Raw genomic sequence first — 72089 nt, 5'->3', positions numbered from 1 at the left:
TTTGTATTGATCTTTTCCACTGTGACTTTAAAGCTCCTCCCATTGAAAACTGAAGTATTTGCCCAACTCTGTTATCCAGCTGTCCTTGAGACTTGCTTTGGCCAATAGAATGTGGTGAAAGTGATAATTTTGCCACTTCTGAGTCTAGACTTCAAAAAGCTTTGCACATGTGTCTTGAAACCCTACTTAAACTAGGAAAAACCTCGTGCTAGCCTCCTCAAGGACGATCAATAACAAGGACCGAGTCTGGTTAGTGGTCCCAGCTGAGGTCCCAGAGATGTGAGTGCCTAAATAAGGTAAAAAGAGTTTCCTGCCTGATCCACAGCAGGAGGAAAACCAGCTGATATCGGAAGAACCACCCAGGTCTTCCCAGCCTGTAAATTCAGATATTGCATCATGAGACCAAGAACTGGTGGATTTTTTTCAGCCGCTAAATTTTGGAGTAGTTTGTTACACAAGAATAGCTAACATGCAGACTCAGACAGACACAGAGAATGGGGCACAGCACAGCCCGGCACTCTCATCTCTCGGGAATTACCATTGACTTTGGGTAAATCGTACAATAGCTCAAGGCAGCAGTAAGCAAGGTTATGATAAAAAAGAATATAACTTTGAAACTCCCAATAGATACTAATGGGCAGAGGCATGTTAATCTCTAGGCAGATTTTAGTAACTTTTAAAAGACTAGCCAAATCCTAATAAATATTTAGCTCACTTCCAATTTTGGCATAACTACAGGTTTTCTCTTTGAAAATTGAGCTATTCAGGCTAGAGTAGACACTTGTATTTTAAGTTATATAAGTTCAAGGTTAGTTCTCATTTTCTACCATCTATCAAATGATGAGTGGACAAAACTAATTTAGGCGATAAAAAGGAGAAAACAGAAAAGCAGAGCAAAGAAACTGTTCCTCTCCAAGGAATGGTCAAAAAGAGAAATACAACAGCTGATAACCCTCATTTTCCATCTGGCTTATTTTTAATTCTTGCTGCTGCTTTCTCTGAGATAAGATTCTAGCCTTGTACTAAATGAATTACTTTAAAAATAATGTATCTGTTTCTATGCATCCAAATATTATTTAACAAGCATTAGACATTACTTTCTGTAGAAGGGGCATGCACTAGCAGCTTCAAATACTATTTCAAATGATCTTTGGTTAGTTACTGTGGATCACTACCTGGTGATATCTACCTGTTGGAGCTGGCTCCTAAGAAGTTTGTCACTCATTTCAAACTAATCTAGTGGTATGCTGGAGCTGGCTCATTTCGGCTGACAAGAAGTAATTATTTTCAAGAATTTTGCCAGCTGGTCATTAAACATAGCCATTTAAAAAATTACATTATATAAAATTACAGTTAATGCTGAAACTCAAAGGAGTTTTCAGTTTAATGAATATAGTTCATATAATTGTACAGAATAGTTTAACAGCAGATCAAAATGCACTTACTGGAAGAGAGGAGATTGTGATGAAACTTGACTTGTCGAATCATGCTTGAATTTCAGATATACATTGGCTAGAGGTATACGCTCTTGTCAAAAATTAATGAAAGCATTCTGTGAGAATAAATTGTCTGTGATTTACAATAATGAATATTGTGTATTTTATTATAATACTCATAAGAAATTTATAGTAAATACATATCTGTATATATAGATACTTGTTTTAGAGATTCAATTACTAAACATTTTCAAGCAAAATGGTTTTTTTTCACCACATGTGCCTGACACCAGAACATGCACATTGTATAGGTAAATATATATTGGTTTCATTTTATCCTTGTTTTGTCTTTTTAAAATCTTCCCACTGATGAGCCTTCTAAAATAACATTTTAAATTACCTCTTTTATATATTTTTATAAGCAACCTTAAACTAGGCAGTAAGGGCAAAGATAAGTAATATATGGGGCTGGCCTGGGAGCGTATTGGTTGTTTGTGTGCTCTGCTTCTGCGGCCTGGGGTTCGTGGGTTTGGACTTGGGCGTGGACCTACTCACCACTCAACAAGCCATGCTGTGGCAGCATCCCACACACAAAATAGGGGAAGATTGGCACAGATGTTAGCTCAATGACAATCTTCCTCATCAAAAAAATAAATAAAAAGAAAAAAACTTTAGTATAAATATAATACAATGGTCTGTGATTATGATTTTGTTCTTATTTCCATTCCTCAAATAAGGCTCCAGACTGTTTCTTTATAGTTGCAACTTGTTCACCCCTTTCTGGTGCTGTTTTGTCAAGTGGCTCGCTTTAGGTCACAGATTTTGAATATTTCACTGCTGTCAAAATTGGCCCTCAGATATGAAAATAAAAATGTTTATGAAGTTTTTCTACATTCTCTAAAATGTTTCTGTGTTTAGTAATCCCTGATTTGGAATAATATTTTATTGTTTGTATGTACCAGTTTGATTCTCCGTTCACTTACTGAAGGACATCTTGGTTGTTTCCAGGTTTGGCAATTATGAATAAAGCTGCTGTAAACATTCATGTGCAGTTTTCTATGTGGACATTAGTTTCAACTCCTTTGGGTAAAAATCAAGGAGTGTGACTGCTGGATCATATGGTAAGAGGTAAGATCTCCAAACTGTCGTCCAAAGTGGCTCTACCATTTTGTATTCCCACCAACAATAAATGAGAGTTCCTGTTGCTCCACATTTTTGCCAGCATTTGGTGTTGTCAGTGTTCTGGATTTTTGGCCATTCTGTTAGGTGAATAGTAGAATCTAATCATTGCTTTAGTTGGCATTTTCTTAATGAGATATGATGTGGAGCATATTTTCAGATGCTTATTTGCTATCTGTGTATCTTCTTTGGTGAGGCGTTTAAGGTCTTTGGCCCATATTTTAATCAGATTGTTTTCTTGTTGAGGTCTAAGCATTCTTTGTATATTTTGGATAACAGTCCTTTATTAGATATGTCTTTTGTAAATATTTTGTCCAGTCTGTGGTTTGCTATGTAATTCTCTTGATAGTATATTTGCAAAGCAGAAGTTTTAAATTTTTATGCAGTCCAGCTTATCAATTATTTCTTTCATAGATCCTGTCTTTAGTGTTGTATCTAAAAAGGCATTACCACACCCAAAGTCATTGTGGTTTTCTCCTACGTTATCTTCTAGGAATTTTATGGTTTTGTGTTGTACATTTAGGTCTGTGATCCATTTTGAGTAAACTTTTGTGGAGGGTGTAAGGTCTGTGTCTAGGTTAACTTTTTGCTCATGGCTGTCCAGTTGTTCCAGCGCCATCTGTTAAAGAGACTGTCCCATTGTATTGCCTGTACCCCTTTGCCAGAGAGAAGTTGACTCTATTTGTGGTGGTTTATTACTGGACTCTCTCTTCAGTTCCGTTGATTTATTCGCCTACTCTTTCACCAATAGCACAGTATCTTGATTACTGTAGATTTATAGTAAGTATCAAAGTTGGGTTGCATAAGTCTTCCAACTTTGTTCTTCAATATTGTGTTGTCTATTCTGTGTCTGTTGCCTCTCCATGTAAACTTGAGTATCAATTTGTTAATCCATAAAACAGTTCTTTCAGCTGTTATTCGTAGTCATTATATAGCAACTTTGGTGTAGCAGTAAGGTGTGGGTGAGAGGGAGCTTTCTATAATCTTATGAAAAATCTCTTTTAGTGTGCCTTTGTCCTAGGGCTGTGTTCTTCACAAGTGTTTTCCCAGAAGTATAGCATTTTCCCCATTCTCCTAACTGCCTTCTTAGCTGCAGCATTCCCAATTTATTTACTTGAAGACCTAACACTTAATGACCATTTTTTTCTGCCCTCTTTGAGATGAAAGTCTAGAGGGGACTGGAGTGAGAAGAATGCATGCCCTCCACGGGATAAGACAATGTCAGTCTTTGTCTCTGTAGAGTTGGCCTTTGCTATGGAGAAAACTAAGGGCACATTTCACAAGGATAACTCTTCCACTCTATTTTCTAGCATCATGGAGGAATCTTTTCTGCTTCCTTAACATTTAAACCCATTGGGGATTCCGGTGCTAATGCCCGCAAATGTTGGGAGTCCTCATAAGACTATAGTCCCCAGGAGCTTCTCACTCTCATGCTGGTCCACACTCAGCCTCAGGAATTTGTTGAAATTACCATTAAAGTATTCATTCTTGTTTATGACTCTGGAGATTTCTGCTCTAGGTAAACAGATCTTGATTTGCGACCCTTTGGACATGCCTGACTCTCCTGATTTCAAGGTAGCAGTTGGCCCTGCAAACTCAGTTCTCACTGATAAGTCCACACAAAGTTATTGTTTTCCATTTATTTCTAGTTTTTCCTGTTGTAAAGATGAGGGTGAGGACTTCTAAGTACTTTGCGTGTTGAAGCTGAAACTGTAAGTCTTGTTCATACTGTTTATCTAACAATGATTAAAATATTCCTACTTTGGGGGCCGGCCCAGTGGCACAGTGGTTACGTTCGAATGTTCCACTTTGGTGGCCCAGGGATCTCCAGTTTGGATCATGGGTGTGGACATGGCTCTGCTTGGCAAGCCATGCTGTGGTGGGTGTTCCACAAATAAAGTAGAGGAAGGTGGGCATGGATGTTAGCTCAGAGCCAGTCTTCCTCAGCAAAAAGAGGAAGATTGGCGGCAGATGTTAGCTCAGGGCTAATCTTCCTCAAAAAAATAAAATAAAATAAAAATTAAAAATATCCCTACTTCATCCACAAGCTATAGCCTTTGTCTGCCTTTAAAAGAATATATTTGTATATGAATACATGTACATGTTTATGTATATATTTATGCTGTATACCTGTTAAGTCATGAGGATATTAAGAATATGACATTCTTATGAATTTAAATGTCTTTCTTATAGTGAGAAACAAACATCAAAGATTTTGCGTGTCACGGGGAAAGATGAGCTTTTGTTTCCTGGGCTTTCATTCTGAGTTTATCACTTACTAACTGGGTGAGCTTGTGAAAGTAATGCCTTCCAGGCAGGATTGCTGTGAAGATTAACTGATGCGATGTAAGAAAAGTGCTTTGAAGGACTCAACTAAATCTAGCTATTCTTATGAATTAAGATCACTATCAATTGATAATACAATTGCTTTAATAGCGGTATTGACAGAACAGCATGAGTACAGAAGAAATCATGCTTTGATCTGCGTGGTCATGTTAAGAAAGGTATCACATAGGATGTATGATGTTTAAACTCTTGATGTACGTGAAAGATGAGTACTAGTTTACAAAGTAGACACACTTGGCAAAGGTATTTCATGCAGAGGGAACCCCATATGCAAAAGTATGCTTTGAGATTTCAATAACATTTCAGCATCTCCCAAATGCAAAGTAAAAGTTGTAAAATGATAGGGCCGCCAGGTGGTGTAGTGTTTAAGTTCACAGCTTCAGAGGCCCAGGGTTTGCAAGTTCAGATCCTGGGTGCGGACTGACACACGGTTATCAAGCCATGCTGTGGCAGGCATCCCACATATAAAGTAGAGGATGATGGGCACGGATGTTAGTTCAGAGCCAGTCTTCCTCAGCAAAAAGAGGAGAATTGGTGGCAGATGTTAGCTCAGGGCTAATCTCCCTCAAAAAAAAAAAATTGTAAAATGATCAGAGATAAAGCTAAATAATAAGAAGACAGTAATCATGGCAAACTTTTTCTTAAATGTAAACGAGTTTAGATTTTTGTCTAAAGATAAGGAAAATTTTTATAATAGAAGAGTGACATGATCTGATTTAAATATTAATTCTTATTATATACCAGAATTGGATTTTCTTCATTGCTAACCAGGAACTTCTGAAGAGATTCAAAGGACAACAAAATAGGTAGAGACAAATAACTAATCAAGAGTGAGAATTAAGAATAATGTAGATGAGTTTTTACATTAATAATTCCTTGAACTTTGAGCTTTAGTTACATGACTTCCCTAAGGTTTAGTTTTTTGTTTATAAAAATGGAGAATGTAAAGCGTACCTCAAGGATGTGTCATGAGAAGTAAATGAACAATGTACACGCAAAGCTCCTGGCCAAGTGCCTAGCATATTACAGGTTCTTCCCTGTTGGTGTCACTCAAAAAACCTTAAAATTTATTAAAAGAAGAACATAAGCTGTTTGATCTTTCTAGCTGTATTTTCAAAATATAACTCCCAATTTTCCTGTTCAGCCATTCTTTTTAACTTCCTTTATTTTCATCCTCAAGTCATTGTGTTTTCTCTTCCATTGTGACAAAAGTTCTCCGTGACTCATTTTCCAGGTTTTACTTAGGATCACCTGGCCTTTCAATGTCCTAAAGCAAGGCTGATTTTGCAGCCACTTGGCAAACAAATGGAAGAAAAATAGGTAAAATCCGAGAGTAAAAGCACTTGCATGGCCTTTTAAATGGAAAAAGAAGGGAGCAAGAACAGAAATCTCATGATCTTAGCTGCAACCCTGGAAGAGCAAAATGGTGAAGCAGGTGCATGTTTGTTTCCACTTCCTCCTGTTTTGATGGCTGTATGTTTTGTTTATTGTTGTTTGCTCCAGTTTCTCCGGGAAACGCTTTATCTCACTGTAATATTTTCATCTGTCCTCTCCTACGGCCGTACTTCATATATCTCTCCTCCCTGACTGCCTTCCTTACTTTCTCTTTTCCTTCCTTACTCTTTCAGTCATAGATATTGAGTTAGGTTGTATGAGAAAAGGGAAAAGATATGAATAAATTAGTTTGTCTATATGAAAATCGTAATCTAGTAAGAAAACCAACCAAAATGAAAATAAACAAAAAATCTTTGGAAATACATCCACTACAATATAGGAAGGCTTCTGGTACATGGAATATAATTCTTCCAGAACGGAAGCAGAGAAACATTTGTTGAGGTCCTCCGATGGACTAAGCTAAGTGCTATTTATATTAATTTATCCAATCCTTACAGTAATTCCATGACATGATATTATTTTCCCCGTTTTACAATAGAAACAAATAATGTCCCAGGGCAAGAAAGTGGTTGAGGTAATACCACGAGCTTCGTGAGTACAAATATCTATGATTTTCTTAGCTTTGCATTCCTTCTGCATAACAAGGTACATAGGACATGGCGACCCTCACATAAAATGCATATTTTCTGAATGAATGCATTGCAAGTCATGTTTTCAATGCCAAAAGTATAGAAATCCTAGAGGGCAGTGCCTCACTCCACTTTAGGATGAGGAGGAATATAAGCAACTATGAATTGAGAGAAAAAGTTTCTTTGCATTAGTTTACCCTTGACCTGGGTCTTTAGTAAGTAAACACTTGTTTATAAATAGGCTCCTATTGCAAACAAATAAAAAAGGATACTCTACTTATTTTATCCTCCATTAAACAAAGGCAGATGGTTTTGTAATTCCTTCAGCTATTTCAGCAACTTTCTTGACACTCTAAATGATCTTGAAAAACAACAATGTTTTTGTTTCTAACTTTTTTAGTAACAAATTATAATTCTTACTATTTTCTTTTGAAAGTCGTGATTTCTTTGAGATTTTACAAATAATCATTTTCATATCATGTACTTTCCCCTTTTCTGATTAGAATTTGTAGTACAATTCTTTAAAATTTTTTTTTTTTGTAATACATGCTTACAAGCATAAGCAGAATAAAAGCCCAGGGAAAAAAACCCTCATTTTTTCTTATGCTACTCAAAATGTTTGATATTTGCTTCTCAATATAAGAAAGACATTTGAATGCATAAAAATGTCTTATTCTTAATATCCTCATGACTTAACAGGTATGTAGCATAAATATATATATATAGTAGTTTATAAATATATATACTTAACTTTCTTTGAAAAATATAGTCTATCTCTTATTTTATTGTCTCTTCATTTAAACATTCTCCTAAATAGCAAAGATTTGCCCCAAAGTCTTCTAAAACTCAACCATTAGGATCTCATGGACAGCTAAATTCTTGAGCTCTGATGTCTGTCAAAAAATTCCATTTATTTCTTCATCTTTAGATTGCAACACTATATTCACTGACTCATAACATAGTTCTGAAAAAATTTAAAAAAAAAAGACTTTACCATCTTTATCTTCTCAATCATAAAGTCATCATAGTCTGCCCATTTTGGTCTCTTTACTCTCACGCAAAGCAAGAAATCTGCTGCAAAGACCTTCAATCTTGTTTGACCTTCTCACATTTCTCATCATTTTGATAATACCACTTTTGACATCTCACTTTTACTCTTTGATTTTCAGTACTTTGGCTCAAATTTCATCACCTTCAACAAAATATCTATTAATCACTCTTAGAGAAACTGTTGCCTTTTTTCATTCTTTAAGTATATTACTTTATTATCCTTACCTGCAAGCCTCTCGAAAACAGTATTCTCATCCTTGATAATTCCTTTCATATCGGGAATGTCTTCCAGTTCCAGCGGGAATTATTTATGATCTATCAGTTTATGCAATTTCTCAAATATTGATAGTTGCTATTAGCATGTATAAACAAAAACAGAGATAATTTGCACATTATATTCCATTCTTTCTTGCATTTAATGCAATAAATCCTGTCTCCAAGCACTCATGTTTGACTGGTCCAGCTCTCCTATGAGAAATTTTCCTATTCACTCAACTTAAATCTTTGTTGCTTAACTGACTCTCATTTGCTCTTTATTTGAATCCTTGGAGACATTAGCAATAACCCACTAATAACTGACCTTATCATTCTTTAAACATGTTTCGTGAAATATTGCTTGCTCTTCTCTAGAACAGCACTTTTCAATGCATATTATTCCATGGGACAATGGTTTTGTAAATGCTGGGTAGGGAAAAAACAAAAAGGTTCTGTGGTCCAGTGAATTCAGTCACTGCCACAAAACATGCTCCTTTGTTGGGTACGTATTAACTGATCTATTAGCGTCTCCATGAGGATTTAGAGCAAGGAAGCGTGTTTAACTTTATTCCCCTCAGCACTTCTCAATGTTATTTCAACACGAGCTTCATTGTTCATGTAACATCTATGAACACTCCATGAAAAGTACTTTGGGAAATAGTAGATCAGTACTCCTTTTGTTTTCATCACTTAGCCTATCTTCCAAGATTTGTTCATCTTATTAGTTTTAATAAGTCAATATTCTCATATTTTTGAAGAATTATAAATTACACACTATATTCTAGGAAGGGTCAGATGAATATGAAATAGAATGGAAAAAATACTTTCAGACGATTACAGAGCATGGTAATTTTAATATATTTTGGAATGATCTTCACTTCTCTTTTTATACTGAAGAAAACTGCCACTACATGGATGCCAAAATCAAATAGTAATCCTCACTGCACCAAGTCTTTCATCCTTGTTCTTTAGCCAACTAGTTAAAGCACATCTTTCTTTCCTCAAAATTCTTATGGTTCCATAATGTAAAAATGGCATTAAATCCAATTATGTTGGACCATTCCTCTTTCTATCACTACACATTTGTCAGAGTGTCGTACATTCCCATAAGGTTACAAAGGTTAGTACTTCTGTTCTTATTTTTAAGATCAAGAGAACAAGATAAAGAATTAAATGAGTTGAGCCAAAGGAAATCTTTGAATCCCTGAGATGTCAGCTGGTGTTTAATCCGTGAATTGTGCCACCTCCCAGCAAGCAACTGGCAGTTATTCCAATGCAGGTCAAAAATGAGAAATGTAAATTAAAGGAAAGAATAAAGAGTCAGTGAAGTATTTGACAGTTTGATATGACCTATACCCTAATGAGTACAAAATGTCACTAAAGATCACGGCAAAACAGTTGTTGGTATCATTTTGATGATGTTCCCGTATGCAGCAAAGCAGAGAGCTGAAGCAAAATCGCACACAAAGCGGTGTTTTAAGAGATGAAAGCTGTCCCATTTATCACCTTAATGTTTCGCTTAACTAGGAATTGAAGAAGTGGTTTATACCCTCCAAGTAACTCAGCTCAAACAGCATGGTTTGGAGGCTTAAATTCTTGATGGTACTTCCATTGTGCCCCTTACAATTATTTATTTAGTTTGGTTTTGATGTGTATCTCATATAAAATTATAACTTGGCCCTTTACTCTTAGAATCTTCTAGTACATCTCTTTGTACTTCCATCTGTGTTTTCTAAATTTAGATCTGTTAATAACACCTCTTTACTAAAAATTCACTTGTAGGGCCTTACTGAGTATGGGATAGATTCCCATTATTTATAATGACATTCAGTGCCCTTCTCAGCCTGGAACAAACTTTTTTCATCAGCCTGTTTACCACAGCATCCTCAGTGCCCTACTACTGGGCCACAAACACCTTGTAGTCTCTGTAGTTTGTGCTGTGTACAGACATTCACATGGGCTACAGGTGAATGTGCCCCTGCAGTTGAGGAGTGTGATACTGAAATCATCTTCATTTCTCTTTCTATAGTGAAGAAAAGTACCACTACATGGGTGCCAAAATCAAATAGTAATCTATTTACTTGCCCTTCTCTCCCTTATCTTACGCTAAATTTTCTTTTGTCTTTTGAGGCTGTGGTATTCTCTTACTCTATTATCAACTTTCAGATGCTCTTCCTTTTGCCTGAGCTGACTTGCCTGTTGTTTTTAATCTGTAAACTCACAGGTATTCTTCAGGACCCGGTTAAAACATCATCTAGTCTCTGAAAACTACCAAGACTCAAAAATTTGTAACTGCTTATTATAAATTATTATTTAATTTATTGTACTATATAGAATTTTTATGTCTTTTTTCCTCATGTATTACTTGCCTGTAACCACTACTACTGTATTAATTTCCTTTATTGCAAATTATCACAAATCTGCTGGCTTAAGATCACACAAATTTACTATATTATGGCTTTAGAGGTTAGAATTCTGAAATGGGTGCTGCTGGGCTAAAATCAAGGTTCTGGCAGGGCTGTATTCCTTCTGGAGGCTTTAGGAGAGAATCTCTTTGTTTCTTCCACTCTTTGGAGGCTGCCACATTCCTTCACTCATGGGTTTTTCTTCTGTCTTCAAAGTCAGCAGCATAGCATCTTACTTTTAGAATTCTTACATGACTACATTCAGCCCACCTGGATAATCCAAGATCATCTCAGTTTAAACAGGTCAAAGTCCCTTTTGCCATGTAAAATGATATATTCATAGGTTTTGTGGATTACAATATAGATATCTTTGAAAGGGTATTGATCTGCTTGTCACGTGTACCCATCATTGCATCTAAAAGATGTTGCTTGCTTCCCAACATATATTTACTACCCAATATATTTAAAGAATTGAGTATTCTAGTTATTCGTTTTTAAGTCAGTCTTTTACTAGATTATGAAATTCCTGAGTCTAGGGAGCATATTTTAATTATTTCTCCATCCTCATGTTTTGCATAATGCATAGTGTACAGTAAATTCAAAATAAAACTCTTGAATTAATAAATTTCATAAGAGACACTGAACTCACTCTTTAATGAAAATATCTAATGAAATATATGTTAATGTATATAAAGGAAAACTCCACTTTCTAGAAGATATGATTTTTTGAGTCTATTAAATCCTATTCCAGATAAATTTTGTATTAGAAGGAAAGGTGAAAATCATTACAAAGTGCTGGTAGCCTCTTTCCTTTGGAATGGCCAAGTCCTCTTTGATCCCCTTTCTGTCTTTATTGTGTCATTTCTCATCTACTTTCTCATATCCATTATCAATACTGGTGATGCTGGTTCTGATTTTTTATTTGATGTAACTCAGACCTGCATGGACTTGTGAAGTAACACATAGAAAAATAATCATGTGAAACTGAACAATAAAATCAGATCTGAATAATAAGGGTATAATACATTCTCTGGAAATATCAATGACCTTATGAATTTTTGAGTGGTTGCTCTATTTTACACTTCAATTTCCTGTGCAGAAGCACTCGATGGGTTGAATTCTGATTCCAAAGATGCACCTGTGAGGGGTGCCAGAACAACATGAGTAAATTACAGGAAGCCTTTCCATTCCCACACTGACACACCAACGCCCAAATCATGGTAATTATCACCTAAAAACATTCATTATTTCACTTTCAAATTAAGAAGCACCCAAATGCTGAAATATAACAAAAACTTCTTCTTCTGACATACTGTGTAGGGCTGGGCCCAGAGTAGTTGCTCAATAAATAAATAAATAAGTATCTATTGAATTAAATTGAAGCCATTAATACTAGTCCCTTCTCTCTGTCTATTTCTAACCTCGTTCCTTATTTCTCATCTTATATAACCACCTAGGTAGACTTCTTCATTCCAGCTAAGCAAGCACTGTACATGGTTTCCTTTTTTTTTTAATTAATCAATTCATGGTTTCTTTAATGTACCAAGTCTTACAGTCACTTGAAATGATATGCCATTTGTTTTCAAAAATGTTAGTTTTCTCTTAAAACGATGTATCTGACTCCACGTTACTTGTGTTCCTACGTTATCAAGCTTGAGTCAATCTAGCACTCCAGCTTTTCTTCAGAAGGTATGGATAGTGTTCTATACAGATAGCATTTGCATTTTATTTTCCTTATGTTCATTAGTTGTGCTTACCTTTTAAAATTTCAACTTCTAGATGGAAGAAGATATTCTTGTTTTTCATCATCACACTTTAAATGTTTCAAAAAGGCAGTTCTGTCTCTTTTAGTGGTCCCTGAATGTTCCATGATCATTCCTGAGCTCAGAGCTCCTGAAAAGCATTTCCTCTTTTTTCCATCTCTTCAACCTTTGCTTATTTTTCCAAATGCAGTTGTAGGTCTTTCTACTACACAAAGCCCTTGCCAAATAGTGACGTGCCATTTGACAGAATAGTGCTTCATTGACAGAATTTGATACTTATCATTTTTATATCATTTACCTTGGTTTCCCAGTCTTCTTCTGAATATTAGAATAACTTGGACATGTATTAAATATGTGTATATTATTAGATATTTCTCCCAGAAATTCTAGTTCAATACACTTCAATTCTAGTTCAATACTGAGCTGGGGCTTAAGAGTACGTGTTGCAGTGTTCATGGATAATTCCTCTCTCCAGGGAGTTGAAGCAAACACTGCTGCCTTTCCCTGACAATTCATGACATTAACAACATTATTAGCAGGATGGGTCCATATAATCATATAAGCCAACCATTTATCTAGGGCTCAAATATCCTATAAGCATTCTACTTCATAGCCATCCATTTTATGCTCCTGAAGAAATGTCTTCTGCTTTCTATGATCTGAGAATAAATTGTTTCTAATCTGGACCTGTAATCCATTTTCGTATAGTTTCCACTTATTTCTTCACTCTCACCTTTGGGGAAACAGCTACCAAGTTAGATCTTCTTCTAAAGGACAGCCATTCAATTATGAGAAAGTAGCTGTTGCACCCACTTCTTTATTTTCTAAAATTCAAATATTCAAAAACCAAGATTTCACCTATCTTGGTTGAATCTAATAACCAACCCCCTAGTATTCCAATAACCAACCCCTTGACCTGCATGTTCAATATGGTAGCCGCTAGCCACATGCAACCATTGAAGAAATGAACTGTGACTAGCCTGACTAAGGAATTGAATTTATAGTTTTATTTAATTTAAATTTTACACTTATATACTTAAACATAAATTATACATTCAGAATATAGAGAGACCTCTCTGGGAAATTTTTGCCTAGAAGTGAGTAAAACTGAAGTTTCAAGAATGTATAAGACAATTACATGTGAAGAATAAAAAATTATGGTTGTAATGGGGAGAAAGGTAATTATATTGGCAAAATGTCAAAGGAGTGCTTTTACAGGATTTTTTTTTTTCTTAGATGATATGTATGATTCACTGAAAAGTAGTTTGGAGGAAACTCACATAGTTGTTGACAAGATTTGGTTGATTTTGGTTGGCTGCTGATGCCATTGAAAAGAAGTTCAACTTTACTTTAGAGGCAATAGAGGATTATTGAGAATTTTTAAGCAAGGGAGATAAATGTCCAGGGGATATATTGGTGAGGCATGGAGAATATCTTCTACTAAGAAGCACTATTAATAAATTTGTTTCTAAAGGGAATAATACTAAGGCACTAGAATTTTTGAAGAAAGAGTTAGTGAATACTTCTGCTACAGAAACATAAGTAGAAAAGACATAGGTTCTAAAATATGGAAACTATTTTGAGACAAAATGGAACGGATTCAAACAGTTCAGTAAGTTTTAAGACTGGATACAATAGGCTATACCATAAATGACATCTTTAGGAGAATCTTGGCTGGAAATTGGAAATGAAGTATAGTCTATGATAAGATGTTGACTGAATCGCCATACTGATATTTTATACATGGGATTTCATTCCATTCATTTATAGTCTTTCTCTTTAACTCATGCTTTTGATTTGCCTCTAGGACTAAAAGATCTGGAAGAAAAAGATGATTTTTTGGTTTGGACATCTTTTTTGGTTCTGATGCAGAACGCATAGATCTTGAATGACTGAATGCATAAGATGGAGAAATAACCATAAGAGAAAATGTTATGATTTAATATTGAAAATTTTTGATTACATTTGAATATTGAAACCATTTTTTGCGCTCATTATTTTAACACGTACTCGTCTCACAATTTAATGTTTTTTGTTTGAGTCATATAACTGGATTCTTACATGCCTTGACTTTTTCTCTTAACATAAAATTAGATGAAAGCAGAGTGTTCTGGTCAAGTTCAGAGACTGTTAACTACTTTTCTATCTCTGGATTTCAATGTTATGATTCTAACTTTTAGTGTAAAACTTCATTTTAAGATTATTTAGATCATTTTTTCCTGTTTGTAATCTAAGTTGTATTATTTTGAAGACTGCCTGTGTAAGATGCTCTAACAAACAGAGGGCATTTTGATGACAGTTACCATGCCTCTTTCAATGATTAACTTACTTAACATATATTTATTGAACTTTTTACGTGTTCCAGGCACGATCCAGATAGTGAGATACATGGCTAAAAAGTGGTAAACAATTTTTTTGTCTTGGAGCTCACTTCTAGTAGGGGAACAAAGAAGCATATAAAGAAAACAATTTAATAATATAACATAAAAAAATAATATAATACAATATTATACCATATAATATATTATAATATTAGGTAAGAAGTCTTCACGGTGAGGAGTGAGAGTGAGCAGTGCTGTTTTGGCTATGAAGTAAAAGAGGACTTCCGTCTGCAGCTAAGATTTGAGTCCCTACCCTTGCAAAGATCTAGGGGAAACATATCAGAGGGAAAGACAAGTACAAAATCCTGAAGCAAAAACATGATTAGGATAATGGTGTTGACTTGCATGAATTTGCTGCATTTCAGTAAGTACTCAGTAAACATTTCTTAAATGAAGGAAAGTAGGTCATTGAAGGAATAAATTCTAGTTGCAATATATGACAAATAAGAATATGACAGTTTTCATCACATCCAATAAGTGGTATATGGATAAATTCTACAGCCTCAACAATATTCAAATCTCTTAAGCTGTTTTCATAATTTAAGTTAAAAGTAAAACTACTTCTAGTAACTTGGAATAAGATTGTTCTCTTCTTTCCTGTAATCTCCCAAAATGCCAAGCTACTTTTCGGCAATACTTTCAATGCTTTTTTTTTTTTCCTGAAGACTCTGCTCTGAGATGGGAGAAAATTTTGTTCTTTCCTTATTTCAATGACTTCTATTAAATTTAACTTGATATGATTTTTTGATTGTGAAAGGATTTAAATATTTGTGTTCATAATTAAATTATGATCCTACACAATTTGGGTAATACAGGTATTTTGCAATTACAACAGCTTACCATGTTTCAATACTTATGAAGAAAGAAATGATAACTTTTTAACTAAATTTTAGGGAAATAATTGCTATTTGAATGTTTAAGAAAGTGCATGGATCTGATTTCTTATAATATCGAGGTAGTTTTGCAGAGGCGTTACAGCCTGAGGAGACCTCTTCCAGCTCTAGTTCTGTAAGCTTCAGCCTCTCATTTCCCCCTGTGCTTCCTTAAGGTCTTTACTCAAAAGTTACCTGTTCAATGAGACTTTCTGAGTGTCTTGTATGAAATGGCATCCACTTCCTAATATTTCAGGCTCTTTCCTTGATACATACACATTATGTATATGTGCACATATATGTACATGCATACCTGTATACACTTATAGGTGTATTATATATCTATATTTTTTAAACTGTTTAACATATTTTATACTTCACTTATTTAAATTTAAATTTTCTCCATTAGGATATAAGCTCTGTAAGGAGCTTTTGTCTGTATTATTTACAAATATATACCTAGCATTAAGAGTAATGCTGTATACAGCAAAGGCCCAATAAATATTTTTGAATAAATTAATGTTGAATCTATAAATCTAGGGTATTAATATTATAAACAATTATTGTATTATAGATATCTATCATTCAAGTTTCTGAAGTTGTCAAGTTATAGAAAAGCAAAAATCTTCATATCTGGAAAATGTTACTGATAAATTGAGTACTTTAATACTTTAAGTACTTGTTTGCTTTATCCTAAAACATAGTCCTACATGTTGTATGAGTGTTTTTACCAGTCTACCTCTTAATGACTTACTGTTGTTGCAAACTTCTGACTAAATTAGCTAAGTATGAAATAAATAGTATTATGTGAAATAGCAAATATGATAAAGAAGCAGAAATTTATGAAGCTGGAGCTAATTATGTAATATTGATGAACATCTGCAACTTATAAATCTGCAGCTTAACAATTGAGAGAGAGAAAATAAAAAACAGTAATAAATAAGTCCTTTACATGAAAATATTTGGATTGATTATAAGCTAGTGACTCCCTAAATTTATAACTCCAGCCCCAAACCGTCCCCACTTTTCTTGGCTTGTATATCCAACTGTCTTCCAACATTTCCACTTGGATGACTACTAGGATTTAACACTTCACATCCAGCAAAACAAAACAAAACTAAACCTGGTCCATAGCTCATATACAGTCTCATCCTTCAATAGTGCTTTAAGACCAAAATGTTAGGATCTCCTCTGACATCTGACTTTCTCTCATTTCCTATAGACAATCATTCAATGAATCCCATTGTCTCTACTTTGAAAATACATATGAAAACTAAATACTTTTTATAAGCCTTACCTCTTAATGTTAGTCCAAGACACCATCAGCTCCCAATCAGACTTGTGCAGTAGTCTCATCTGATGATCCATGTGTTCATTCTTGTGCCTATATAATGAGCTTTTTAAGCAAACTGTATTTCCTTGCTACAAATCCAACAGTTGCTTTCAAACCTATATAATTCACTACATGAGAATAGCTCTCCAAACTAATTTCTTGTCACGTTTCTTACTTCTTACTCTCTTCCCTCGATGCTGGTCTCCTGAGTATTCCTCACACTAACTCTGTTCCTGCCTCAGAGCTCTGGACCTCCCCGTTTCTTGTGCCTGGAATTTTCTTCCCTAGAACTTCACATGGCACATTCCTTTTCTTCAAGACTCGTGTCAATCCTCCCTCCTCAGGGAGGCCTTCCTTAATCACCTCATAATAACTCTCTCTGTCACTGTTTTCTCTTGCTTTGCTTTAGCACTTTTTTTTAGGTAAAATCTTATGACATTATATTCATGTATTCATTCATTCACTTATTGACTGTCTTTCCCATAAAAATAGAGACAATGACTTTGACAATTTTATCCACCACTACATCCACATACCTTGGAGAGAGACTCACATGTAAGAGACACAATTTCTGTCAGAAGACTGAATTAATATAAAACAGAATGAACAGAAAAATTAATGAATGGATGGATGAAGGTACTTTCTAGAGAAAACAAATGAAGCCCTGGCATACCTATGCAAAATTGATTCTCTTCATAATCTCTTCATAATCATGCTGCAAAATGTGAAGTTAAAGATATCTAACTTTTATCAATATTTTTTCTTAAAAATTGTCCAAGAACGAAATCAATGTTCAGTTGTTTTTTTCTTTTATCTATCTATCTATATTTATATTTTTATTTTTTGAGGAAGATTAGCCCTGAGCTAATATCTGCTGCCAATCTTCCTCCTCTTGCACCTGGGATCCAAACTGGTGAACCCCAGGCCGCTGTGCACACTTAACCACTGTGCCACCAGGCCGGCCCCTCAGTTGTTTTTTCTAAAAAATTCAGAGTTGCATTATAACCTAAACTATTTTCACATTAGATAAAACAAATTCACATTCAAAAAACTTAGTGTAGGGGCCAGCCTGACGGCATAGTGGTTAAGTTCACATGCTCCACTTCAGCAGACGGGGGTTTGCCGATTTGGATCCTGGGCACAGACCTACACACTGCTTATCAAGCCATGCTGTGGCAGGCGTCCCACATATAAAGTAGAGGAAGATGGGCATGGATGTTAGCTCAGGGCCAGGCTTCCTCAGCAAAAAGAGGAGGATTGGTGGCAGATGTTAGCTCAGGGGTAATCTTCCTCAAAATAAATAAATAAATAAATAAAAATTTAGTTTACTTTTATAAGATAAAGTCGCAGTCAAAATTTATTCTTTCAATATTTATGATAAAATTTTAGTTTCTATTTTAAGTGGGTGCACATTCAGAAGCCTTTCTCTGGTACCAGTTATCTTTAAATAGCAAGGAACTCCTGCATCTATTTCTTAGGGAAGTTGCAAAGTTTGCATGAAATAAAACAACATAATCTCTCAATGTGTTATTAACTACTTTTATCTGTAGAAGTGTGCAAAATGAGGCCATAGCAAAATTTATTTGGTTGGTGAAATTTTTCCAATCTATTTTAAAAATATTTCAAAGTTTACCTCTTTCAATTTCTTAGCACATTAAGCGTGAAAAAATCGTAATTCCTATTTATTTAATCCTATCATTTTACATATTTCAACAATAAAATTCAGAGCCAATTAAAATAATTGATATGATGCCATCTATTTTATAGATAAATCGTCTCACGTAATAATCTCTCGTTTTTATTATAAGTTGCATTTTAAAAGAAATGAAATTGAGGCTAAGAAAATTTTAGTTGACTGGCAGAATTCTGTTTGTAAGTACACAACTAGATTGGAACTCAGATCTTCTGATCATTACTTTTCCACTCTGCCAAATTATCCAACTATAAATTTTTTATGCATTTCATCATAAAAATATTAATGACATCTTTTAAATGTTTCAGTTGTTTAGTTGTTTTTATATTTTCAACCTGAAATAAATGATGCAGGGATATTTTAAAATATTGATGTATGTCTCCATGCTCAGCAACTTATTAGCCTTACACCTCAAGTTTCTCTTTCCTCTCCCTGACTGAACAGCTTATGTGAATATCCATTCTAGGATGAAAAATCAATGGCTAAAAGTGGTGTATCAGGGAAAAATAAAGTTTTGGTCTAAGAATGAAAAAGAAAGTTTCGTTCTTGCAAACTGAGTTATCTCTATAGCATAGACTAATTAAAAGACCCAAGAAACATGGGAGGAGAAGCAGAGAAAGAAATCAGCCATATGGAGAAGTGAGGAGACTGAGGAATTTTGACCTCTGTGAGGACAAGTGTCCCCAGTACCAAGAAGCTGTATGGGAGGTGGGCGAGCCAAAAGCTGCACCTCCTCATTGCTATGTATGAGGAGCACCAATTTCCAGCAGATGTATGATCATCCATCAGCCACCCAGTCTAGAATGACCTTTTTTATTCAAGTCCATTGTTTATTGTTCTCACTCCTCTGATTGTTTGGCTTTCTTGTTAAAAAGTTTTTCGTCTCTACTTAGAATTATTGCTAAAATCTCAGTTCAGCTATGTGTTTGTGCCCAAGCTAGGTCCTTTACAGTTGGGTAGTAAGCAGCAGAAAAAGGGCCCTACTACCTGTGGAGGTTTAATAATGGCCTTCCAAAGATGTCCATGCCTTAATTCCTGAAATCTGTGAAGAGGTTACCTTACATGACAAATGGAACTTTGCAGATGTGGTTAAGGGTCTTTTTTTTTTTTTTTTTAAAGATTGGCGCCTGCACGAACATCTGTTGCCAATCTTTTTTTTTTTTCCTTCTTCTTCTTCTTCTCCCCAAAGCCCCTGGTACATAGTTGTATATTCTAGTTGTGAGTGCCTCAGGTTGTGCTATGTGGGACATTGCCTAAATATGGCCATGAGCGGTGCCATGTCCGTGCCCAGGATCAGAACTGGCGAAACCCTGGGCCGCTGAAGTGGAGCATGCGAACTTTACCACTCAGCCACAGCGCCAGCCCCAAGTTAAGGGTCTTGAAATGGGGGGATTATCCTGGATTATCTGAATAAACCTGATATATCACAAGTGTCCTTATATGATGGAGGCAAGAAGTCAATAGTAGGAGATAGGAGGACGGAAGCAAGAGGTTGGACTAATAAGAGAAAGGACTCACAAGGAAAGGGATGCAGGTAGACTCTAGAAGCTGAAGAAGACAAGGAAATGGATTTTCCTCTCAGAGCCTCCAGAAGGAGCCCGCCCTGCTGACGTCTTGATTTTAGGCCAGTGAAACTGATTTTAGACTTCTAACCTCCAGAACCGTAAGATCAATTCATAAATTCTATTGTTTTAAGCCACTAAGTTGGTAGTGATTAGTTACAGCAGCAACAGAAAACTAATACATCACCACGACAGATTACACACTAGATGATACAAATAAAAAGAAGCCCTACAATTCTGGTTTTTTATGACCACACTATTATCTTTCTCACATACTTCTGATGCCTCCAGATGTAAGGTATTATGTTTAGCTCACATGCCATGAGAATGTGGTGACATAACAAGATCTTGTAGTTCCCGCCAATTACTTTTTTTCATAACTACTTGATTTGGCATTTGAGACTAGACAAATTATCATTTTTATTACTCTCTTTCAGTTACTGTCAGAGGTTTTACTGCAGCTGTAGGCAGGAACATGGACTTCTCAAAGTGATGACAACTCAGAGTTTCTGCAAGGAGAAGAAAACTCCTGGAGAATGTTACTGTAATTATTTTATACAAAGTGAGGTAATTAGTGAAATTATGCCTCCTTGGAGACTCATCAATATCTAAGGGAATAGATCTCAAGAAGGAAAACATTAGAATATCTGACTAATTTCAGATGAACACCAGGCTCATCAGATGTGCATTTATGTACAAAGAAAAGAGCCAGCCATTGCTGAGAAAATTATGAAGTTGGCTAAGCTTTTCTTAGGAATCCTTCTTGCAACTCTTTAAAGGACTTTTCTTACCATTATATTCCTGTTTCATTTATGACATCTCTGGCCAACTAGGCCCTCAATTGCAGAACACCAAAGACCAGGTCTATATTTTCAGGATTGGTTCCCTATCGTTAACCATGTCTTCTATGACCAACGCTTGTAGTGAAAAATCACCAGAACCTATAGGCCTATATTCTTGCTCCATGATTCATTCATGCCTAAAATTTTCTAATTATTGGTTGTGTGAATTTTTCATGTCACTTAACTTCTCTGAATCTCAGTTGACTCAAATGGAAAGTTTGGACTAAATCATTACTAAGCTCGCTCTTCCTCAAATTTTCAAGTAATCCTGTAATTCTTATCATGAATGATTGACCAAACTGCCAGTTGTTTAAACTAGTGTTATTCCTTTTCTTATGTCTCAAGTCTACTGTGCTGGCTGTTCTTGCACTGTTTACAACCTGAATTTAAATACTAGAGCCTTACTAGAGGACCCAGCAAATTAGTTAAATCTCCACCCTAAATGAAAGTCTATAAGACTTCTATCAAGATAGCCAAAATGCAAAGTAAGAGCCAAATGGGAGTCATAAAGAATGTTATGAATATTAGAACAAGAAAGAAGACTTGTTTTGTATAGGTGTTCTGAAGTACTAAACTAGACTATCAGTTTAGTTTCAGAAAACCTGGGTTTTAGTCCAGATTTTGAACATAATGGCTAGACAATCCTGAGTGCATAAATATAACATAAATATAACTCTCTGAAGCTCAGTCTATTCATGAGTCAAAAGAAATCAATAATTTGTCCTTTACCATGTCCTCTAGTAGCACTCCAAGAACTAGAGGATGTGGGATTCAGGGGTAAAGTAAAGCAAACATACAAAAGTAACTAAAACACAAGACAGAAGGAGAACAGCTCAGATAAGATGCTGTCAAGGTTCAGAAATAGAACTCTTCCCTGCAGCATGGCTGAGCCTATTGATAGTGTATCATTCTGAATATTTATGAGTGGATGGTGACAATTTCTAATTTTTTTTCTTAAATTTTGTATAGTAACATTTCAAAATGAAATGTTTATATTTTTCATTTCACAAAATTAATACATGATCATTATGGAAATAATAATGTCCATTCTTTATTCATTATTAATTATGTACCAGCAACAGACAGTGCTTGGTGCCCCCTCAATATTACCTCATTTGATTTGTACCATCTTCCCATTAGAGAGAAATTATTACTTACCACATTTTGGAGATGAGAAAACAGTATCAGGTTAACAATGAGCCAAAGGTCAGGAGATAAGAAGTGACTAAAACAATTTAAATCCAGATGTATGTAATTTCACAATTCCTACTCCTAATTATCAGGCTTCACAGGAACTATAGACAATTAAAAAATATATGTAAACATTCACAATACCACTTACCCGCAAATTAACACTGCTAACATTTGTTAGGTTATATATACTACACACACGTACACATGCGCACACATATGCAGCGCTCAAGATGAAAAATTCAAATAAAGACAAAGTTATACGACGAAAAGTAAAAGTTCTCAACTTGACACTATTCTTTTAGTTTTTTTTGTCTCTGCAATCACTGCTATGAACAGACTCTTATGTAGAGCTTCCTAAATTTGAAAAGATACATATCTGAAACATATTTTAACATGACTCTCTAAGATTTATTGAACAACTCTGTCATATTTTAGCTTAACTATATAAAAATAGGAAAATTCTATATGACATTAAACATAATGCAATATCTTCACATAATTTTCAGTTCAGTTTTGGAAGGATGCATATGATCAATTGACAAAAATCTGCATTATAATATGTAATGCCTGGCATTATTATAATGGTAATATTAAACAGCTACTGTTTATTGAATGTCAGCTATTTTAGAAATGTATGTGTAATCCTAATACAATATCTATACATATTTTATTTCTATTGTACATATGAGAAGGCTGGAACTTAGGAAAACTGAGTAACTCACTTTATATTACATAACCAGTCGTAAAGGGGATTTGATCTAGAATCTGTGTGACTATAAAGTCAGTTCTCTATCCAGTATAATGACATCACTCTGCTGCTTTCTGAAGTCTGGGACCTTTCCTTCACAACACAGAGTCCAACTTTGTGTAAACATACCCATATTGGTTAAATTTGGTAACTAATTATCAAATTTTACTTTTCTTTGTACTATGTGACTATAAAAATCTGGTTTCCTAAGTTGTTGCCAAAAGTCAGTGACTGGAACTGTCCAAAGAATCACTTAGGTTTTTTGTTTTGGTTAAACTCAGCAGGGCAAAATCTTCTATCACAAAGGGAACTTGCAAGATGTACTTTTTTTTTCCCTTATATCTTTCCAATCCATTGATTAAGGCATTAGTCTCAGTTCAATATATCTTTGCAGGCTTCCTGTTATTTCAATCATATCTACGAAGTGGAACATTTGTTTAAAAGCTGTCTGTAAAAGCTTAGGCAAGTGAGGCAAAGCAGAGAAATAAATACTTCTATTTGCTTTAAGCTTCTTTTCCTTATTGGACTATAGGGAGAGTTAGTTGGGATGATATGTTTTAGAATTTGCTGCTTCTTTGGTTTGAATCTACCAGTACAGAGTCGATTATAAGTGTATAGTAAATAATATGATATTCCTAGCAATTGTGCAAAATCATTAACCTGGATTCTTGTCATATTAATTTATTTAGAATATATCTTATCCCTGTTTATTTTCTTTTTCTTCCTCCTTCCCTCCCTTCTTCTCTCCATCCTCCCCTCCTTTCTTACCCTCCTTTCCCCCATTTTTTTTCTATCAAAGCAAAATGCCTGTGGGGTTTTGGATATAATTCAGAGAAGACACAAAATAAAGGCAAGAAGAATTTGAAATAATGGTGAGAAGAGACTGAATCTTTCTTTGAGAGCAGTTGGTTCAACAAACTGCCCAACTGACCAGTATGTATACCACTCATGTCACAGCATCCTTAAGTGTGATTCCATTTCTCTCTCTTTCTCTCTCTCCCTTCCCCTCCCTGTTTCTTGATTTTGCTCTCTGATCCCTCCTTTTCTATTTTTCTCTCTTTCACACTCTGGGATCCAGGTTGCTGATGGCTGTAGGGAATCTGTACAAGAGACACAAATACTAAATAATTTGCCTGTGATTCAGCACAAGAGAAATTTACTATCTATTAAGGTGGGCTTCCTAAAGTCAGCCTAGAATAGTGGTTAAGAGTGTAGACTTTGGGACCAGAAAGAACTGATCTTGAATCTTACTATGACTGCTAATTAGCTATATCAAATCGTTCTTAAACCTTTGGACCTCAAAATAGGGATTATATAGTATCTCACAGAGGGGGTATGATAAACAAGTTCAAATGAGAAGATGTACATAGAGTGTTTAGTATTCTGACTTTCCCATAGTAAGTGCTCTGTAAAAAGTAGCTACATTAGGATAAATGATTCTTTTCCAGAGAGGGCTTGTCTGCTAATAGGGCAAACTTTGATAGTCAATGACAGCCTGGGCACATCTTTCTTTTAAGCACTGTCTGGGAAGGCAGAACTATTGGAAGACCTGCTGTCTCTAGTCTAGATCCCTGCCTAGTCTTTCACGCAGTAGAAAATCTAGATCACACTGAACGTCACTGATCACAAGATCCTATAGTTCAGTGATGCTTGAAGATCTTCAGGGATCTGAAGATAGCGAGGCCTTCTTATACCAATTCATTATGTGCATCACACTCACAGAGTGCCAAGTGACTTGCCTCACTGACTTTACTCTCACATTCATACGTGAATTAGGGAACACAGGTTTGCACAGATCTCTTATTTGCTTTTACCTACTGTTAGCCCTTGTATTGTTTAACCTGATGACAAGCACAATAAATTTTGTTTTTCCTTTGGCTTCCAACTAGCTCTGGCATACACTTTTATGAAGGTTTTCTCTTAAAGTGCTCACCAACATTCCCACCTGCACTGCTCCTTGCCCTCACCTCCCTGCAGTATCAGTGAAGTGTGCGGTCATCGTCCTCATACGAACAGCCCTAAATTCTGAAGAGCTTTGGCAATCCTTTTCACTTCGTTTTTCTGATTCCCTGATTTACTGGCTTTGAAGTGCATAGTGTACTATGTGGTCTTTTTATTTCTCTAACTAGGATTTCTTAGACTCTATTTCCTGATGCTCTTTTTTTTTCCTTCCCTCAGTAACTGTTACGTAGTTCTCTTCCTCTCAGTTGGCAGAAGTAAGTTCCATGGTTGTGCTCCTTGTCCTTTTCCTTCTGCTTAGGCCAGCTTTGTGGCATCATCCAGTTGGGGATATATGCTCATAGGGAAGGGTCTCATCTCTTCATCCTGAGGGTATCTGCCTTCAGTTGGACAAGGAGATGCCTGCTTTTCCAAGGGTCTCAGAACTACACTTCAACTTCAGTGTATGACTTGTTCTCATTAGAAACCTAAATTCTAGAGAAGTTTTGTTTCTTTTCCGAGGTACATTCCCACTCATAGAGAAGATGTTGCATCATTTGTAGTATGCATGGGTCCCCCTGATAGTTTGCAAATTCTTATGGGGAGTCAGATGGTGCCTTATTCATGTTTTCATACCCTATAATATCGAACACATTCCTTGCACAGAGTAAAAACTTAATAAAGCTTGTGTTTTGATTTGTTTTAAGGAAATACCCACAGTCTCTGAGAATATACCAAAGTTTCTAAACTAAAGAATTAAGTACAGGCCTTCACTATTAACCATTGGTTCCAAATAAAAACTAATCTTGATTTAGATTTTTAAAGTTTTGTTCCATTTTTCTATTGCCAGAATAAGGAATATTTTGCTTATTTTTTTCAGATTAAATATACTCAACCTCTCCTGTGTTCTAGATGGGCCTTTGTTATTTTGTCTTATGTCCCATAACTGTCTGGGGGATGAAAGAAGTTTGAAAACTGGAATTACAGAGCAATAAATAGTTATCTTTCCTCTCTTCATTGGACACTAAAACTACTCAGATTCTGGTCTATCAGAGTTTTGCTCGTTGGAAACATTTCCTGTCTTTATATAATAGAATTTTATATATGGATGGATTTCAATCCCAAAATGAGTCCCATGTGGCCATATGCTGAGTTGCATTGAGTGATTTGCAACATCTCTGAGTTTGTTTCAGCACATGTAAAGTGATGGATGATAATAATACCCCCCTGCACCCCCACCAATTGTCATGAGGATAAAATAATACACATGAAAGCACTTTCTAAACTATAAAACTCCTTTTAAGTGTAAGACATCATTATAATTCTTGGCTTATAAAATAATACAACACCAAAACTTTTGAAACTCAATATAAATGAAATGAATAAGCTGTAATTATCTGCGTTGTTGTTACTTAGTCTGTTGAAAGTGATATAAAACCAGAGTTTTATTCTCTTTGAGAAAAATTACAAAATGCAATTTATGTTTTAATAGGACCTTTGCTCTAGGATTATTAGCTCACAGTATGAATTTCTTGTAACTTTTGACCTATTTGAGAATCTGTAACTACTAGATTTTCAAAAAAGTTAAATTAGCATTGCAAATTAAGCACTGGAACTCGATTAGATCCCGAGACCCATAGTGGTCTGAGAAAAGTAACGCTTTTGAACATGCAGAAACTTGAAACTGTTAAGTTTGGAGTTTTTTCCAGAATTAGGAAATGCAATCCCTAGTCCTTCATTAATCAATCTGATAAATTTATGGAGCAGAATTATATGCCTAGCAAGGATTTCATTCATATATCATAAGGACTGAGAGGGAAACCTATTTCATGTAGTGGAAAGAAGACTGGAATTTTCCTTAGAGAAACTCCAAATTTGAGTTCTAACCCAACCACATTTTAGTTGTGGGATCCACCTCTAGGCACATCACTTTAACCCTATGAGTTTAAATTTCCTCAATTATTGAATTGTGTATGAATATCAAGTGAAAAGATATCCATTCACTAAATCCAGATATGTATTTATGTACATTTGTATAATTTAGCCTTCAAGGTTATAAGCAGGGTAATGTTTCCCATTGAAGCAGAGGACACAGAAACTATGGAAGGTAGGCATATATAAGAAAAACATGTTGTATCCAAAGAATCACAAGCAGACCTATGTTTGAGGAATGTTAGCAAAGAGGCAGGGGATGACTGGAGAAGAAGCAGGGTAGGAAGTCAGCAGCCTGATCATGGGGTGCTTTCCAAGCGCTGCCACAGGGGTTGGACTTTATTCTTTATGTGGTTCGGGGAGGATTTGAATGGTTTTACGTAGAAAAATGGAATGGTGATATTTGTTTTAGCTAGACCTGACACACACCATAATGGTCTTTTTAAAAAGAGAATCACATTCATGTCACATTTCTGCTTTAAAATATCAATGTCTTTTCAGCTTAGAATAAAATTGAGTCATATATCATGATCTGTAAGAAGATGCTGCTGATCTGCTCTCTACCTACCATTTCCAGCTGAGCTGTCCCACTCTTCTTCTTTGCTCGGTATGGTCACTTTCACGGTCCAAGAACATGGCTAAGCCCTTGCCTAACTGCTAGCACATGTCATTGCTGTCCCCTCTGCCAGGAATCTTCTTTCCCATCCAATCATGCCAAGCTCAGCAAAATGTCGCTTCCTCAGAGACGCCTTCCCTGACATCCTTTCTAATGTGACCCCCTTAACTTTCTCTATCTTAGCACGGTATCACATTAAGGTTAAATTTGTGGAGGACAAAACTAAAGGCAGGGAGGAAATTTAGGAAGATGACTTTATAGTTCATATGAGAAATGAGTCCTGAGTTAGGAGTAAGCTAGTTGACCTCTTGCTTGGCCAGACCCACTAATGTCTGAGCAATTTTCTAACAGTGTCCTACCTCATGAGACAATGAGTCCAAATGATCTCAATGAATATGTATTAAGGATGTACTATTTTTGGCACAATGATAAATGATGCTCTTAACATTGCTCTCTATCTGTAACAAAGTCATGACAAGCAATCTTTCCATTTGGTCTTGAACATGGCATCATGCTGCTGTTTCTGCCTGCTGGCTGCCAGACTCTCAGAAGAACTACTGGCCTTAATTGGACATGATGCATCACAGAAAAAACATGGACAATGTTCTAAGTATCTTCAATAATATTGGATAAGCATAAAATGAAATAATATTAAATAACAGCCTACAGCAGCTGTTGCTAGGGGTAGACCCATGATTGATATTTGTAGGTCCTGGTATAATAATACAAATGGAGGCAACATAACTTGTGTTCAAATATTTTAAAAAGTTATAAATCAAGTTAACAACTTATTAAATAAAATATGTTGTGTTCTCTACCTTGAGACTATGTCTTGATAATGACAATTTTTAAAAAATTAATGCTACGATTTTTATATATTGCATATCAAATGGCAAACATGATTGAAATTAAGTTTTGACATGTGTCTAGTGTTCTGTTGGTGGACAGTGACGTTTTGATGTGTACTAAAGCACAATGCATAATTCAAAAAGTATTATGTTTAGTTGAAAAATTTTCTTGCCCTCAATAAATTTCACATAAAGATCACACAACCATCACATAAATATGTAAGAATTCATTTCCTTATTGCTCTCTGAAAAGATTTATAAAATTACTTAATTTTATTCAATTTTTTCCTCTTATGCAAGAGCTTCCATTGGTCAAATATCCTCCTCACTAGGAAGTAGGCTTTCTTCACATCAACAGCAGCATTATCCACAAACCTTCAAACCATTTGGACATAGTGGCCTTTCCTTTCAAGAATCTAGGGCAAGGGTTGGAAGGAAATGTTCCCCTGAGGTCTAGATGTTGCTAAATATGATAGCAGATAGTTTGGTTTATAGGAGGGGTTGAGTCAGAACTGAGCAGGAGATCCTGAGTTCCTGAGACACCCATGTGTTTCTTAGTAATGTTATTTTTGTGTGTGTGTTTTGAAGTGTAGGGCTATTTAAAATGTGGAGCCCAAAGCCAAGGATGCTCTTACCTGGGTCTAAGGTAGTAGTGGACAAAGGAGATAATTAATGGTATTGCACAGGAAATGTGACATAGGAAATGTCACAGAATTATGTAATAGGGAATTAGAAGCCGAGCACCCAAGTAACTCTTTCCACTGAAAGAAAATAACCACAACAGTACAGATAAAGGTAATTGATCCTAGAGAAAAATACAGCTGGTGAAGAGGTTCCCAGCCTAATTGTACATCAGACATGTGAGGCTATTCCTAAAAATACTGATCTTAAGAATCTGTTCCTGAAAATTCTGGTTCAGAGAATTTAAGATGGAGCTTAAGAAGTTACGTGCTTAAGACACTCCTCATATGACACTGATGCAATCCTTTTGGGAACCACATTATAGATTATGATTAGAGAAAAAAACCGAAGAGCTAAGCAAACAAAAATATCCATTCAGGGCATTACGTGATAAAACAGAAAGCCAGAATTTTACAGAATATAACTAAAAATAACATTTGGAAAATAAACACTAAGTAATTGTGGTTCTAATTAAAAAGGAAGTGACCAAACCTACTACAGAGGGCAAAGAGTTCAAAACAAAACAAACGAAAACCCAAAAATAAGGAGCAAACTCCATCAAATCTTTTTTTTCCCAAGTAATTTTATCAAATCTTTTAAGAAGCATAAAAAGACGATTCCAGGCCAGAAGAGAACAGTTGTAGAAGATCAGAGAAAAAAGCACAACTAATTTTGTTTAAAATTTAGGAGAATGATGGGGCTGGCCCCGTGGCCAACTGGTTAAGTTCGCACGCTCCGCTGCAGGCAGCCCAGTGTTTCGTTGGTTCGAATCCTGGGTGCGGACATGGGCACTGCTCATCAAACCACGCTGAGGCAGCGTCCCACATGCCACAACTAGAAGGACCCACAACGAAGAATATACAGCTATGTATCTGGGGTCTTTGGGGAGAAAAAGGAAAAAAATAAAATCTTTAAAAAATAAATAAATAAATAAAATAAAATTTAGGAGATTGAGTCAAGGAGATCTTCATAGAGGCAATCATGTTTAAGCTGGACTTTGAAAAAAACACTATTATTTGGCAATCAAAGAGCTTATAAGAGCTAATTAAATATTCCAATCAAATAAGAATAACAGTAAAAAATTTCACGTAATTTAATCTTAATAATTCAGAAGATAATTCAGGATCTTAGAGTCTCCAAGTTATCAGTTTGGACATATATTTTTATGGAGCATGATAAATTACTAACTTTTTCGCCTAAAGAACTACAGGATATTAAATGCGAGAAGAGGAAAAACAGGCAAAAAGCAACACTGCACATTAAAAGATGTGATTTTAAAAAGATACTGATGTGGCCATGTTCCTGAGAAATCAAGGTGAGAAAGTGAAATAGCAGCATTAGGAAGGAAGCTTGTGAAAATGTTACAACACCTGTAGACGAGCGTGTGCTTGGTAGAGGGAATGAAGTCAATCAGAGAATAAGCAGTCACTGATAATTTTTGAATAAATGTTACCACTTCTATGACTTGTATTATTCTTTCAATAATCTCCAGTGAATATGATCAGAATAAAACTTTGCTAAATTAAGAGAGAAAGGATCTGTATGCTGTAAAAGCTACAGTTGGAAAGAAAAGAATAAAAACAATAAAAATGGCCAACGTTTTCCCATCAGAATGGATTTTAAATAACTGCATGTATAACCCCTTTCCATCAGGAAAGGCAGATCAAGAGAAAAGTTTGTCTCTTGTTTTTTCATTACATTTCATTCAGGTGTTTGATGTCATCCTAGGTGTAGAGAGCAGGGTCAGTCAACCTTCTGTTTCCTTGCAAGAACACTCTCCCATCTTACATTATTTTTTTGTCCTTTCATACCTGATCTCCACTTCTATTCAACTCCTCATCCTAGGAAACCTTTTTAATGTATTCAATTGATATGTCCTTAGTTTATTACTGTATTTATTATATTATGCGTATATCACATTTCATTTATCCACTGCTCTGGTGATGGACAATGATATTGCCTCCCGTTTCATCTCATCACAAGCACCATCCTTGTGTATGGTTCCTTCTAGGACCTGTGCAGTAAACGCTCTTATGTATTTTTCCCTTGGATACATACAGACACACACACATGCATGAACCGTAATCTTATGTTATGGGATATTTATATATTTAATTTTACAAATTATTGCCTGATTCTCTTCCTAACTGCTATATCAGTTTAAATGGCCATTAACAGTGTTTGCCAATATGTGGTGTTGTCCTACTTTCTATTTTTGCCTTTCTGGTGGGTGTAAAGAATTAATTCAGTAAAGTTCTAATATTAATTTATCTCAGTATAAATGAAGTTGAGAATTTCTCCCTATTGTTGTTTGCCATTTAGGTCTCTCCTCTGAGTGGCCTATTCATATACATTGATACATCATTCTTTTTTTGTTTTCCTATTAGATATATTTGCTCATATATTTTATATATTCTAGATATTAGTTAAAATGTTTAGTTTTAGACTTTGCAGTTATTTATTGTAGATATTTGATGTCTATCTTTTCATGATACTATAAATTCTAGGAAGGAAAGACTTTTTTTGTCTGTCTTATTCACTACTATATCACCAGTACTAAGTATAACACCTTGTCACACACAAAAGAGTCAATGTATTTGTTGAATGAAAGATTGAGTTTTCATCATAACACTTGCATACACAAAAACCCAAGTTTGCCATGTCTACTTGTTACTCTTACGGCTGCATGCATTTTCTTTCCCTATTATTTCATAAGAATACAAATTCATTTGGGGGTCATCAGTTAACTCAGGACTGGAATTCAAAGAGACCTTGAAAAAACTGGTAAATATCTGGTTCTCAATTCCTGTAGGATAAAAGCACTACCTAAAGTTGCATTTCTCCACATTATCTCCCCTGCCACATACATACACAAAGACACGCGTCAATAAGAAAGGCAGATTATGCCAACGTTATCTCATCCCTGGACTATACCAAGGATACAGAGAATGCTAAAATCCACAAATGACATGTGAGTAGGGGAATAAATACACAAACAGTTCTGAGCCAGCTCCAGAACCTACAACTAATTTAAGAGTTAAGCAGACTCGATGTAGAAGAGGGGAGAAGATATGGAGCCGATGGATAAGGAAGCACAGATAAACTTTACTGGAAGACAGATGAATAGAATGCAGAGAACATGTCTGAGACTTGATATATCTGAGCATTGGCGACTGGGAAACCAAAAACATGACTTGAAAATGCATAGAACAAGAAGTGGCATTTTTGGGTAGGAATGTTTTATGAGCAGTTGAAGAGGTAACTTGGAAATGTCAGGAATCCCTCGGAGGTGTGGTCGGAAAGGAGTAAAGAGACATTCCTTCAGTCATAAGATCAGAGGGAATAGCCACAATTGTCATCCACCCCCCACAAAAAAATTACAACATAGACTCAAGAACCTACCTGTCACACATCAGCAGAAGAGGACATCTTTGAACCTTTTAAAGTCTAATAAGTCACCCAAAACACCTCCACCTGTCTACATACAAGTATAACTCTGAGCAGGAAAATAAGACATTAGGGAAAAAATGATAAAGGCACATCCATGGAAATTTTCTATAAGACCTTCCAAAAACTAAAACAGAGGAAAAATTGTAGCCCATTGTAGCAAACAAGCAAAAAATTGTAGCAAACAAGATCAAGGATTAAACCAGGAATTCAATATCTCATCATACAGTTGGGCAAAAAGAAAGTGGGATATGTAAAGAGTTGTCTGACTTCAATAATGAAAATGAGATAAGACTTCTTTTAGGAGGCCAGCCCCATGGCTGAATGGTTAAGTTCACGTGCTCTACTTTGGTGGCCCAAAGCTTTGCTTGTTCAGATCCTGGGTGTGGACCTACTACCTCTTATCAGGTCATGCTGAGGCAGCATCCCACAGAGCAGAATCAGAAGGACCTACAACTTGAATATACAACTATCTACTGGGGGGCTTTGGGGAGAAGAAGAAGGAAAACAAAAGAAGATCGGCAACACATGTTAGCTCAGGTGGCAATCGTAAAAAAAAAAAAAGATTCTTTTTAATCATAGAAATAATTTACATTATAGAATGTTAAGAGCCAATAGATTTGATTAATAACATCAAGAAAAGATGGAAATCGGTCTTAGAATAGAAGTAAGATGAAGTAAAAAAAGAGAAGGAAAGATAAGTGTAGAAAATAGGCAATGGAATTCCAACATATGCGCAACTGGAGTTCCGGAAATCCAAACAAAACCATTGGTTATAATTATAATCAAAGAAAATTCTCTAGAATATAGTTATTCAAAACTGCATCTTGAAAGCATCTAACATGTAACCAAGAAAATTAATGCAGGACAAAAGACTATAAAACATACTCTACTAAAACTATTAGATTTTAAGACAAAATCTTCAGAGCTTCCAGGAAAATTGTCCTGTCACTTACAAAGAAAAGAAAATTAGAGTGATATTTGACTTTTTAGCAGCAAGGGACAAAACAAGGCAAGATTGGAGCACTTTAAAAAAAGACAAAAGCAAATTAGAGAAAGTGAGAGAAAACCTAAGAATTTTACATTCGCCAAGATATTATTTAAGGATCAGGATATATGTATATATGTATATATATATATCCAGAGAATTTTATGGTAAACTATAAAAATGAAATAAGACTTTGGATGTTTGGTAAGGAGCGAAAGGGATAAAGAAAGCATGAGATTTCTCTGTCTTCTTATGTAATTTTGAGTTTTTGAACTAGGTTAATATTTTACCTGTTCAAAAAATATTTATGTTTTTACCTGAGTAAATATATAATTTGTATACAAACATAAATAAATGATACTAAGGTAAATCAAATTATTAACATACAGGAAAAATTTTTTTAATATAGTCCTATATATATTTTCCCTCAATGAGATATAATCTTAAAACAAAAAGTACTGTTAAGAGATTTTTACTTTACTCAGATGATTTGGTTTTGATATTACTATTAGTGTACTAATCTCAAAAATAATTTTTATTTTTGGATTAAGATAGCGTGTAAATATATAGATGAGGACCTGGTATTTTATTGTCGGTGGAAGGAAATTAAAAAATAAATAATAAATAAGGAGAAAAGGGAAAGCTCTTCATAAAAAGTGATCAACTCATTAATGTAGAAGTAATGGGAATATTAGAAAGTCACCAGTTTACAGCATCCACTGTAATAATTGATGTTTGGCAATGATCCACCATTTATGCTAATCCAGCAGTACCAACTCAAATATTACTTGCTTATTAAAACTGAAATAAAAGTTACCTTCTTGCCTTCACAATGGATCAACTGACAGACATCATCTTAACAAAATGACTACATTGAACATCACTAATGATGGCACAAGTTGCCACAATGTGCCTCCCAATGTGATGCACTGAGGACAAAATATCACCTATGTAGGATTGCTAAAGATATATTTAACTTGAATCTAATCAGACAAGTAAAAGTGAAGGACATCAAGTCAATCAACTGCTATTGAGGCCTCAAAAATGTTAGTGTCAAAAAAGACCTAAACAATGAACATATAAAGTAGAGGAAGATGGGCATGGATGTTAGCTCAGGGCCCATCTTCCTCAGCAAAAAGAGGAGGATTGGCAGCAGATGTTCGCTCAGGGCTAATCTTCAAAAAAAAAAAAAAAGAAAGAAGGAAAGACCTGAACAATGATGACAAGAACAGAATACAGACTAGTGAATGTCACTAGATTAAAACAGACTGAAGGGAAATGACAAGTAAATGAAACGTTGATTGGAGACGGGGGAGACAGCTATAAAGGTGATTTTGAGACAGTTGTGAAATTTGGATATGAATTTGAGTATGTCCTTTATATGGAAAATAGGATTGTAGCAAAGTTAAATGTCTTGAGTGGATGGAACTGTATTGTGGTTTTTAGGATAACTTCTTCTTCTTAGGAGATGTATGCAAAAGTATTTAAGGTTGAGTGTCATGTTTCTTCTCAAATTGCACCTCCTCCAAAAAAAGATATATTTCTATGTTGGGGGAGGATGTGGGAGTGTGCATGTGTGTGTATGGTGAATAAAAGTGAGGATTATATGGAAGTTCACTGAATAATTCTTTGAATTTTTCTGTAAATTTCAAAATTTTAAAATAAAATGTTAAAGAAGTGAATATTACATCTATGAGTAGGATATTTCACAGGGAGAGTTGCAAAATTTTTATGACAATGTTTTCTTCCCTTCAATAATGCATAGTGATAATGAGGATAATGGCTCAATGCTCACTAAGTATTAAGCACTGCTGTTCTAAGCACCTTACCTGTAGCATGTCGTTTAAAATTTACAGTAACCCTAAGAGGTAGATGATATGATTATTCTCATTTTACAGATTAAGAAACTAAGCACAGAAAGTTTACACAACTTATTAAAGATTACCGAGTTAATGAAGAAAGGATGTACTATTTAAATAAACAGGCTTAATCTAGTTTCTCTCTTAAAAGTCACATATGGCACATGTTTGGAGTAATTCACTGTGACTGTAGTATCAGCCCTGATTTCCACAAGCACATTATATCTCATATACTTATATATGTTTGTGTTATGTATATCTACATATATACATGCATACATATATATATGCACACACGTATATACACATATATGAACATCATCAGAAACAAGAAGTGAATATCTCTACCCCTTATTTCTGATCCACATCTTTAAGACAATGGGCCAAGACATGTAGCTCAGAACAAAAGGCTAACGGGCAAAGTGAATATATCTTGTTTAAATGACAATGTTTAATGTTAGAAGTTTGATATTCAGGAGCCAGAAATATTTGGTGGGTTAGCTCAGCAATATTGAGATAAATTTTTCATTCATTTATTCAGTCTACGTCAACATGCATTTACTGAGTGCCTATCTGCTGTGCATTGTGGTAGAAGCCAGGATTACACTGATGATTACATAATTCTACCTCTGCCCTCAAACATATCATGGACTCTGTAAATAATTATAATGTAATGTCACCACTGTTAGAGATTAGAAGAATTACCAAATTATTCTGAGAGTTCAAAGGATTCTGTCTGGGGTCATTAGCTGTCAGTGAAAGTTTTATTTAAAAAGATACTATTTAATTCTATTATATAATTCTATTATATAAAGTATTATATATAATATAAAGTATTATATATAATACTATTATATAAAGTATTATATATAATACTATTAAGAGTAAACAGGAATTTGACAGAAGTGACACTCTTTATACTATATCTTTGAATTTTATTAAAATAGGTGTTTTTTAAAATATAAATGACTTGAGCAATCCAAATCCGTGAAAGTGTTGAGAACATGAAGAAATGCTCCTTTTTTCGCTAATAAAGCACAGAAAGATTTACTAAAAAAAAAAAAAAAAAAGACGACGGCAAGGACAATGCCTCTCCCAAACTGCTCCTATCTACCCAGGGGCATCTTGGCCCGTGATTTAACTGCAAAGTAGATGATTTATCAGTTTCAATTTTATTTAGTTAGTAATTTCTAACCTGACAGATGACCTGATTTTAATTAGATATCACTCAAGATTTTAAGGAATCATTGATGTCAGTAATTGGAACAGCTTTAGAATGCTTGATCTTTAAAATATCTGCAAATTTATCACCAAACTCTCAAGAAAAGTAACAAAATGTTGGCCCTCGTGGAATTTCCATCCATATGCAAATTGAGGATTAGATAAAACCTGACAGCAACAGCACATGTTGCTCCCCCATCTCCACTGGTTAGTTGAAACCAACTTAATGCATTTCAATGAAGCCTACTTTATCTTTGGAGCTGGGGTATGTAAGATCCATTTCCGCCTGTGAACTAAAGCAAAAACTTGGGAGGTAAGAGAAAGAACCACAAAGATTCAGTTATCGGGCTTTGCTCTTGTAGGACTGATTTTTTCCCCCCATTGTTTTTAATCTCTTTTCTATTTTCCTGTCAAAAGTTCACTTTTGGATGGTGTTGGCCAATTTGCCCTTCTCCGTCTACAGCAATGATCCCTTCTTGCTGTTAGGTAAGACTTAGTGTGTTCCTGCACTCAGATCCATCATCCTTTGCTTTTTGTTATGCCATCCCATTTCAAATAGTTCCGTCTGATGTTTTCTTTTTAAGCTGTTCAGTTTTCTTTTTAATATTGTCGTAACGTCACTGCTCAGTTTTTCATGTCACTAACAGATTAAGGCTCTTATTTTCTGTTTGTGCTGATTATTCTGTAAATAAAGCTCACCTAAGACTCAATAAATAGAATTCTAAAGCAAACTCTTTTTAGCTATGGAACCTTTAAATTGAGTACAGCTGTGCCGTGTATAGTCTCAGTTTTCAAAGAGGTATGTGCCACCGCCCTCTGCTGTTTCCAACTTGACAAATCATTCCCATTATATTGGGGCAATGATGATACTTGGTGGAAATGTCTTTGCAGCAAATAAATTACAATTACATTATAAAAGGGTTCCAATTCCATTAAGAAATGTTAAGATTATTAAGGACGCTATTGATAATCCTCAAAGAAGCATATGATGGGATATAAATGGATGAATGCCCTGAAGTACCATTCTTTATAAGAAAATTACTTCAATAATCTAATGAGCACATTTAAAAGAGTCACTTTCCCCAGAGTTGGCTTCATGCCCCTCCATGGGGTCGTTGTAGACCAAGGTTAGGGAGAAAAATTGTAACATCTGTTACCGACTTGCTACAAAATCAGGGCAAAAAATAAAGATAAAACATGCTAAACAATGTGTAGTTGGAATTCTAAAAACTGTATATTAGGATTGTTTAACGCGATGGAAAGATGATGGAGTGACTTTACTGTCTTTAGTAACATTAAAAGGCACTACTAGGAAAATGCCTAGCAGTTGTTCTCTATCTCCCAAAGGAGCCGGAAGTAAGCAATAAATAGAATTCAAATTCACCTGTTGGAAGGCAGGGAGCAAGATCCAAAGACCTCTAGAGATGACTTCTATCTCTAAGATTATAGAAAATAAAATAGCTTGCTTTAAGAGTGTTGAACTATGTACAGGCTATCAGAAGAGTTAAGACAATCTATTCATGGAACAATTTCAACCTATTTTTAATGATTCCTGTTATGCATATAAATGAACTTATTAACCTTCCCTCAAGAAAGCATGTACTTTTGGTTGTTAGTCCATAGTCGTGTTTTATTTACATTCTTATTCAGCGCAGGCTGTCTAGAACTCTAGGGGCAAGCAAACTTAACTGACTCACGTGGGGTTTGAACTCATAACCATTGTTGCATTAGCACCAAGCAAAATGAGCTAGCCACCTGAAACAAACTGCACCACACTGTCTTGGGGGAAAAAAGTTAAAAATTCTAGGTTTTAATACATATTTTCTTGGGGGCAAAGAAAGTAGATATAATAAATTATTAAGGACTCCTGCTTCATCAGGATTCTGTGAGTCTATAAAGGAGTCATATAGGAGAGAGACATGGGTTGATTCTTCCGTGTTTGCCAATCAGGTCTTTCAGAATAATGCAAAGGTTTTAGATGGGACCCAAACTGACTGAAGCTTACAGAAAGGAAAGGTTATTTTCTTCCTGACCTGATTTACTGATGCAAAATGCAACCCACTGATTCTTTTTCATTAAGCCACTAGCCACCATGGTAACCACTTTATATTATTGCCCAGCCTGGTCAGCAATTGAACCAGTTTTAAGGGCTAAGAGTTTTAGAATAGCATTAACAAAAAGAATTCTCCTCCAATAAAAGATAAGCATTTTCCAGAATGAAAGACTTGGCTGGAAGCCTTCCTGTTTAGTGTAAAAAGCAAAAGATAAATCAGATATATTCCCACTGTGGAGCAAGTAGAAGATGGTAGTGTATTTTTGTAAGCATAGAAATGGGAATTAAATAACCCATATATCTTCGGCCTGCAAAGTGAGGAAACCTTGGAGAGCAGATACATTTACTTTCTGCAGGGCTTGAAGTGCCGAATTCAATTCAGAGAAGAAAACCCTGAGCAAAGGGAAGACTTTGGAGCATAGCAATAAGGAGTCGTGGCAGAGTCCTAATCTCATCCAAAGAAGCGAGTGCCGTCCTAGAGGGAGTTGAGATAAAAAAATGGGGCTGAAAAATTTTTTTCACCCGGAGAATGAGTAGATAATACAATAATTTATTTTTACCTGCAATTTCCAGCTTTCTCTTAGACACGATAGGGGGAAGACATTCTTGCAGTTTTATAAATGCTTCCCAGAGGAAAGAGCATGATACAGCATAGATGTCTTTTATAAATGTCAAGTAGATACCTTACTGGATTATAGGGTATATAGATGCTGGGCAGAGTTGCTAATAGAAAATGAATATTGAATGTCCTTTTGAGAATAACTACTTTCCCTTTAAGTGGAAAATTTTTTCTCCTCTTCAGAGCTATAACAAAGTTCACTCAGCCCCCAAGAATCCTTTATTATGGGCTCAGATGAATCATCTGAAGGGCAGGAGGACTGGGAAAGACAGAAAAGAAAGGTTGGCCAAGTTACCCACTGTCTTTGATCTCAACAGGGGCCAGTAAACCCATTAGGGCATCTCATTTTCTCTGAGCCCTGGTGAGTAGAGCCTGAGTGACAGACTGTGAACCTCCAGTCAGTAACAGGCTCTTGACTTTCATTCTTAACTGTTGTCAATCAGCTTCCTTAACCTGGAGTGGATTCTACTTCAGAAAATTTCTGGAGTTTAATTAGTTTTTTTAATACAGAAGAGAAAGTAGAATGCTTGTCTTTTTTCCAACATCTCTAAAATGGGGAACATTATGATGATTAATCTAATTTGATCTGCCTACTTCTCAACTTTGATATCATAGGGCAATACCCTTTCCTACTGAGGGGGTGCCAAAGGGAAAAAAATACCTTTCCACACCCACTTATTTGGAGGCCCATTTCTAATTGTGACTTGCTCATATTTGGCCACATGCATTATTTATCAAGAAGGATTCTTACACAGAAAAGATTGAAGGACAGAGAATTTGTATTTATTCATTGTCTGCTTTGTTTCAGCATACGGGCGGCTTATATATTTATTTATCCCCATTTTATAGGTATATGTCTAATGTCCATCTGGTTGCTCAGCGGCAGAGCTGAGGTTTGAATTCAGCTGTGCTCTGTGTGATTGACTATTTGCACAAGAGCTGGGATAAATAAGGGGATGGAAAGTGTGCACCTGCGATAACTTACAGCCAGCTGCATTACACCACTTTTCTAGAATGAACATTCAAGTGCTGTTTCCAACAGTGAAGGTATCATTCTTAGTATAGTAATAGAATTAGCACTAGACATAGAGTCAATTGAGCTCCTTCTTAGCAACCAATTAACTTCCCCAAACTCAGTTTTCTTTTATGCAAAATGAGCATAAAACCGACATGACATAGGGGATAGTGGAAGGAGCATCGATTTTGAAGTCACTTTATGAAATTGACCAAGTGACTCAACTTTTGTGAGCTCCATCTTTTATATTCAGAATCTAAACTTGGGTCTGAGAAATTACCTATAAATAAAAAGACATATAAGCTTTGGTTTGTGGAATTTATTTTGACTATTGTGTTTCTTAACAGAATTTTATTGTTCTTTGAAGTCTTTTTCTTTGTTCCAAATACTCCATGCCTCTGTCAGGATAAGCCAGGTTATGCTGAGGTAACAAACAATACTAATACCTCAACTGCTTACCAGGGCAAAGGAGACTTCTCCCTCACGTCCATTGTGAGTCAGCTGAAGCCTTGCTCCACGTTATCTTCACTTGGGGACCCAGATTAGTAGAGTCTCTGTCTGTAACCTTACCATCCAGTGCACCACTGGGAAAGGAGATTTGATAAGCCCCATACTGGCTCTCAAAGCTTGGGCCCAGAAGTGACATAATGTCACTTCCACTCATATTTTATTTGCCAAGCAAGTCATAGAAGTCTTAATAGAGATCCCTGCCACAAAGGCAAAAATTAATTGATCTTATGAAAAAAAAATATGTACACATATAGGTAGGCCTGGGGAACACAGAGAGAAAAAAGTCATAATCCTTGCCCTAAGGAGTCCTCAGTCTAGTGAAGAAGACAAATATATTGTGCTTTATTTGTCTAATTAAAGAATTTGAAGTAGAAGTGAGAATGGAGTGAAAGATTTTCATTTTCTCTTTTAAGACCTTGGTGATGCTCTAGGTCATGTCCTTCTTTTATGAGAAATTTTTTAACTCTGTTATTACTTTCTTTTTTGGCCAAGGAAGATTAGCCCTGAGCTAACATCTGTTGCCAACCTTCCTCTTTTTTTGCTCGAGGAAGATTAGCCCTGATTTAACAACTGTGCCAATCTTCCTTCACTTTATATATGGGTTGCTGCCACAGCGTGGCCAACGAGTTGTATGGATCCACACACAGATCTGAACCCGTGAACCCAGGCCAGCCTCTCTCTGGTATTACTTTTGAAGGGCAGTCTTAATCATATCCATCTTGCTGCAAGCATAGTTGTAATCAATTGACCTTTAACATGTTAAAAAAGTGCTATTTACAGGTCTTCAACTGCCCCAATCATTCAACAATAACTTTGTCCTAAGTGGGAAAATAGGACCATGCCCACAGAAGGGAATGTTAGTCTCTGAGCTCTAGTAGCAGTGATCAAATAGCATCATTGTGACTACCAAGTAAAATAAATTTAGAAATAGCCAATCCTGATTTTGAAGTGGTTACTACACTGTTTTAAATTAAATCCTTGTTTTGAATGCTAATGTAACTAGTTTCATCATTAATTACTTAACACTAATAAATCTATTACACAGTGTGAAGTTTACGTAGCCCTGAAATACAGACATATCTTCTTTTATTGTGCTTCGCTTTATTGTGCTTTGCAGGTGTTGTGTTTTTTTATCAGACTCTCCACCAGCAAAAATATTATGACTCGCTGAAGGCTCAGGGAGTCATATTTATTGCAATAAAGTATTTTTTAATTAAGGTCTGCACATTGTTTTTTAGACATAATGCTGTTGCACGCTTACTAAACTGCATTATAGTGTATACATAACTTTTGTGTATACTGGGGAACCAAAAGACTCGTGTAATTCACTTCACTGTGATATTTGCTTTATTTTGGTGATCTGGAACTGAACCCCCAGTATCTCTGAGGTATGTCTTGTATGTGATATTTAATAAAACTACTAAATATAGGCTACCCAGCATCCAGTCACTCTGATTATGCCTCTTCCTGAAATCCAAGACAGCTTAAAAATTACCTATATTTGACCATGAATTAGCAGAGAAAATGTTGCCAGTCCCATCTTCTATTCTGTTTTGAAGCTTCTCCATCTGGCTCCCCTGTACCTAATCTATTGGCTTTGCATATAGAGTCACCTCTCTGCCTCGCTGCCCTTTCACAGGTGAGTTAGGTAGATGCGTGTGCTTCTCTACTTGGGATTCCACAGTTTCCTAGGTTGTTGTCTCACATACTAGGTCTCTTTGCCATGATCAGAGCCTGTAATTGTGAGATGCCATTCTCCAGACTCTTGAAGTTCAGTCCTGGGCCTGTGATGGTCTTACAGTTCAGCACATATTTCTGCTTACCTTCTCTGAGCATATGGCAGGATTGATCTTCTCTGCTCCCCTTAAAGATATATATGACCATGCCATGTACTTTGGCCAATGAAGTGTGAGCAGAAGAGATGCATATCATATGTTTCTTGGCGTTTTAAGAGCCATTGCAAAATTTACCTTCCCATCATCCTGCTCTAGTTGTCAATCAAGTTGGGAGCCCCATCACTCTGGGTCCTTGAGTGACTATGAAAGCAGAGCCTACTTGGAAACCTTCATTGAACATTTAGTGCGTATGAGAAATTAATGTGTGTTATTTTTAAGCACTGAAATTTTGTGTTATTTGTTATATTTGTTATAATGTCAGGGTTATACAGCTATTATGACTGATACAAGGCTCAAGTGAGTTAAACTGTTTAGTGCTTTTTGTTTGAGATAACAAACCCCATAATATCATTCTCTCATGCTTGGCTATTTGTACAGACATATGTTCCAGAATGAGAGTTTAGATTCTATCAATTTCTATTTATTATTTTTTTCTTTTTTCAAATTCTCACATCATGAAAAAAGAAACAGGGCCCTCAAAGTGGAACTCTGTCCCTGAGTGGAACAAAATTCCTAAAAAGGTAATTTCAAACATGTTCAGATAAATATCTTGTTTAGGTTTCTTCCCAGGAATTATCTGCAGAACTTCAGTGCCAGAACGATTGTATCTCTAAAAAATACTTTGGCATTTACAATGTCAACATAAACTTGGTATTGGAATTTCCAGATCATTCTCAGAGCATAGGATTAAAAGAAAGAGCTTTGAAAGTTTTCAAGTTGTATATATCAGCAGGCCCTCAGAGAACAGAAGGGAAAAAGGCTGAAGGCTCACAACTTTGGTATTTTATATAAAGGAATAGTGCTAGTTATCTCCACAACACTGATTTTTATCTGTCTTAACTCAATTGGCTAAGGTTTTTGATGGCTTTTATGAAAAAGTAGGTAGTCTCGACAGGACTTAATATCACTTAGGCAGATGTGTAGGTCATCAATGGAAAGATTAAAAGATTGAGTCTATTGTGACTAAGTAAAAGGAACTAAAGGCTAAAGGACAGTGACCATGCCACTGGACAGTTAATGGACAGTAGGCAGAAAATGGCCCAAAGCAATTGCTTAGAGCACTTTTCTTTATCACTTTTACCATACATACCTAAGAAATTCCAAAACTAGAATTTACCTTCGAAACTATGGAAGTCAGTGGTTATCAACCATCAGCTTGTTAACTGTTAGGTGTGTGAGTGTCTTTGTGTTTTTTATTTGTTGGTGAAGGGGAAGAGAGATTGGTAAAATGTTTGCTATCCATGGCTCCATCTTTGGGACCTCCTTGTTCAATGGCTCTCTGGTGGGCACCTGAAATCTTATTTTAAATGCTAGTCTTCTATAAAAGACTTTGATTCTAACCAAATTAAGAACAAGATGTAGGCTATGGGGCATCTCACACAGAGAAGATGTTCTGTTAATGTTTGTCAAAGTGGGCAGATAAGTGCTTATGCACTTGGATACAGATCTATCTTGATGTATTTCTTTTGTATTGTTTCAAGTCAATTCGCTGAAAATGTTTGAGGCTTATTATGCATGAATAGATGTAAAAGTTATCCTTCTTTAGTGAGAAACCCATACATTTTGAGAACTTTGACACATTTCTTGACTCCTCTAGGTTTTGTTTATTGCATTTTTAAAATATGACTTAATGTCCAGCTTAGACAGTTTTGGTTTCAGGGTAGAAAAGAACAATGTTCCTTGGCCTATAGATTTGACTGCCCTTCCCTCTTCTCAAAATCTAAGTGCTTTCTCTTGATGCTGCAACTTCCTTCAAAAACCATCTATTCCCTTGTTCTATTTATTGAGACTTCATCCCCTTTCTCTCAACTGTAAATTTATGTTATTTCAGTTGGATAAACAATAATATCAAGTGTACTTTATGGTCAGGACACCACAGATAAAAATTGTTTAAAGGTAATAACTTCACCATCACGTAAACAGAAGTAGTATTACAGCATTTAACTGGAAGTCCAAAGTGCATGTAAATATAATCTAGTGGAACCTAATAAATAAAACAGTGGAACTTCTAAATAGAAAAAAAATGCTGTAAATTAAATATCTACAAACACCTAGCTCTGAAACCAAGTTTCAACAAGGATTAGAGGTTTATAAATAATATTTATGTTGCAAACACTACAACTAATTTTTAAAATATGCCAGGTCACCACAATTTGGGGAAGGAGGCTAACAAACTATTTGAAGGAAGCATACTCCTGCACAACTCCAAGAATAACATCTAAATATCCAAGTATACTAAAAATAGATGTTAAAAACCAATCTGGGATGATTTTGTCAAGCCCGTGATTACGTGCTGATCTATTTCTCCATCTGCTTTTTTTTATAATTGATTATGACATTTTGATTCCCCACTACTTATTTTGTATCAGTTGAAGGTGGACATTATTAGAAGCAAAAATGGAAGTGGATGGAGGGAGGAGTGTCAGTGGCATCAGAGCAGTGTCAGAGTGAGGGGAATGATCCCCATCTGTCCTCCTGCAGCATCCCAATGTAAATTCTGTGAAACTATGAAGGAAAAGTGTATACTCAAGCCAATATCACTGTTGAAATTTAGCTAAATCAAAACCCCCGAAATTATGAAATAATGGATTCAGGTAGGAAAATAAAACTTTGTTCTACTTGTCATTAAGAACCCCGCTCTTTTACCCAATGTAACTTGAAAGATGTTAATCATCATCAATATAAGCATCAGTGTCATCAACGTCATCATCATCATCATCATCATCATTGCCAAGTACATTCATGAAGCTTCAATGTGTCTGTTGCATATTTAAAGCAAGTAAAACAAATGTATGCCCTAACTTCTAGAAGACCACCTTTCACAAATTCAGTTCTATTTAGAAAAAATTTACATGTTATAGAATTCACTCATTTTTAGATGTACAGTTCTATGAATTCTGACAAATGTATGTAGTTCTGTAACAACCTCCAAAACTTTCCTTGTGCCCCTTGGTAGTCAATCTCCTCCTTGAAGCCCTAGCACCTATTGAGAGATTTCTTATCCTCTAGTTTTACATTTTACAGAATGTCAAATAAATGGAATCATACAATATGTAGTCTATTATGTCTAGTGTGTTTCAGTTAGCATAATATTTCTGACATGCATCCATGCTTTTTCATGTATTGGTAGTTGATTCACTTTTATTGCTGAGTAATTTTCCATTGCATGGTTATACCATAGTTTGGTTATCCGTGCAGCAGTTGATATCTGGGTTATTTTCTGGTGCGCACAATTATGAGTAAAGCTTGCATACACTTTTTCATACAGGTCTTTGTGTCTACCTAAAAGCATTTAAATTATGACTTTACCTCAATGCTACATGAACATGCTACAAATATAGCGGGGTCTTAAAATTTAATTAATCATTCCTTCAATAACAATGTTTTATATAATATATACAGAACAGCGATATGTAGATAGGCTGAACTGTTATTTATCACATATATATGAATTATAGTAACAGTCTATTAAAAACAACAGTCATCAAAAGTAGAAGTATGGAGAACAACTACAAAATAACCGTCTTTAGTTATTATTATTATTAACATTATTAGCGTTATTTACATTGCATTGGCAATGTTAGGACACTTCCTAATTTCTACTTTCTCCTATTTTTGACTTGACTCTGTGCTTTAGGCTATAAAAGAATCTAATTGAATAAGAGAATCATTGTATTTGCATAGTGCCAAGAAAAGTAAAGGGATTTACTTATATGATCAGTTCTGCAAACATATTCCAAAAAACAAGAAGCCACAAGATTTTCATTCTCCCTGTAAGTGGTTACGGGATCCACATTTCCTCACTGAGCCTCTCCCCCTTCTGCTACTGCTCACCGCGGAAAGAAAAGCACTTACGTATCCAGAAATATTATTCAAACATTAAATAAGCTCCTTTAAAATGACAAAATTATGCAATAAAGGCATGTTATGATTTGTTTCTCCAGGCCTCACTCCCTAAATTATTGTGAGCTAAACTGGACTGGGCAGACCTTACAGGTAGTTTTAAATAGGCATATACTCACATGGCATGGAAGTAGGGTTATGGAGAAAGTTTACCCCCTTCTACCAATTCACCCCATAATCCCTAGGTGCATTTCCCCGCTTCAAGTTAACAAGAGCTTCAATGCCCATCATTATACCCATGTTTTGATTAAAGATATGTTCTCTAAAATTTTAGAAACCCATGCATTCTAAAATTTAAAGCTAGACTTTTAATAAAAATGTCTAATAATATTGTAAGTATCTTAGGGATTCTGTATTTGTTTTGACTATGGCTAGTGAGGTATTATGAATTTATCATTTGAGTTATGTTGGTAACTGGAAATAGCTGAACATGTATGTGAACATGATTTTATTTTGCATACTGCATGGTAGTGTGCTCCTGTCAAATTGTATTCTATGTTTTGTATTTCTTTGGTAATTTTTTTCATTAATATTAAAATTTATGTTACAAATATAATTCTGCTTGGATATGGGAAAATGGCGCCCTCTAGAGGGTACCTAAGTCTTTCATACAGTCGTTGAGGCTGTTCACTGCCCCAAATATGGGTTTGATCATTATTCCAGCCTTATTAAGTTCAAAGGAACATAAACGGCCTCTATAGAGAGAAAGACAGTCGTCTTCTTCCTTGACCCAAGGTTATTAATTGAACTTCCAGGGCCTATGAGGATGTGAACATTAACTAGGGCATCCTGTAATTCATGTTGTCTTAGGCTAACCTTAGGTGTACTGTTTTTCTAATTTCTTTCTATCCCAAGATCAAAGCTTTCATAGGCAGTCTATAAATGCCACAGCAGGCATCAATCCAAAATTTTCCTCTTCAGCTAGCCCCTGTTCTGTTCTCTGTTTCACAAAAGTATCAAAATAGTACTGAAGCCATTTTTTTCCAGCAAACATGTTCATAAGGGCATGGCATTGTTTTCATCAAAAGCGAACACTAAACCTTGAAATTCTTTAGAAATATTCGAGATAGCTCGAGGACCCGCTAATTTCAGAGATATTACCAATTCCAGTTCACAGAGGTCTTTTAAATAATCCACAAATAAAAGGTAGAGAACGAAAGTTTTATAACATCTGCTTCCTTCTAACACACCCTCCTTCCTTTGTCTATAAGCCAAATATATGTAGCATATTCCTTTGTATATATTTTAACGCAGTAAATGAAAGTTTGTGTTTTATCTGCGTTAAATTTCAGGGCCCATTATCATTGCCTATTTGAAGTCGTTATTTACAGTCCTTGATACATACACAAATTGTATCATAAGACAGGATTTGTAGAACTAATACCTCCAACAGTAATGGTTACTACAAGCAAGCACAAAGAATGCATGACGTCTTATTAAAACGTTTACTAAATTTTGAAATTAAGGCTTTCAGTGCAGTCTTTCTTGGGTCTGGCAATTTGAGAATGAGCATACTTGACTTTTGCCTAGAAGCATCTTAAGTTAAACAATTTTTCTGTGGTTTTTCTAGAGCTCTTGGTTTCCAAGCACAGTAAGGGGTGGCTTTGGCAGCTGTGGGAAATTCTCTGTTAGAAGAATAATTATTGTTCTTACTGGCAGATGCTTTGAATTTTCAGCTTGTTAAACGACAAGAAACTGAAGTTTTGTTTTGTTTGGGAATCAAAGATACTGCAAAGACTTGACAAAAAATTTCTGAGTAGGAGAAGGACAATATGAGCTCTGGATATTTACCAATAATAATTCTACTGTTTTTTTTTGCATAACAATGAAAGATTTATCACAACTTATTGTAATTACTTGCTTGATTTCTTTTTTGCCAAAATAGTCTTCCTATTTTCATTCTGTTTATCTGCTTCAAGACCTGCTAGTGTATGGCACATTGTTACGTTTTGAACAAAAGAATGAATCAAAGTATGAAACATCAATTCCACTTACAAGCGTACTAAGTTTTTCTGGATTCCTGGAATAACAGTGAGAAACTAAGTTCTTTTTCTGCAAGCTTGTTTTATTTATTTTTTTATGTTTTTAAAAAAATTTAGGATGATTAACTATAATCGCAACGCAGTGCATTCACTCTCTGGAATGTACTCATCTTCTAACTGCAAGTTTGCACCCTTTGACCAACATTTCCCTAATTCCTGCAAGCTTATTTTTTCCCTTACATTTTGAATCTCTGTGAATAAAATGACCACGGACGTGCCGATTGTTAAAACCAAAACCTAAGTCCTCATAAACAAACGTCTTTTTCCTCCCATCTTCAATTTATAGTCATCATCAGGTCTTATCTATTTTATCTCATATTTTTTTCACCTAATCCAACACTCCCACTATCTCAGTTATCCCTTAGAACTTGAAATTTGACTGTAGTCTTCCAATTTATCTCCCTCTCACCATTATTCTCTGCCTCCAATGTGGGCTCACTTGCAGTCTAACATAAACATTTTTTTGTTATAATTTCTATTCTTCTTTCAAGTTTCGGTTTATTCTTAATATCTCCAAGAAATCTCCTTTGCTCCTTAACCTTGCTCAGAAATAGATTTATATATTCTTCCCCTGCAATCCCATACCCTCCCTATGAATATGTCTACCATGGTGCGTATCACATTGTTTTGTTCTTCTGTATCTTACAACAGAATGCAAATCCTTTAACATCAAGACTAACAAGATATTTGGTTGCATAGATTCCCGTATAGAAGTCATAGACAAATATTAGTCATTCAATAAATATTTGTGTGGATAAATGAATTAAAGATGGAATTAATAAGTGCCTTATGAGAACTATTGCAACAATAACAAGTTAGGATTGCTTCAGAGGGTAGTCAGGAAGTCCCAAGCTATGATGAGACCTTAACAGCTTTTGTTATAATGTGATTAGCAAATGCCGAGTATTGGGAGCTGACCATTTCAAATCAGTCATCTGAGGGAGAAAGATGCTGGACTTTAGACCCAGCAACAGTTAGCAAACCTTTACTGTAAAATGTTATATAGTAATAATTTTTAGGCTTTGAGGGCCATGAAGCCTCTGTCACAGTTACTCAACTCTATCGCTGTAGCAGGAAAAAAAAACCCCATAGACAATATATAAATTAATGAGCATGACTGTTTCTCCATAAAACTTTATTCACAAATACAGGGATCTCCTTGGACTTGGCCCACAGGGGCTATAGTTTGCAAACCCCTGCTACAGAGCTCAGGAAAGGAATACTCACTAGTAACAATGTATAGAAATATAACTGTATATATTGATCTTGTATCCTGCAAGCTTGCTGCACGTTTATTAGTCTAATAGTTTGTGTGTGTGTATGAATTCCTTAGGATTTTACATATAAAAGATCATGTGAATACAGAGAGAGTTTTATTTCTTCCTTTCCAATTCACATGACTTTTATTTCTTTTTCATGCCTAATTATTCCTGGCTAGGACCTCCAGTACAAGGGTATTCTTGTGGTATTCCTTATATAAGAGAGAAAGTATTCAGTCTTTCATCATTAAATATGATGCTTTAGGAAGCTGTTGGGGTTTTTTTCGTAGAAACTACTTATTAGGTTGAGAAAGATTCCATCTATGTCCAGTTTGGTGAATGTTATTGTTGTTTTTTTTTTAATCATGAAAAGATATTAGATTTTGTCAAATGCCTGTTCTATATCCATTTGGATGATCACATGATTTTTCTTTTATTCTATTAATATAATGTATCACATTCATTGATTTTGTCTATTAAATCAGCCTTTCCTCCCAGGGATAGCCCCCACTTGTTCACAACTATAATCCTTTTTATATGTTACTGGATTTTGTTCATTAGTATTTTACTGGGAATTTTCACATCTATATTCATATGAGATATTTATACATAGTTTTCTTGTGATACCTTTGTCTGTTTCTAGTATCAGATCATACACACTTCCTAGAATTATCTGGGAAATGTCCTCCCCCACTCCTATTTTTTTTGGAAGAGTTTGTGAAAGATGTTGATGACGATGATTTTACTTCTACGACATTGGTAATGATGTCTTCTTTTATTCCTGATTTGAGCAATTTGAGTTCTCTTTTGGGCTTAGTCTAGCTAAAGATTTGTCAACTTTGTCCTTGCTTTTGCTGCATTTGTCAATTTTGGTATGTTTTGGGTTTTTTTTCACTTATCTCAAAGAGTTTTCTAATTTCTGTTTTGATTTCTTCTTTTATCTCTTGGTTCTTTAAAAGTGTGTTGTTTAATCTATATATTTGTGAATTTACCAAATTTCCTTCCTTTATTGATATCTAAATAAATTGTATTCTCTTCAGAGTACATATTGGTATAATTTTAATCCTTTTAATATTATTGAGGCTTGTTTTTTGGTCTAATATATGGTCTATATGATTATAGCATTTTTCACACCTTCTCTTTCCTTGTTGATCTGCTGCCTTGTTCTTTCCATAGAAAGTGCTGTACTCCAATTGTTAATGTTTAATTCCCCATTCTTCCCTCCAGTTCTGCCAATTTGTTTCTTATATTTTGAGACTGTTGTTCAAAGCATATATATTTTTAATTGTTATGTCTTCATGATAGATTTACTCTTTAATCCTTATTAGATGCCATTCATTGTCTTCATTTTTTCTTAAAGTCTATTTGATCTGATATCTATGGATAAACTCCAGCTCTTTTTTCTTGCTGTTTGCATGATATATCTTTCATGTTCAGCTTATTTGTGTCTTTGAATCTAAAGTGTGTGTTTTGTCATGGCATATACACTGGCATCATGGTTTTTTTGTGTGTTTGTTTTATTCAGTCTCTTCATTGGATTGGAGTGGGATACAGACTTTTGTACCGAGAGTAATTCTAGAGGAACAGAATTATAAGACTGTTCTCTGCATTGGTGCTGGGGTTTCTGGAATTGGTTCTCTAATCTGGTTAGATTTAAAGGAACTAATGACTCTATTTCCAATGGTAAAGTCAACATTGACATATGACAGTGAATGTGGCACAAGTATGCAAAATATCACCATTGGATACTCCTAATCAAATATTTATAAAAGGTATGGTTCTGGGTTAGCTTGTATTTGATACTTTAGAACATTTTTGTCATATTGGCTAGTAAGATGAAATTGGTGGTTAATCCTCATGGTGCCAGAAAAAATAAAGGAAAAAAATGGATGAGCTCAGGGCTTCAAATTACCAGCTCAAGCTCCATATAAATGACCTGAAAATTTCTCTGTCTGCCCTGAAAGAACCCACCATTTCTCATAGCCCTGGAGCTGAGATTTCTGAAAAACCCGGACCCTTATTCTGTGAATGGCCAAATTACAAGGAAAATTGAATTCCCCATCTTATAGCATGTACGCCACTAAATGAGGTCATTGATTTAGAAGGAATGGGATCTTGAAAACCAGATTGGGATCATATGGGCAGATTCTGATGAATCAGGAAATGCTAAACTCCTAAATTCTGCTCAGTCTTTTTTGTTAGTAGAAGTGCCAATCTACCCTTGTTTGAGAAGACAGACCTAAAACATTACTGTAGTTTACCAATCAGAGTTGGGGCTTATGAACTTAAGATAATCAATAGAATTTTAACTCAAGTTCATCTCACAGTGGGTCCAAAGACCACCCAAACTCAAGTGTCCTGTAGTTATGTCCCTGTTACCGAAAGTTTGGTCTCTGATCCTGATACCAATCCAAATAACGAGAATAGAGTCTTGGGTGAAAAGGAAAGGCTTTACTGTGCCAGGCAGAGGGAGCTAAGCAAGGGCCAGTTGCTTCCCATTAAGAAACAGGTAGGGGTTTTTATTTGAGGTTTTAGGTAGGGGAGGGGGGCTGTGGACTTCTTGTTCAGCATTTTCCCGTCAGCCTGTGTCTGGGGCTGCTTCCAGCAGAGAATACAAAGGATTTCTCAGATGAGTGCCCTTGGCTGTTTATCTCCATGGTAGAAGGTAGACTCTAACATCAGGAAGCCTAGCAGTTGGATCTAGGAAGTTTTGGTTTCTTGATATTCTATGAACATTGGTTTCTCTGTAAAAGAACTTCAAGGTCCGGACTTTAACACTTTGTAACTTCTATTTGGCTCTATAGCTCAGGGAGTCAGAGGTTAAAGAAACAAACATTTACAAATGAGCGTAACTAAAGAACCAAGGAACTGGGAATCTGTGCCTTTAGTTTTAACGCATACATGCTGGGTTCACTGTAGGGGAACCAATATCAGGGCTGATATTAATTAACTAAGCGCCAGTAGCATCCCCAGTTCCAGAATGCATAACTGGAATAGGCATATTCAGCAACCGGCAAAATCTCTACATTGGTTCCCTGACTTGCAGATTGAGGGCTATTATGGTAGGAAAGGGCAGGTAGAAGCTACTAGAAGTGACTCTAACTAGCAACATAGTAAACCAAAAGCAATATTACATTCCTGGAGGGATCATAAGAGATTATTGCCACCTTGAAGGATCCAGGCGGTAGTGATTCCCACCACATCCCCATTCAATTCACTTATTTGGCCTGTGCAGAGAGTGGATGGATCTTGGAGAATGATGGTGGATTATCATAAACTTAACCAGGTAGTGACTCTAATTGTAGCTCCTGTTCCAGATGTGGTTTTATTGCTTGAGCAAATTAACACATTCCCTGCTACCTCACATGTAGCTATTGATTTGGAAAGTGATTTTTGTCGTTGTTGTTGTCTATTAGTAAAGACCACAGAAGCAGTTTGCTCTGAGCTGGCAAGATAAGAAATATACCTTCATTGTCCCATCTAAAGGGCTATATTAACCCTGCAGCCACGTGTCGTAATGTAGCTTGCAGGGATCTTGACTGCCTTTCCCTTCTGCAAGATATCACACTGGTCCATTACATTGATGACATTAGGCTGAGTGGATCTAGGGAGCAAGAAGTAGCAACTACTCTAGACTTACTAAGACATTTGTGTGTCATAGGGTCCAATGATGTGGGACAAGTTAAGATATCCCTTTAAGATGAAAAATGAGTTGTTGCGTCTGGTCCCTCCCACAATCAAAACAGAAGCATAATGTCTAGGGGCCAATTTGGATTTTGGAGGATGCATACTCCTCAGTTGAGTGTGTTACTCTGGCCCATCTACCTAGCAACCTGAAAAGCTCCTAGTTTTGAAGTGGGGCCTGGAGAAGGAAAACACTCTGACCAGGTCCAGGTTGCCATGAAGGGTGCTCTGTCACTCTTCTATAATAATCCAGCAGATCCAATAATATTTGAAGTGTCCAGGGCAGATACAGATTCTGTTTAGGGCTTTTGACAGTATAGCTAAATAACAGCACAGACCCTCAGGATCTTGAGCAAAGCCCTGGCATCCTCTGTGGATAGCTACTCCTCTTTTAAGAAACAACTTTTGTGTGTATGTATGTGAAGAAGATTTGCCCTGAGCTAACATCTGTTGCCAATCTTCCTCTTTTTGCTTAAGGAAGATTGTCCCTGAGCTAACATCTGTATCTGTGCCAATCTTCCTCCATTTTGTATGTGTGATGTTGCCATAGCGCAGTTGGATGAGCTGTGTTTAGGTCTGTGCCTGGGATCTGAACCTGTGAACCCTGGGCCTCTGAAGCAGAGCACGTGAACTTAACCACTACATCATGTGGATGATCCCCAAGAAACAACTTTTGACTTTCTACTGGGCCTTAGTAAAGACTAAATGCTTAACTATGGGCCACTAAGTTACTATGCGGTCTGAGATGCCTAACATGAACTGGGTGTTGTATGACCCATTAAGCCATAAAGTTGAGTGTATTCAGAAGCGCTCCATCATCAAATGGAAGTGGTATATAAGAGATTAGGCTCAAGTGGGCCCTGAAGGCACAAATGAATTACATGTGGAAGAGATCCAAATGTCCATGGCCCTTACTCCTGCTACATTATCTTCTCTCTTCTAGCCTATACCTGTGGCCTCAGAGAGAGTTCCTTGTGATCAGTTTACTAAGGAAGAGAAGCTTTGGGCCTGGTTTACAGATCTTACAGATAGTTATGTATGACATGAAAGCACCACCCAAAAATGGACAACTGTAGCACCACAATCCCTTCCTGGAACATTCCTGTAGGACAGTGGTGAAGGGAATTTCTCCTAGGAGGTAGAATCCTGAGGAATGCATCTAGTTGTTCATTTTGCTTGAAAGGAGAAGTGGCCAGATGTATGAGTGTATATTGATTTATGAGCTGTGGCCTATGATTGCCTCAATGGTCAGGAACTTGGAAGGAATGTGATTGAAAAATTGGTGATAAGGAGATCTGGAGAGGATGTATGTATATAGGCCTCTCCAAATGGGCAAAAATGTGAAGATATTTGTGTCCCATGTGAATGCTCAAAGTGTTACCTCAGCAGAAAAGGATTTTAATAATCAAGTAGCTAGAATGATCCATTCTATGCAGACCAGTCGGCCTTCTTCTCCAGGTGTTTTTGTCATTGCCCAGTGGCCATGAATGGAGATTATATGTGAGCTCAGAAATATGAACCAATAAACCACTCACCAATGCTGACCTGTCTACAGCCCCTGGTGATTGCTCAATCTGCCCACAGAGACCAATGCTGAGTCCCCAGTGTGGCACCATTCCCTGGGTCAGTCAGCCAGCTATCTGGTAATAGGTTGATTACATTGGACTGCTTCTATAATGAAAATGGCAATAATGCATTCTTACCGGATTAAGAAAGACCCACGCTTTCTCTGGGGTTAGTACTTTTTCTGTTGTACACAGGATGGTCGCGTCATGTTAAGCAGAAGTGTTGTCTTTATTTGGAGATTAAGTGTGACTTAGGCAGATATGTATGGTGCCAAGTTAATAAAGGTAGGAATTTGATGGTTAATTTTATGTGTCAACCAGGGTAGGCTATAGTACATATATTTAATCAAGCACCAAGATATTGCTTTGGGGTTATTTTGTAGATATAGTTAACATCTATCATCAATTGACTTAAATAATGGAGATTATCCTCAATTATATGGATGGGCTTTATACAATATGTTGAAGCTTTTTAGAGCAAAAACATAGGTTTCCTGGAAAAGAAGAAATTCTGCCTCAAGACTGCAGCATCAGCTCCTGCCTGAGTCTCCTGCCTGCCAGCCTGCTCTACAAATTCTGGACGTGCCAGCCCTCAACCATGTGAGCCACTTCTTTAAAACATATGTACTAATAGAGATTGATTCTGTTTCTCTGGAGAACCCTTACTGATACAAAGTGTTCACTCCATTTACTTTTTAACCTAGTTTCTGATTCAGTAGGATTTATGTCTGCCATTACTCTATTTATTCTTGTTCCTCTATTTTTCCATTATTCCCTTATTTTAATTAAAGATTTTCTAGAGTAGTATTTTTATTATCTTTGTTTTTTACTATAGCTTTTGAGATATTTTCTTAATTGTTTCTGTGGATTACATTTTACGTCTTAAAATTATCCAATTCCAATTAATATCAATTTAATTGTAATGACATACAAAAAATTTACTCCAAAATAGTTGTTTTCTCCTCCTTCTTTGTACAATGATTGCCATATAAATTACTTCTTTATGCATTATAATCACATTAACACAATTTTATAATTATTGCATTATGCTGTGTCCTTTAAATTAGGAGAAAAAAGAGTTACAAACAAAAATGCATTTTTGTGTTGTTGAAAATTGACATTTTAAACAATATGGCATTTTGGCTCTTTGAGGACTTTTGTGGTTCCATACCAATTTTAGGTATGTTTTTTCTATTTCTCTGAAAAATGCCATTGGAATCTTGATAGAGATTGCATTGAATCTGTAAGTTGCTTTAGGTAGCATGGACATTTTAAAAATATTAATTCTTCCAAGCAATCTTGAGAAAGAAGAACAAAACTGGAGGTATCATACTTCCTGATTTCAAACTATATTACAGAAGTATAGTAATAAAAACAGTATGGTATCAGCATAAGAGAGACAAATAGATCAATGGGAAAAAATAGAGACCCCAGAAATAAACATATAAATATATGGTCAATTAATTTATGACAAAGGAGTCAAGAATATACAATGGGAAAAGATGGTCTTTTCCATAAATGATGTTGGGAAAACTGAATACCCACATGCAAAAGAATGAAATTGGACTCCTATCTTACACCCTACACAAAAATCAATTCAGAATATATTAAAGACTTCAATGTAAGACACGCAACCATAAACTCCTAGAAGGAAAACATTAGAGGATAAGCTTCTTGACATCAGTCTTGGTAATAAATGATTTTTTTTAGATTTGATACCAAAAGCACAAGCAATAAAAGCAAACATAAGTGAGACTACATCAAACTAAAAAGCTTCTGCATAGCAAAGGAAATCATCAACAAAACGAAAAGGCAACCTACGCAATGGGTGAAAATATTTTCAAACCACATATCTGATAAGGGGTTAGTATCTAAAATGTATAAAGAAGTCATACAGATCAATAGCAAAAGAACAAACACTCTGATTTAAAAATGAGCAGAGGAATTGAATTGACATTTTTCCAAAGAAGACATACAAATGGACAATAGGTACACAAAAAGGTGCTCAAGATCACTAATCATCAGGAAAATGCAAATCAAAACCACAGTGAACTATCACCTCACAACTGTTAGAATTACCGTCCTTAAAAGGACAAGAGATAACAAGTGTTGTCAAGGACATGGAGAAAAGGTAATCCTTTTGCATTGTTGGTGGGAATGTAAAATGGTGTAGTCACTTTGGAAAACAGTATGGAGGTTCCTCAAAAAATTAAAAATAGAGCTAGCATATGATCCAGTAAGCCCACTTCTGGGTATATATCCAAGTGAAATGCAAACAGGACCTTGAAGAGATATCTGCATTCAAATATTCATTGCAGCATTATTCACAGTAGCCAAGATATGGAAACAACATATGTGTTTCTAATGTAATGGTATATTATTCAGCCATGAGAAAAAATGTACATTTTGCCATTTCCGACAACATGGATGGAACTTGAGGGCATAATGCTAAGTGAAATAAGTCAGGCTGAGAAAGACAAATACTGTATATCACATATGTGGAATCTGAAAAAGCAGAACTCATAGAAACAGAGACTAGAATGGTAGTTACCACGGGCTGGAGGTTGGGAGAAATGAGAAGGTGTTAGGCACAGGGTACAAACTTCCAGTTATAAGATGAATAAGTTCTGGGATCTAATATAGAGCATGGTGATTATAGTTAATGATACTGTGTCATATACTTGAAAGTTGCTAAGAAAGTAGATCTTAAATGTTCTCACCACAAAAACGATGATAATCATGTGATGCGATGGAGGTGTTCGCTAACACTATTGTGGTTATTATTTTGCAATATATAAATGTATCACATCAACATATTGTACACCCTAAACTTACACAATATTAAATGTCAATTATATCTCAAACTTGGAAAAAATAAGTAATAAAATGTTCCTACTTCAGAAATCAGATCCCCTGTCTGGGTTTTGTGCTTTTACTGTAGATTGCTATCCGGTATTTTTATTTTTGGTTTTTGCTATGTTTATTTGTTTATTGACATTCCTGGATATTTTGTAAAATCTATGTTTGCTGTTGTCACAATCAATGAAGTCCCTTCTTACTTAGCTTAGTGGTGAGATAAGAATTGGAGAGAAATTCCTTAATATGCCTTGAACCAATAAGTTCAGTGTATGTGTTGGGCCCTGGCTTCCATATTCCATTTACAACTAAGTCATTTATAACTCTGACTTATTCTCTACCTATTGCTTGTACAGGGCAGCCACATCAAAAAGATGAGAGTTTTGGACCTCTCAGGTCATTCCTGGGCATGCCCACAGCCTTGCACTTGTGTACGTCCTTCTATATTCTTAAGGAATATGTTGGTGCTTTTCAAAGACGCCTTTATACATCTCATTCGTAGATATTTCTTTCAAGTTTTTTGGCCAAGCTCTTGTTTACTTTCACTAGTATCTCCTCCTCATATAACCACAGTATTAACAAAACATCACTGATAATTTTTGGCAAATGTGCTACAGAATAGGACTTTACCCACTGAGCAAGCCACCAAGTCACGTCAACTAATGTCGTGTCCTTGTGATTAGAACTTTTCCAGGGAGCAGCCAGACAGGAAGAGCTAATTAAATAATCATTTTATAATAATTTTTATAATAACAATAATATTTATTGTTATTATATCTTCAAAAAATTGAATGCACTTACAGTATAACAGTGTTCTTATATAGTTTGTCTTGTAATCTTGTGAGGTGAGCACAGCTGGTATTTGTATCTTGCCTTCACAGTTGAGGGAAGCAAGAGTTAAAGATCTAAGTACCTGCCTGTGGTTATATAGGTAACAGTTGATGGGACCAAAGGTAGACACATACCTCATGCCTAAGTATTTCCTGTTCAGTCCTGTTTGTTGATGATAACAAGGAAACTAATGTTCTATGAGATTATTCAAAGAAATTGAATTAAAGAAAAGACCTTTGGGAAGCAATTGGTTCCATTCAGTTAAGAACATATTTATCTTGCATCTACTATGTTCCTGTTACATTAGTGGTAGTTAAAATATTATTACAGTTTTATAATTATGAAATCAAACATGATTTTGCTCATCTTTGTATAAAAATGACTTGGCTAAGCAATATTTCAATTAGGAACAATTATTTTGGACCTAAAAATCATGAAAAAATATAATAATCCTGAACAAAGGAGTAACTGATTTTCAGGGTTAAAAAAATTCTAAGACTATACAGATAATTATGGACTAAGTGTCATGGTACACAGAAGCACAAAGCCAATTAGCCCCACATGTGGTTAATCTGGGTTCTTAACTATGACAAATGTCTCACACAATGCAGCTTCCCATGACCTCATAATGTCTTTAGCATCTTGCCTCTCTTCTCTAATTTTAAGGTGTCTTTCATACTACATAAAAATGTCCTGATTATTGAATTTAGTGAGCAGCTTCTTTGATGGTCTCCATTGATTCCAAACTCTAGTATTCATGTCCCTGTGTAATCTCTTCCTTCTAAATGTGGATTGGAGTTATTTTCCCTGCTTCTAATGAAGAGACTATGGCAGAGGTGATGGGATGTCACTTCTGGGATTAGGCTATCTAAAGAATATGTCTTAAGGACTCTAGTTCTCCCATGGACAATTCACTCTGGGGTAAGCCAGATCCCATGTCCTATGTTAGTCCTGTGTAGAGGCCCACATGAGTGGCCCACAAATTTTCTAGGCCTGCCGACAGACATAAGAATGATCTCAGAAGCAGAGCCTTCCCCAGTCAAGCCTTGAGATATATGCAGCCCTGACCAACACCTTGTGAGAGATCCTGAATCAGAACCACCCCACCAAACTGCTCCCGGATTCCTGACACATAGAAAATGTGCAATAATAAGTATATGTTTTAGGCCACTTCATTTTGGGATAATTTGTTATGTAGCAAATAGATAATGGTTACAGTGAGAGAAAATAAAATTTTTCTAAATCTGAATATGTTTGAATCTATAACATGAGTATATGAATCCAGCTACACTAAAGGCTTTTAAAAGATTTCTGTCTTTCTACTCCAGGATGTAGGATGGCGTACTCTCGGGGGTGATCACTGTTTAGAGCAGTGATTCTCAAAGAATACAGGAGGATGCCTATTAGGGTGCGTGTATTTGGATATCCAGGACACATATGTTTTGAAAAACACTCCCTGGTAATTAAGAAATGTCTCCTTCCTCTGCCTATTGGAAATTATCATGTTACATAAATCGGGAAATAAAAACTTGGCACAAATTACAACAATATCAACCAAGCAGAAATGAACTATGAACACATGAATACTATACCTTGAAGACTTTATCTTTACCATATGGGATTAAATCCTTCCAATTATGATGAGTCTGCTTGTGTAGATTGTGTGTGTATGTGTGGCCTTTGTGTGGGAACCTTATAATACCTGAAAGAGGATATTACTAGCTTCTCTCTTTTCTCTCTTGCTCACATTCTTTCACATCTGCCTCTTACACTCATACCAAATATCATTAGGTTAGTGTTGCCTAGGCATAGGATATTCAATAAATGTAATCTTCATTAGTTCAAGGAAATGCTTTTAAGAGGCTGTGGGACTTAAAATGAGGAAATAAGTATGACTTTCCTGGGAAAGACCCTGGAGAGATTGACTGTAGATCTCAGGGGAGCTTAATGGCCCAGAGAACCCAAAGAGGGCTGACTGAGAACCGCTTAGAAGTATTTGTATATGAAGTAACTTAGAGGTTTGGGGATAAGATGGAAGAAGTAGAATCTATTAAAGAATTGTTTTTAAAACAAAGCAACATGATCCTCAGTTGGAATACTCAGGATTTATCTGATCCACCTTGCCAGATCATAACCAGGAAAATTATTCAGCCTTTTCACCTATTTGAGTTAAATAAAAGATCCACCATTTTATGAGAGACATAGGCTAGATGTAACTATTCCAGTTTTATAGTTGAGGAAACTGAACTTCCAAAAAGTGAGAACAGGACTCTCAACTCAGAATTCTACACAGACTGTGCATTACTGAGAATTTCTACAAAAATGGTATGATCTGCGTACGCCTAGTGAGGAGTGACAGAAGAGATCAGGGTAACTCTGGTTGAAAGCCTGAAGGAATGGGATTGCCAGCAGGTTCAACAAACATGTAAAACCCAAGAGAAATCCACGACTAGACATCGCCCTATTTAAGAGTGTATGAGACAGCTTCTCGAGGTATTTTTCTATGTGTCTAAAATGTCATTGGAATACTGATACTGCCTATAAAGATGGCAGTAACCCTGAGTTAAAAATTAAAACAAAGAAGCAAACAGAACATGACAAAACAATTTGGGGAAACTTTCTTCCTAGGGCAGATCAGTACCAATTGGATATTCCTGACCCAGGTATACAATTCCTTTAACATTAGTTCAGAAACTCAATAAGCATAGAGTGCTATTTAGTGTAATCATGTGATTTATTCATCTATAATTTAAATCTTTAGTGTGCTTTTCAAGGAGTTGACTGATGTATCACAATTAAAAGCAGAAGCAAGAAATAGGTCAATAGAAAAGAGGAAATGTTTTGCTTTCATTAAATCAGTTATAGTAAATTGGAATAGTGCAAAACTATCTTCTATATTACTTAAAATAATATAAATTATATAGTTAATGAATTAAAGATGTTAATTAGCTATAATACAGTTAAAAATTAATATAATATGGAGCACTTATTAATAGAAACTAGTTCAAATACATTTTGCATTCATCTTTAAAGAATGCTAGTTTAAACGATCACCAAAATATTAACTCACTCAGGTGCTTATATTCTTCATTTAGGGTTTCTGGTTATAAGCTGAATCAACGAGAACTCTCAAACAGCAAATTTGAGATTGCTGTTTGAAATCTTCCTCAAAATTGTCATCTCACAATCTTCTTGAGCAAACGGTTAAGGGCCAGCTCTTGGCTTTTCTCTACAGGGCTAGTACTTGAATCTAGTGAAGGGGTTGACTTTTTCTTTCAACAAAATAGAGGTAGGAGTGGATTGTAAAGAACAATAATTGATTGGCGGAACGAAGGTGTAAACTCAAAGAAACAGCAGGCAAATTTGGCATGTGTGAACCTTGATATCTGCCAGGTACAAGAAGCCAGTAGAGAAAGAAAACACTTCAGCAGGTAGCAACAGGTAGCTTAGTGTGAAAGCTACTCAGGATCCTGGTTGGAAAAGGACTAAGGTAAATTCAGCTGAGGCCTGTTCCTGGTGAGAATGATAGAGCCCAACTGTTGCCTCGTTCTGATTGGCGCTTTAGAAGTGCTCATTTTTCTTTCTTGCAAAGACACATCTTTGGTGGGGGTGTAATTCTTTGGAAAATCATAGCTTTCGTGACAAAGGATTTCATCTTTGACTCAATTTGATAAATCACTTAATTAGCGACCGTGTAACTATCAAGTTCATTACTCACAGAACTAAAACAACAAAACCATTCAGGGAAGATTGTGTGAGAAATCACATAAGGTTAGCAGCCACCACCTGATTTTGTAGGGATTGGTAAATGTTTGGCACAGATTGAGGGAATATGTGGGTTTATGTGGGAGAGAGGGGAGGAAATTCATTCAACAGATGTGCTCTTTTTATCTCAAATAGCATGTTTTGCAGAAAGAAGTCCCTACTCGTTTCTCATTCCATTTTTCCTTTTCTAGATGATTCATTAAAATAAAGCACAGTGAAATAGACAAAGCTGGTTTCAAAATTCACTAAAATTGTTAACCTAATACATTGTAGGAGAAAATGATCAAAGTCTATAATTTATTCTTTTACAAACTAGAAGAAGGTGACACATAATGAATTTTGTGAACCTATGATTATGTTATTAATTTATTCATTTAGAGCCAAATATGAGCTTAAACAGAACGTTGAGATTCATGGCCAAAAACTACACACAATACTGGCACGGTGTATCTATTTGTGTTAAGAGTGGGTGAATATAAAAGTTTTCCTAATTTAGGTTTTACAGCCAAAGATGAGACCGAATGAATAACAGTATTGAGATCATCATTCTATGTTTAACTTCTCTAGGAGTAAATTTGTGTTTTGGCTCTGCCCACATGATACTAAGTGTGGAGAGTGGTTAGAAATAGAGCATTTTTGGTGACATTATACTAAATCACTCAGATGAACAATGAAAAGTACCATTGAAACTTGATGCTCAGGAAATTTATTAGAGTATTAATTAACTTGTATTTCTATTTTTTATAAAAGGGAATGACAGTAGGTATTAGCGCCTGTGATTATACTGAAGGTTAGTCATTCTCAAATTCCAGCAGATGGGGTTTACTCATTATGATTCTAGAATTCTGAAAAACAAAGTTTATAAATATGTCCATATGTATACACATGTAAAAATATGTCATTTAAAAAATATTTGGCTTATATAAAAGTAAGGAAAAAATCTACTGGAAGCAGCTAATACATTTAAAAAGCTATGTTCCTAAAAAAAGAATACCAAAATATTTGTTATAGGGCAAAAACATTAATAAGTTTCTTTAAAGAACAAACTCCTTGAGAACAATGAAAATTCAAATTTGCTTGTGTGACTTAAAATTTTGTCAGTTTCCAAAAACTGCACAGCATTATTGCTTCTAGTTACTTTAAATTATACGCACACACCTAAAAGAAATATATATCTCTATATTGAATGGCATACCATGGCCACTAATTCAGATAAAGTTAAACTTCACATTTCAAACTGTTAAAGCACATGGAGAAATATGATAGTTGGATACATAGGTTTTGTGTGCAGACAAAACTTATTTCTACTCCTGGCTTTGTCACTATATGGCCTCAATGATCCTAAACAAATTACTTAAAGTTTCAAAACCCTAACTCCCTCATCTCTAGAAGGAGTGTAATGGTATCTATCTCAATGGTTGTTGGGAAGATGAGTTTCCCTGTATAAAGCAATTGGCCCAATGCTAGTAAGATAATAGCTCTCTATACTTTCAAAGATAATTTAAAAATTTGATAAAGCAATTGATGTTATTGCTCTACTGGGAGAAACTTAGAAGAGACACCTGGTTCTTTATGCAAATACCTTTTTTTAACCATCTTTTTCCTGAAACGGTATTTTACTACTTATTTTAATAGGCACCTTCTGGTAATAATAATGAGAATAATAATGACTATCTTTATTGAAACTTTTCACCTGCTAAGCAATGTGCAGAGCACTTTAATGTATCCAACTCTATCTAACTCAATAGAGTCACTTTAATTCCATTATGGAAATCATTTAGACAACTAGATATCCCAGCTGGCATTATGGCAGGTAATGTTGGAGAATGCATGCCTATGCAACCATTAAAATTAGAGACATACATGCACGCAAAAACTATACAGACTCCACTACCTTGTAGAAGATTATCTTTACTTAAAAATAGTAGAATCTGACTAATATAATCATCTACATTGAGAATCTTCTGTCCAGCATCACTGGTAGGTTGCTAACCAGTAATAACTCTATGGAGAATATTCTGAAGATACATCTGTGGCAGTAGATTAGAATAAGAAGACTTGGGTTTGCTTCTTGGCTTTGATATTTAGAAAACATGGGATTCTTATGAAATCAATGACCCTATTAATACTTCAAGTTTCCTCTCTATGAAATTGAAATAGCTTACAATCCTCTGTCCCTTTTGGTGATCAAAGGGTATACTGATATAAATGTTAGTTGATATTATTATGCACCAGTACCATCAGGCTGGTTTTATTTGCATTCTTATAAACTTTGTGCTGATAGATTCTGTGGGTCAGGAATTCAGGAAGATCACAACAGAAATGGCTTGTATATACTCCGTGATATCTGTACCCTTAGTTGGGATGACTTCCATGGCTGAAGGTAACTTGATGACCAGGAGGCTGGAATTAAATGGAAGCATCTTTACTCACATGTCTGGTGATTGATGATGGCTGTCAGCTGATACTTCAGCTGAGCTTTCAACTGGAGCACTTACATGTGGTGTCTTCACGTGGCTTGGCTGCTTGTAGCATGGTGGCTAAGTTCACAAAAAGAGCTTCCTGAGAGGGGGCTTCTGGAGAACAGTCATTTCAAGAGGACCAAGTGGAAACTGCATGGCCTTTTGTGACCTTAGAAATCATATGACATCACTATTCTATTGGCTAAAGCAGCCATAAATCACCTGATATTCAAGGAGATGAACCATTGGCCTCAACTCTTGATGTAAGACTGTCAAAGAATTTGGAGGCCATGTTTCAGAACCACTGGAGTCATACTATTGGAATTTATGGGCTTATTTTACTTCTTGCCATTCCTTCCCCATCCCAGGAATCAATATTTATCTAAGTAGAGAATTTGTATTCTTACTCGCTCTCATCCAAGTTAATGGAAAATATTCCATGCAACTGACTAAACTCTATTTTTTTAATGGCATGATAGCTTGAAATCCAGGCTTTTACAAAATATGAAAGAATAGACAAGTTCCCCATCATATCTGATTGTAAGTCTTCTTTTTCTTTTTCTTTTTTACTTTTAAAGCTCTTTATTCCTATGTAGTAACCAGTGAAGTTTAGAATTAACAATTATTGTCATAATTCAAGCACAGAAAATCCTTTTTACTTAAAATACCCCCATGATTGGGCACAAGTTAATCAATAATGTAGCTTTGAGTTACTGAGATATGGGTTTTAGTTTATTGATTTACTTTGCCCATGTAATATATAGATAAGATTATTTTTGCAAATGCATGTAGGTAATATGGATACTTCCTTTGGTTTTTATAGCCTATAGCTGAAGAGCCACAATGTGTGGCTTTGAAAAGTTACGTAGTTGATGTTTTATAAGGAAAAATATTAATTTTATTAATAAGCTGATTATTCTAAGAAATTCTAAGTCAAATTTCAAACTTTAGTAGTGTGAATTAATTATTAAGACATATGTTTTCACAATTTGAATTTTAGTATTTTCATTTTGCTTACCGAAAGGTAGACGAGAATTTAACATCAAGGCAATAATCATATACTATGTATGATGTATGTGTGTTATTTTAGATGTTTGTGTGCATTAGTATCTTATGTTTGGGGTATTAAGTGACACAAGACAGGTGATTTGCTTCAAGTAATGCTATGTGTAAGAAGGTAATTATTACTTTTTGATCATGATGGATAATGGTTATAATTAGTGCAACAAGAATCATAATTAAATATTTTATGTAATGCCATAAAATGCACATTGAGTTACACCAATTAAGGTTGTGACTCAAAAAATAAATATTAAAATTTATAATCCAAGACCATGTATTAAATACACAAGCCTAACATATTGTTTAAATTGTGTAGGAGTGTTTATTATTGAATGAACACATCCAATAATAGGCAGAGGTCCAGAAGTTCTTTGAACAGGTCCCTGCAATTTGCAGTTGAGTCTGGTATCTGAGACTGAAGATTAAATGGGAACAGGCTATGAGTTGTTTCTCCACCTCGTCAAACAAAGAAAGACTTTAAAATGAATACTAAAGTTGGGTAAAGTGAATTAGAATTCATGGAGAAGGGAATGAAAGCTAAGATTCCATTTGGGAACTATTTCAAGTGCTTGAAAGGAGGAGATTACGTGTGAGAGGAGAGTTGGTGGCTGGGAAATAAACCAAAGGCTCTTTCAAGACTCAAGCTCAGCTGTCATTTGATACCTTAGATCTACCAAATGCCTCTTCTAGGGGCTAACTTAGCACCCAGCACCTGCATTTTCCAAAGCTGGATCAATATATTTGGGAATTGAGTGTCTTAGTTTGGATATCCCAGAAGGAGATCATGATGTCATGATACTAGAGAAAGAGGTTTATTTGGCAGCTGAAGGAGACCTTGGTGTCAGAATAATAAAGTGAGGTAAGCAAGGGAAGAAAGACGATACACGGTGCATTATAAAGGCAACTAGCACTCTGACTGGAGCTTCATCCTGTAGGGAAATTGTTAGAAAGGCAGCATTAGACTTACCCTTCAGAGTTATGGCACATGCAGGGTCGTCAATCCAGGGTACCTAACCTTAACTCCTCTCAGTCATTGGTTGTAGGCTCTTCACAGGTATAGGCATTTCTGATTTCTGGCCTACTTTGGAGAAAACCCTCAGGTACAGAGGTGCATATTGCCAGCTGAAGGGAATAGCCTGGAGCAAGTAAGAAGTAAGAAGACCTGAGAGAGATGGTCTGGGCACTGAAAACAGCTGATGTACATTTACAGGATAAATGTTTGCATTCATTTCAATGGATATTCATTTATGCACTTACTCATTTTACTCATACATTCAAAAAAGTTTTTCCAAGAGACCAATATAGGCTAATACAGTGCTTGGTTCTGGCAACCAAGATGTGAACAAAATAAGAAAATAAGTGAAATCCTGGCTATTCTTAAGGGGGTATAAATATGCTGCACCTTCCTTGGCTAGAATACAATCTGACACACAGTAGGCCATATATTTGTGGCATGATTGAATGAATGAGAAAGCAAATAATAAACCCATAAACACAAAACCCATAAACACAAAATTTTTAAGTCAATTGACTGTAATGAGGTATGAAGAAAAACAAACAGATGATGAAATACAGATGAAATGGGTAGGCAACTTTGGATCTAGTGTCAGAAAAGGCCATTTTGAAGTATGAATTTGAATATAGACCTTGTTAAAATTTAGCTGGAGTTAACATGGTTATAAATAATTATTTAACTATTTTTGGCAAATATTGGTACTGCCAAAATATAGATATAGGCAAAGGCTAACTTTGTTGTCCTTAGTGCCCTGGAGACAATTCTGACTACTGGCGACCCTGTGTACAGCAGGGTGGAAACTGCCCAGTCTTTTTGTACCATCCCTCACTTTCCAGGGCTATATCAGACAATGGTCCACTGTGATTCATAGAGTTTTCATGGCCCATTTTTTGGAAGTGGTGAGCCAGTTCCTTCTTCCTAGTCTGTCTTAGTCTGCAAGCTCCACTGAAACCTGTCTACTATGGATGACTCTGTTGGTATTGAAAATACTGATAGCATAGCTGTCATCATCACAGCAACACGCAGCTGCCACAGTATGACAACCAACAGCCAGACGGGTGGTGTGGTTCCCTGACCAGGAAACGAACTCAGGCCACTAGACCACCAGGCCTGGCTAAAGGCTAACTATTTCTTCTTAAAAATCTTTTCCTGATGAAAATAAAAGCTAGTCTTAGACCATACTCCATTGCATACAGTTGAATATCTCCAACACAATCTGTTGATAGGAGGTAGTTTAATTTCTTTCTCACCTCAGGAAGGGATAACACTTCTTCAACATAGCTTTGGTAGGATCTCAGATGGGGAAGGGCAAGACTTGATTTTTATTGAGAATTTGAAGTCTGGTGTAAGGTAAGTTTCTCAATGTAAGGACATGATGAGGGTTTGGTATTGATTACAATATATGGGTTTTGTACTGATGGAAATAGCAAAGCAAAGATTTTGAGTTGAGGGAATTGATAAGGGATTTGATTTGTCTTAAGGCAAAAATTATCTGTTGATGACTTCTACTGAAGGGTCAATGTGTTGTTTGAGAAATTCCTGTAATGAACAAGTTATTTGCCTGGACAAGAGTTTCAAGGAATAGTAAACATTTGACACTGAAGGCACTGGAATAGTAAATTCACTTTAATGTAGACAGTAAGATGTGTAGAGGTTCTCAATACAGTCATTTTTCAGAAGAAATATACTAGCAAACAGGAACCCCCAAAAGTCCCACCGTGGTTCCATTTGATCTATGGTGCCTCAGTTCTCTGTCTTTAGATGCTCTGGTAAAATTTCGAATGAAAAAAATTTAAGGCAGACACAATTTTCAAACTACAGTGAGGATTCAGTTAACTTTATAGTCATTGTCGATAGAAAATCTTCTGAGATTGTGGCTGAATGTGATCCTTTTAGGATCAAGTGTTGGGTGTCTCTAAAAAGTGAAAGGAGGAAGTCTTAGATTCACATTCCCTTTTCATTTAAAGGATTGAAATATCTCTAAAACATTTAAGTTAATCCACATATCGTAACACCAATAATTTTATCAATGAAATTCACTTTTAATTTCCTTTATAAACTTAGCAAAATATCTGATGATGAGAAAGAAAATGGCCCAAGAGCTATAGTGTTAGATTTTGGTGAAACAGAGTTTGAATACCTGAATGGGGAACAACCAACCACCGCTAGAGTGGAGACCAAGGCTGTTTTATGCCAAAGTCTATTTTTCTAAGATGCAAACTGTGGAATAGTTGTGAAGGATCCCTGGATGACTCCTGAAGGCAGAGGATGCAGCAGGTATAAATGTCCAGAGAGGAGACAGAACCTAGCGTGTCTGAGAATCAGAAAGCGGCTGTAGTTCAGTGGATGAAGATGAGATGATTTTGGAGGGGAGGTCAGGAGCCAAGTCACATAGTGCTTTACTGTCCATGCTAGGGAGTTCATCTATTTTTTTATTCTAAAGGAATAATCCAGAATAGAAAAGTGGAAGAGGTTGAGGAGAAAAGAGAAAGAGAATGAGAGAGACAATACAGATAAATGAAGGATGTGGATTTAAAGAAGGGGGAATGAGATCAAGAGCACAAGCAGAAACTCAGGCAGAGGAGCAGATACACTTCCCTGTTGGCCTAGGAGGGCAGGCTAAGAAAATGAGATTCAGATATAGGGAGGTTTGTGGACTTATTGGTAAGAATATAGTAGAATCCTATTCCCTTTGCTTCTATTTATCAGTAAATTATGAAGCAATTTTATTAGCTGATAACATACATAAGGGGGGCTTATTGTTTTGAGGAGAAGGGATGATATGAAGCTAAATGTTAAATTAATATTTAATTTTAATTTACAAGAGAGGCTTTGCATATTATACAGTGAAACATGTTGGAAGAATGCTTGTGGTGGCATGCGACCTCTCCTCCACCATTCATCACCATTTAGCTCTGGACCCTAAATTGTATCCTCCATCAAGTAAAACAAACATTCCACAATGAACCCAGTTCATAAGTAGTTCAGTCTGAAGAATATTGCCTTTGGAGGTGTTCTCTTCCGACTCGCAGTGACTTCTCAAACCTTTCCTTCTAACCACCTTTAATAGCGACTCTGGCTGGATGTACTGGCAAACGCAATGCTTTTGTTTTCTTATATTCTCAGGGATGTTTTAACAGTCCAGATACTTTATTGCTCAGTACAGATTGATATCCCAGGCAATTTCCTGTCCCTTAATTCGGGTTGTGTCTCTTTCTTTTTGCAGTTATGTTTTGCTTGACTCCCATAGCCTTTAAACTAAGTGCTCTTCCAGAGTAGGAACCCTCTCTTATCGTATTTATGGTTACGAGAATTCAATAGACTCTCAAAAAAGCTTGCTGAATGGAAACACAAATTCAAGGGAAAACTAGTAGAGAGAGAATAGGCCAACGTAATTGTTTACATCAGGTTAAGTTGGCCAATTCAAAGAAAAACAAATCTGTTTTAAAGAATTGTACAGAATAATAATTTATTGGTTGGTTGAAATTTTCATTTTGTTCGGCAGAAATGCTGCTTGTCTATGGCATTTATTCTAGGTCTGATTTGAAACTGTAGTTAGTGCGAGCTGTAAGCAGGGAGGAAGTAGGGTCTGGTTCCAGCAGGGCAGTGACTGGCACTGCTCTAGATTGACTTTGCTTCTCTGTGAGAGGCAGACTGAACATGAGCGCTGACAGCCCAGGCATTAGCCTGTGGAGCAGTAAGGATATTATTGATAGAACAAGGGCAGGAAAATGGGGAGCAAGTGGCACAATTGATTCCTGATTGATGTCCTGAACTGAGAGCTGTGGGCAACATGTCCCCAAGGAAATGTGGGTAATTCAATACCTCTCTGAGGCCAGGGAAGCCAGCTTAGTGTCATTTGACATCTTGCCAGACTACTCAGTAGGGCTTGAATAGCTCTGGGCACCAAATATTGGCAAACAGGAAGGCTGTAAGTTTCCACTGAAAAGACAAATGAAGGTGGCATGGAATTTGTGACTTTGTCATCTCGGTGTGGTCACAGCAACTACCAAAGTTTTTTTACAGTAGATGATCAATAAATCCATGTCAGATAAGAAGAAAAAGCTCGTCTTCAACACTTGGCCACTTCCAAACTGAAATCTTACCTAGTCCAAAAACTCTTGATAACTTTGTTGCTTCATAAGACTCCCATGTGCTTTGTAAGCCCTTACCAACTGAGTTTATAGTGCTTTATTAACTGGTTATGAGTTTATACTAAAAAATATCCTCACCCCAACCTATTTTTAATTAATAGTTACTTTAAAATCACACTTTGCAACCAGCAAGAGACTTTCATATACATTATTTAATTCTCACTGGGATAACTGTTTTTAATTATTATTGTAAAGATATAAAATTTAAAGATCTGATATGTTAAGTAATGTACTTAACGATAATCTGCATAATCCTTTGAGATAATAATTTTCAAGAAAATTTCCTGTGTGACGATTTCTTCATCTTGTGTGTTTTAAAACGACCTCCTACATGCTTTATAATTATATCTATTATTTATTGAGTTCCAAGGATACATTAGGTTCTTTATATGCCATGCTGTGCAATATTCATAACAAAACTGGGAGGTAGGTGGCAGGAAGTGGAAATCAATTCTTAGGCTAGCTTGCTGCTAGTGAATTATGTCAATAAAATACTATCTTTAAAAGAGCTAATAAAAGCTAATTTGCTATCTAATTCTTGTAGGCTCCTTACCTGCAATTTAAGGTACTTCAAGATTATGTCCTAAACTATCTTTCTAGATTCACCTTCAATTATATTATTCTGTATGATAGTCTTTAGTATCAGCAATCTAGTCCTTCTCCTGGACGTGCACACTCATTTCCCACCTCCTAACTTTGTCTTTACCGGGCTCTTAGTGTGGATCCTCAGTGTGGAATACTACGCTCGATTTTCTTTTTAGTTCTGCTTGAATATTGAAATCTAGT

This window comes from Equus quagga, chromosome 14 (genome assembly GCF_021613505.1).
Source record: "Equus quagga isolate Etosha38 chromosome 14, UCLA_HA_Equagga_1.0, whole genome shotgun sequence".
Classification (NCBI taxonomy): Eukaryota; Metazoa; Chordata; class Mammalia; order Perissodactyla; family Equidae; genus Equus; species Equus quagga.
The sequence above is the reverse complement of the archived record's forward strand: the minus strand, read 5'-3'. Positions refer to the sequence as shown.